A 60948-nucleotide genomic window follows, 5' to 3' on the forward strand; every position below is an offset into this window, starting at 1 on the left:
ACAAAGATAGTCTCCAAAATGATCTCAAGATCTCCCCCCCTTTCAAATATAATAGTGAAAGGTCCTATTTATAATGAACTAGTAACCTATGGTTTACAAAAATAAGTAAATGATGCAGAAATCCACCTCCGAGGCCCACTTGGTGTGTGCTTGGGCTGAGCATTGAAGTTTTCATGTGCATAGGATTTTCTTGGAGTTAAACACCAGCTCTGGTTCCAGTTTGGGCGTTTAACTCCAGCTTTTATGCCATTTCTGGCTTTTAACGCCAGAAAAGGGTAGAATGTTGGTGTTAAAATGCCAGTTTGCATTATCAAAACTCAGGCAAAGTATGAACTATTAAATATTGTTGGAAAGCCCAAGATATCTACTTTCCAACGCAATTGAAAGCGCGCCAATTGGGCTTCTGTAGCTCCAGAAAATCCATTTCGAGTGTAGGGAGGTCAGAATCTAACAGCATCTGTAGTCCTTTTTCAGCCTCTGAATCAGATTTTTGCTCAGGTCCCTCAATTTTAGCCAGAAAATACCTGAAATCACAGAAAAACACACAAACTCATAGTAAAGTCCAGAAATGTAATTTTTGCATAAAAACTAATAATTACATACTATAAACTAACTAAATCATACTAAAAACTACCTAAAAATAATGCCAAAAAAGCGTATAAATTATCCACTCATCAGTATCATCTATGGGAGGTTGGGGTGGATAGGAGGGTCCATTTGTTGGGAGTAAGGGCTCATAATAGAAAGGGCATTCTTCTTGATAGGGACATGGAGATGGTGTATATTGAGGTGGTGGTTATTGGGAGTAATTGTGTTGGAATTGGGGTGGTTCCATGTATGGTTCATATGGTTCATGTGGTGGTTGGTATGGTGGATAAGGGTTAGGGTCATATAGAGGTGAATGGTGGAAAGGGGCTTGTGAGTATGGTGGTTCAAAACTATGTTGAGGAGGGGGGTTCATAAGCATATGGTGGTGGTTATTAATAATCAAAAGGATGCTCACCATAGCCAATGGATTGGCATGCATCTTGGAATGGCTCTTGCTCATAGTATGTTGGAGGAGGTTGCTGCTAAGAAGGTTGTCCATAAGCTTGAGGCTCCTTCCACCTTTGATTCTCCCATCCATGATGTATGTTCTCATTGTAGCTTCCATTCCCTACAACATAATTTGAACCAAACTCATAGCCAAAGGGGTGAGAATTCATAGTAACCATAGAAAATAAAAACAAAAACTAATAAGAAATAATGAAAATAAATTCCTAAAACTAGAAATAACTAACAAAGAAACGAAAAGGCAAATGTACTCACAATATTCACAATAACCAATAATAAGGCACACATTTGCAATTCCTCGGCAACGGTGCCAAAAATTTGATGGAGGAAAAATGCCGGTAAATATTTTCACAAAAATATCATGTTACAAGAGGTCGGTTGCTTTTTCTCCGACTGACCCAGACCGTATAGCTCGGTCCAGGGTGTGAACAGTGCCCCTGCTTAAGCTTCGACCTTCCTTTGAGGTCGTGTTTTCTTAACTTTGACCCTTTGAGGAAGTCGTGCTCGAGCATCTTGACTCTGGTCGATCTTGAGTAGTTTCTCCTTATGCGATTCTGGCGTCGCTTTTTTTAATGCGAGGCATTTTCAGCATTCTTTAATTGCGGTGTGCCATTGGTTTGCGTTTTAATTTTCCTTGGGAACGCGATTGTTTTTAAAGCTCATTGATTAGCTTTTTAACCCTTTACCATTTTGTTTTCCCTCTTTGCTTCGAAAAGAATTTGAACTTAGCCCTTTTCTCCTACTCCCTTTCCTTTCTTCCAAAGAGAACCTTCTTTTCTCTACTATCACTTTTGTCCCAAGCCTTTTTCTCTTTTTTCTAGATTTTTACTCTTGGAGCGTTTGTGCGTTTCATTTGCTCTGTGAAAGAAATTTTCCTTTCTGCTTGGCCCCGACCCAAGATTATATCTTGCTTGGAGTTTTCTTTTCAGTAGCGCTTGTTCGTGTCTTGCGCATTCGTCTCTCTGTCTTCTTTTTTTCCAGGTTTATTTTTCCATTCTAAACTTCCTTGCATTATTTTCCAATTCCGTTTTACTTCCGATGATGATTGTTGCATGTGTTACTTCTTTTTGCACGAAGTTTTGATGGTTGCTAAGCTTTCTTTTAGTAAAAAGATAGAGCTTTCTTTGTCGATCATTGCATGCTTTTCTTCCTTTGAAAGTCGCAATCTTTTTATTTCTCAGTTTGTTGATATCCGGGCTTCTGTTTGTTTCCTTTGTGCTTTTCTTCTGCTTGAGAGGGTTAGGGTTTATTGTGCTCTATACTTGCTGCCTCCATGGATGCCCCTGGACTTTTGGCACTTGATCACTTTTTCTTTGTGTAAATCCTGGGGTGTCCTTTTGCTGCTATAGTTGTTTCTTTGTTTGGTTGCTTCCCCATTTTTTGTTTCTGTCTAAGTTGTTTGTTAGTGACTTTTTTATTTTTCTTACCTGTAGGGATAGTTGGTCTATGTCTTCGTGTAAAAACATTGTCGAGATGTCCACCAAAGTTCCTGCTAGTATGGCCGATTGGCTAGATTCAATAGTCCTGATGTGTGTGACTGTGTCTGATCCCGAGTACTATGAGAAGCTTAGAAGGTTTCATAGGATATGTAGTAATAGGGAGGACAAGAAGAATTACGAGCTGGTGTCACCCGACCCTGAGGAGAGGGTTAGTTTCCCTCCCTTAACTCAGGCAAAGCATCCTTTTTTCTATGCTTACGATTACTTCTTTAGCTAGCTAGGTATTACTCTTTCTTTTACTGCTTTTGAGACCGACCTCTTATGGTCATGTAATGTGGCCCCTTCTCAGCTTCATCCGAATTCTTAGGGTTTTATAAATATTTTTCAGCTGTTGTGTCAAGAACTGGGTGTCTAACCTACCGAAACTCTTTTTTTTACCTTTTTGTGATGACAAAACCCGGGGTGGCTAAGAAGAAAGCCTCTTGGATTTTCTTCTGATCTATCCAAGGGAAGAAGGTATTTTCTATCTTTGATGAGTACTTTCGAGACTTTAAGAATTACTATTTCAAAGTCCAAGCTATTGAGGGTGCTCATCCTTTTTTCTTGGATGAGAATGATGAGCCAACCTTCCCTTTATGGTGGAAAAAAGATGTAGTAGTGGTCAAATATCCTTGGGAGAGTCTAAGTGAGGGAGAACAAGCTTTTGTAGGTGTTTTAAAAGAGTATTGTGGGGAGCTTCCTTACTTGGATACAAAGAAGTTTCTAGGTGATCCTTCCCTCCTCCGTGCTGAACTAGGTAGCATCCGACTTCTTTCAGATAGTTTTCTTCTATTGTTTGTGAATTTATCCTTTTCTATTATTTTAACTTGTTTTCCTGGCTTCCTTTTCAGAGATGGTGAAATCTTCAAACTCCATGAAGGCCTTTCGGAAGGCCAAGAAGGTGACGACTGCCCAAAACTTGACGGCGAAGTCATTGGGGAAGGGTCTTCTCAGGTGCCCCCGAAGAAGCCGACTTCTGACTCTCAGGGCCCGAGAAAGATCATCCCGACCCCTAGAGTTTGGACAGTTTCTTCCGACCTCCCTGTTGATACTTCTGGTGTTACCTCTTCCCCTAACTTTGCGGGTCCTCCTCCTAAGAAGCAAAAGACCATTGGGACTTATGATCTGAACAACAAGGAGTTTGATGATGTGGCTTTTGCCACGAAACTGATTGCTCTTCATGGTAGAATTCCCTTGGATGATGTGTCTATTCTCCATCACCTCGGTTTTATTGCAAGTAACAGTATTCGGATAGCCAATGTTGGCGCGGCCTTGTCTCGGGTTATCAGAGAGTCTCCAGTTCATGCCACTAGGGCTTTTATGGAGGATGCCAAATCTGAGTACAATAGAATTAAAGGTCTGAAGGATGAACTCGATGCTAGGGTTGCCAAGTTGGAGATTGATGTGGAGAAAGAGAAGGAACGTGCTACCGTGGTGGAGGCAGCTACTAACTTGGCCGAGGAGACTGCAAAAAAGTATAAGGAGAGCTATACTCGGACCTACGGTGAGTTGCTAAAAACTAAGGAGAGGCTTCAATCTGCCCAAGATGATTATGCCAAGCTTCAGGGGCACATGGTGAGTAGTATGACCGATATGAACGAGATCCTGAAAGCTCAGGTCTGAGTTCTTACTCCCGAGGCCGATCTCTCCTTATTTAGTATGGATAATGTGGTGGAGGATGGCAAGATTGTGCCTGCCCCAGATGATGATGAGGGTCCTCCCCTTGTGCCGCCGGCCAGGGCTTCTGCAGCTTCAGCCTCTTCAACTCCTTCTGCCGAGGTCGTCCCCCCTGAGCCCGAGCCTAACGTGGAGATTTTAAACAGGCCAGATGGAGTTGTCAATGCCACCCTGATCTCGACCAAGCCTCCTTCTCCCAAGAATGGTGCTACTGGGGCGGACCTAACCCCTTTGTGATATTCTGCTTTTAATATCTTTGTAATGGTGTAGTTCGATTTGTGGACTATGAACTTTGTTATTGATGTAAGTTTTTGTGGGTGACTTCTGATGAGCGGATGATTTGTATACTTTTTGGCATTGTTTTTAGTATGTTTTTGATATGATCTAGTTAGTTTTTAGTATATTTTTATTAGTTTTTAGTTAAAATTCACTTTTCTGGACTTTACTATGAGTTTGTGTGTTTTTCTGTGATTTCAGGTATTTTCTGGCTGAAATTGAGGGACCTGAGCAAAAACCTGATCCAGAGACCAAAAAGGACTGCAGATGCTGTTGGATTCTGACCTCCCTGCACTCAAAGCGGATTTTCTGGAGCTACAGAAGCCCAATTGGCGCGCTCTCAACGGCGTTGGAAAGTAGACATCCTGGGCTTTCCAGCAATATATGATAGTCCATACTTTGCCCAAGATTTGATGGCCCAAACCGGCGTTCAAAGTCACCTCAAGAAATCCCAGCGTTAAACGCTGGAACTGGCACCCAAATGGGAGTTAAACGCCCAAACTGGCACTAAAGCTGGCGTTTAACTCCAAGGAGAGTCTCTACACGAAATTTCTTCATTGCTCAGCCCAAGCACACACCAAGTGGGCCCGGAAGTGGATTTTTATGTCATTTACTCATCTATGTACTAGTTTTCTATAAGTAGGACCTTTTACTATTGTATAGGGACATCTTAGAACATCTTGGTAGCTATCTTTGAGTTTTATGCTATCTTAGATCATTGGGAGGCTGGCCATTCGGCCATGCCTAGACCTTATGCTTATGTATTTTCAACGGTGGAGTTTCTACACACCATAGATTAAGGTGTGGAGCTCTGCTGTACCTCGAGTATTAATGCAATTACTATTGTTCTTCCATTCAATTCCGCTTGTTCTTTATCCAAGATATCACTTGTTCTTCAACATGATGAAGGTGATGATTGACGCCCATCACCATTCTCACCCATGAACAAGGTGACTGACAACCATTCTTGTTCTACAAGCATCTGAGGCTTAGTGAATATCTCTTGGATTCTTCGGAATCTTCGTGGTATAGGCAGGACCTGATGGCGGCATTCAAGAGAATTCGGAAGGTCTAAACCTTGTCTGTGGTATTCTGAGTAGGATTCAATAACTGAATGACTGTGACGTGCTTCAAACCTGTAACTTACTGGGCGTTAGTGACAGACGCAAAAGAGTTATTCTATTCCGGTAGGGGAGGGAACCAAACCGGTGATTGGCAGCACTGTGACAGAGTGTGTGCATTAGCTTTCACTGCGCGGATGGGAGGTAGCTGCTGACAACAGTGAAACCTTACACGAGCTTGCCATGGAAAGGAGTAAGAAAGGATTGGATGAAGACAGTAGGAAAGCAGAGAGACGGAAGGGAAGGCATCTTCATACGCTTGTCTGAAGCTCTTACACCAATGATATACATAAGTATCTCTATCCTTATCTTTTATGTTATTTTCGTTCATCACCATATACATCTGAGTTTGCCTGACTAAGATTTACAAGATGACCATAGCTTGCTTCAATACTAACAATCTCCGTGGGATCGACCCTTACTCACGTAAGGTTTATTACTTGGACGACCCAGTGCACTTGCTGGTTAGTTGTGCGAAGTTGTGTAATGCCATGGTATTGAGCCACCAAGTTCTTGGAGCCATTACCGGGGATTATTTGAGTTGTGAAAAAGTATTGTTCACAATTTCGCGCACCAAGTTTTTGGCGCCGTTGCCGGGGATTGTTCAAGTTTTGAGCAAGCTTTTGGTAACATCAGTGCCAAGATCCGGCAACAACATCAAGTTTTTGGTGTTATTGCCCGGGATTGTTTAGGCTGGACAACTGACGGTTCATCTTGTTGCTTAGATTAGGTATTATTTTTTTCGAAATTCTTGAAGATGAATTCTAGAGTTTCATGATGATTTGTTGAAATCTGGCTGGCTGAGAAGCCATGTCTAATCTCATTGGACCGAGGTCTCAACTTATCACCACAAGAGCTTGTTGATTTTCATCAATTTTGCTCTTGGAGCAGTGATCTGCTAAGATTTGGCTGACCTTTGGTCATGTCTAGTGTTTTGGACCGAAGCTTTCTTTGAAAGCTTGGCTGGCTGTGAAGCCATGTCTAATTCCTGGACCGGAGTCTTAGACTAGCACTGCACTGATTCCTGGAATTCTCATTAAGAATTTTGATACCTTTTCCTACTTAATTTTCGAAAAACACAAAAAAATTACAAAATCATAAAAAGACCAAAAAAATTTGATGTTTCTTGCATAAGTTTAGTGTCTCATCCTAAGTTTGGTGTCAAATGCATGTTTTTGTTATAATTTTCGAATCCATGCATATATTTCTTTGTTTTGATCTTTGAATTCTATTGACTTGAAGTATTTTGTGTGTCTCATATGCATTTTCATATTGTTAGTGTCAGTAGTATACAAACTGCTAAGTTTGGTGTCTTGCATGCATTGTTAATTGATTCCTTTTGCATTTTGATTATTAAAAAAAAAACCAAAAAAATTTTTAATTTGTGTCTTTTCAAGTCAATGATACAAAGAATTGAAGATTCAGAACATACTGCAGAGGAATTATACAGAAAAAGCTGAGCATTCAAAAATGCCCAGTGAAGAAGGCAGACTGGCGTTTAAACGCCAGCCAGGGCACCTGGTTGGGCGTTTAACGCCCAAAAAGGGTGCATTTTGGGCGTTAAACGCCAGAATGTATACCATTCTGGGCGTTTAACGCCAGGATGGTGCTAGGGGGAAGATTTTGTTTTCAAATCAATTTTTTCTTAGTTTTTCAAAATCAAATCTTTTTCAAATCAAATCTTTTCAATCAAATGTTTTCAAAATCAATTTCTTTCCTTTTTAAAAGATACTTACTAACAATTAATGATTTGATTGAATATCTCAAAAATTGTTGCCTTTTCTGTTGAGAAAGGTTTTATGTTTGAATCATATCTTTTCTTGTTAGGCAAGTCATTAATTTTTAAAATCATATCTTTTCAAAGTGTTTTCAAATCATATCTTTTAAAATTGTTTTCAAATCATATCTTCTCAATCACATCTTTTTAAAACCATAACTTTTCAATTAAATCTTTTTAACCACATCTTTTTCAAATTAGTTTTCAATCAAATCTTTTTAATTTCTAATTTCAAAATCTTTTTCAAAAATCACTTGATTTCTTTTTCACTTTTAATTTTCGAAAATTATCAATCAAATTTTCAAAATGTTTTTAAAATCTCTTAATTGAATTTTCGAAAATTCTCTTCCCTCCTTCCCACATCCTTCTATTTATGGAGTACCACTCCTTCTGAATGCACAATTCGAACCTTATCTAATTAAAGTTCGAATTCATCTTCTCCTTCTTCTTTCTATTTCTATTTTCCTCTGACATCTCAAGGAATCTCTATACTGTGACATAGAGGATTCCACACTTTCTGTTTCTCTTCTCTTTCATATGAGCAGGAGCAGAGACAAAGGCATTCTTGTTGAGGCTGATCCTGAACCCGAAAGGACCTTGAAGAGAAAGCTAAGAGAAGCCAAAACACAACTCTCTTTAGAGCACCTGACCGAATTCTTCAAGGAAGAAGAACAAATGGCAGCCGAAAACAACAACAATGCCAACAATGCAAGGAAGGTGCTTGGTGACTTTACTGCACCTACTCCTGATTTCTATGGGAGAAGCATCTCTATCCCTGCCATTGGAGCAAACAACTTTGAGCTTAAGCCTCAATTAGTTTCTCTAATGCAACAGAATTGCAAGTTTTCATGGACTTCCAATGGAAGATCCTCATCAGTTTTTAGCTGAGTTCTTGCAAATCTGTGACACAGTCAAGACTAATGGGGTTAACCCTGAGGTCTACAGACTGATGCTATTCCCTTTGCTGTAAGAGACAGAGCTAGAATATGGTTGGATTCTCAACCTAAAGAAAGCCTGGACTCTTGGGAAAAGCTAGTCAATGCCTTCTTGGCAAAGTTCTTTCCACCACAAAGATGGAGTAAGCTTAGAGTGGAAGTCCAAACCTTCAGACAGAAGGATGGAGAATCCCTCTATGAAGCTTGGGAAAGATACAAACAATTAATCAGAAGATGTCCCTCAGACATGCTTTCTGAATGGAGCATCATAGGTATTTTCTATGATGGTCTCTCTAAACTATCCAAGATGTCTTTGGATAGCTCGGCTGGAGGATCTCTTCATCTGAAGAAGACGCCTGCAGAAGCTCAAGAATTGATTGAAATGGTTGCAAATAACCAATTCATGTACACTTCTGAAAGGAATCCTATGAACAATGGGACTAGTCAGAAGAAAGGAGTTCTTGAGATTGACACTCTGAATGCCATATTGGCTCAGAACAAGATATTGACTCAACAAGTCAATTTGATTTCTCAAAGTCTGTCTGGAATGCAAAATGCACCAAACAGTACTAAGGATGCTTCATCTGAGGAAGAAGCTTATGATCCTGAGAACCCTTCCATGGAAGAGGTGAATTACCTAGGAGAACCCTATGGAAACACCTATAATTCTTCATGGAGAAATCACCCAAATCTCTCATGGAAGAATCAAGAGAGACCTCAACAAGGTTTCAATAACAATAATGGTGGAAGAAACAGGTTTAGCAATGGCAAGCCTTTTCCATCATCTTCTCAGCAACAGACAGAGAGTTCTAAGCAGAATACTTCTGACTTAGCAACAATGGTCTCTGATCTAATCAAAACCACTCAAAGTTTCATGACTGAAACTAGATCCTCCATTAGGAATTTGGAAGGACAAGTGGGTCAGCTGAGCAAGAAAATTACTGAACTTCCCCCAAGCACTCTCCCAAGTAACACTGAAGAAAATCCAAAAGGAGAGTGCAAAGCCATAAATATGGCCGAATTCTGGGAGGAAGAAGAGGCAGTGAACGCCACTGAGGAAGGCCTCACTGGACGTCCACTGGCCTCCAATGAGTTTCCCAATGAGGAACCTTGGGAATCTGAGGCTCAAACTGAGACCATAGAGATTCCCTTGAACTCACTACTGCCTTTCATGAGCTCTGATGAGTATTCTTCCTCTGAAGAGGATGAGTATGTCACTGAGGAACAAGTTGCTAAATACCTTGGAGCACTCATGAAACTGAATGACAAGTTATTTGGAAATGAGACTTGGGAGGATGAACCACCCTTGCTCACCAAAGAACTGAATGACTTGTCTAGGCAGAAACTGCCTCAAAAGAGGCAAGATCCTGGGAAGTTTTCTATACCTTGTACCATAGGCACCATGACCTTCAAGAAGGCCTTGTGTGACTTGGGGTCAAGTGTAAACCTCATGCCCCTCTCTGTAATGGAGAAATTAGGGATCTTTGAGGTGCAAGCTGCAAAAATCTCACTAGAGATGGCAGACAACTCAAGAAAACAAGCCTATGGACTTGTAGAGGATGTTCTGGTTAAGGTTGAAGACCATTACATTCCTACTGATTTCATAGTCCTAGAGACTGGGAAGTGCATGGATGAATCCATCATCCTTGGCAGACCCTTCCTAGCCACAGCAAAGGCTGTGATTGATGTTGATAGAGGAGAGTTGATCATTCAAGTGAATGAAGAATCCTTGGTGTTTAAGGCCCAAGGATATCCCTCTGTCATCATGGAGAAGAAGCATGAAGAGCTTCTCTCAAAACAGAGCCAAACAGAGCCCCCACAGTCAGACTCTAAGTTTGGTGTTGGGAGGCCACAATCAAACTCTAAGTTTGGTGTTGGGAAGTTCCAACACGGTTCTGAGGCTCCATGAGAGTCCTCTGTCAAGCTAATGACAGTAAAGAAGCGCTTGTTGGGAGGCAACCCAATGTTTTATGGTTAACTATTTTTCTTTTGTTATTTTATCTTTTTTGTAGGTTGATGATCATAAGAAGTCACAAAAACAATGAAAAAAAGCAAAAACAAAATGAAAAACAGGAAGAAAAACAGCACACCCTGGAGAAGAAGAAACTGGCGTTCAAACGCCAGTCAGCCTAGCTGTTGGGCGTTTAACGCCCAGTCTGGCACCATTCTGGGCGTTTAACGCCAGAAAGGGGCACCAGACTGGCGTTAAACGCCAGTAAAGGGTAAAAACCTGGCGTTAAACGCCAGGAATGGGCACCAGCCCGGCGTTTAACGCCAGAAAAGGCTCAAAACGTGGATTTTGATGCCATTTGGTGCAAGGATGTCTTTTCCTTGACACTACAGGATCTGTGGACCCCACAGGACCCTACCATCACTCTCTCTCTTCTTCCCCCATTCATCAATCACCTCAACACCTCTTCCCCAAAAACCCCTCACCTATCAAATCCCATCTTTCTCTTCACCACTCACATCCATCCTTCATAAAACCCCACCAACCTCACCCTTCAAATTCAAACCACTTCCCCTCCCAAACCCACCCTCAAATGGCCGAACCCTCATCCCCCTCTTTCCTATATAAACCCCTCTTTACCCCTTCATTTTCCACAACCTAAACACCCTTTCTTCCCTTCTTGGCCGAACACACTACCATCTCCCTCTTCCTCATTTCTTCTTCTTCTACTCTCTTCTTTCTTCTTTTGCTCGAGGACGAGCAAACATTTTAAGTTTGGTGTGGTAAAAGCGTTGCTTTTTCATAACCATTTATGGCATCCAAGGCCGGAGAAACCTCTAGAAAGAGGAAAGGGAAGGCAAAGGCTTCTACCTCCGAGTCATGGGAGATGGATAGATTCCTCTCAAGGGTGCATCAAGTCCACTTCTATGAAGTTGTGGCCTTGAAAAAGGTGATCCCCGAAGTCCCCTTTTCACTCAAAAAGGGTGAATATCCGGAGATCCGCCATGAGATCCGAAAGAAGAGGTTGGGAAGTACTTACCAACCCCATTCAACAAGTCGGAATCTGATGGTTCAAGAGTTCTATGCCAATGCATGGATCACCAAGAACCATGACCAAAGTGTGAACCCGGATCCAAAGAATTATCTTACTATGGTTCGGGGGAAATACTTGGATTTTAGTCCGGAAAGTGTGAGGGTGGCGTTCAACTTGCCTATGATGAAAGGAGATGAGCATCCTTACACTAGAAGGGTCAACTTTGATCAAAGGTTGGACCAAGTCCTCACAGTCATATGTGAAGAGGGCGCACAATGGAAGCAAGATTCAAGAGGAAAGCCGGTCCAATTGAGAAGGCATGACCTCAAACCCGTGGCTAGAGGATGGTTAGAGTTCATACAACGCTCAATCATTCCCACTAGCAACCGGTCCGAAGTTACCATAGACCGGGCCATCATGATTCATAGCATCATGATTGGAGAAGAAATAGAGGTTCATGAGGTTATAGCCCAAGAACTCTATAGGGTGGCGGACAAGACCTCCACCTTGGCAAGGTTAGCCTTTCCTCACCTCATTTGTCACCTCTGTTATTCAGTGGGAGTTGACATAGAGGGAGACATCACCATGATGAGGACAAGCCCACCACTAAGAAAAGGATGGAGTACACAAGAGATCCCACTCATCATGAGATCCCTGAGATTCCTCAAGGGATGAATTTTCCTCCACAAGACTATTGGGGGCAACTAAACACCTCCCTAGGAGAGTTGAGTTCCAATATGGACAACTAAGGGTGGAGCACCAAGAACACTCCATTCTCCTCCATGAAATTAGAGAAGAACAAAGAATCATGAGAGAGGAGCAACAAAGGCAAGGAAGAGACATTGAGGAGCTCAAGCACTCCATAGGACCTTCAAAAGCAAGGAAGAGCCGCCATCACTGAGGTGGACCCATTCCTTGATTTCCTTGTTCTTTATTCTCATGTTTTTCGATTTTTATGCTTTATGTTATCCATGCTTGTGTCTTGTGATCATTAGTGTCTTAGTGTCTATGCCTTAAAGTTATGAATGTCCTATGAATCCATCACCTTTCTTGAATAAAAATGTGCTAATTGAAAAAGGAAGAATTGCATGAATTTTGAATTTTATAATATTTAATTATTTTGATGTGGTGGCAATATTTTTGTTCTCTGAATGTATGCTTAACAGTGCATATGTATCTTGAATTTGTGGTTCATGAATGTTGGCTCTTGAAAGAATGATGAAAAAGGAGACATGTTATTCAGGATCTGAAAAATCAATAAAATGATTCTTGAAGCAAGAAAAAGCATTGCTATTCAAAAAAAAAAAAAAAGAGAAAACGAAAAAAAAAAAATAATAATAAGAGTTGTGATCCAAGGCAAATAAGAGTGTGCTTAAGAACCCTGGACACCTCTAATTGGGGACTTTAGCAAAGCTAAGTCACAATCTGAAAAGGTTCACCCAATTATGTGTCTGTGGCATGTATGTATCCGGTGGTAATACTGGAAAGACAGAGTGCTTTGGGCCACAGCCAAGACTCAATAAATAGCTATGTTCAAGAATCATCATACTTTACTAGGAGAATCATTAACACTATCTGGATTCTAAGTTCCTAAAGAAGCCAACCATTCTGAATTTCAAAGGATAGATTGAGATGCCAAAACTGTTCAGACGCAAAAAGTTAAAAGCCCGCTCATCTAATTAATACTGATCTTCACAGATGTTTTTGGAATTCATTGCATATTCCCTTCCTTTTATCTTATTTGATTTTCAGTTGCTTGGGGACAAGCAACAATTTAAGTTTGGTGTTGTGATGAGCGGATGATTTGTATACTTTTTGGCATTGTTTTTAGTATGTTTTTGATATGATCTAGTTAGTTTTTAGTATATTTTTATTAGTTTTTAGTTAAAATTCACTTTTCTGGACTTTACTATGAGTTTGTGTGTTTTTCTGTGATTTCAGGTATTTTCTGGCTGAAATTGAGGGACCTGAGCAAAAACCTGATCCAGAGACCAAAAAGGACTGCAGATGCTGTTGGATTCTGACCTCCCTGCACTCAAAGCGGATTTTCTGGAGCTACAGAAGCCCAATTGGCGCGCTCTCAACGGCGTTGGAAAGTAGACATCCTGGGCTTTCCAGCAATATATGATAGTCCATACTTTGCCCAAGATTTGATGGCCCAAACCGGCGTTCAAAGTCACCTCAAGAAATCCCAGCGTTAAACGCTGGAACTGGCACCCAAATGGGAGTTAAACGCCCAAACTGGCACTAAAGCTGGCGTTTAACTCCAAGGAGAGTCTCTACACGAAATTTCTTCATTGCTCAGCCCAAGCACACACCAAGTGGGCCCGGAAGTGGATTTTTATGTCATTTACTCATCTATGTACTAGTTTTCTATAAGTAGGACCTTTTACTATTGTATAGGGACATCTTAGAACATCTTGGTAGCTATCTTTGAGTTTTATGCTATCTTAGATCATTGGGAGGCTGGCCATTCGGCCATGCCTAGACCTTATGCTTATGTATTTTCAACGGTGGAGTTTCTACACACCATAGATTAAGGTGTGGAGCTCTGCTGTACCTCGAGTATTAATGCAATTACTATTGTTCTTCCATTCAATTCCGCTTGTTCTTTATCCAAGATATCACTTGTTCTTCAACATGATGAAGGTGATGATTGACGCCCATCACCATTCTCACCCATGAACAAGGTGACTGACAACCATTCTTGTTCTACAAGCATCTGAGGCTTAGTGAATATCTCTTGGATTCTTCGGAATCTTCGTGGTATAGGCAGGACCTGATGGCGGCATTCAAGAGAATCCGGAAGGTCTAAACCTTGTCTGTGGTATTCTGAGTAGGATTCAATGACTGAATGACTGTGACGTGCTTCAAACCTGTAACTTACTGGGCGTTAGTGACAGACGCAAAAGAGTTATTCTATTCCGGTAGGGGAGGGAACCAAACCGGTGATTGGCAGCACTGTGACAGAGTGTGTGCATTAGCTTTCACTGCGCGGATGGGAGGTAGCTGCTGACAACAGTGAAACCTTACACGAGCTTGCCATGGAAAGGAGTAAGAAAGGATTGGATGAAGACAGTAGGAAAGCAGAGAGACGGAAGGGAAGGCATCTTCATACGCTTGTCTGAAGCTCTTACACCAATGATATACATAAGTATCTCTATCCTTATCTTTTATGTTATTTTCGTTCATCACCATATACATCTGAGTTTGCCTGACTAAGATTTACAAGATGACCATAGCTTGCTTCAATACTAACAATCTCCGTGGGATCGACCCTTACTCACGTAAGGTTTATTACTTGGACGACCCAGTGCACTTGCTGGTTAGTTGTGCAAAGTTGTGTAATGCCATGGTATTGAGCCACCAAGTTCTTGGAGCCATTACCGGGGATTATTTGAGTTGTGAAAAAGTATTGTTCACAATTTCGCGCACCAAGTTTTTGGCGCCGTTGCCGGGGATTGTTCAAGTTTTGAGCAAGCTTTTGGTAACATCAGTGCCAAGATCCGGCAACAACATCAAGTTTTTGGTGTTATTGCCCGGGATTGTTTAGGCTGGACAACTGACGGTTCATCTTGTTGCTTAGATTAGGTATTATTTTTTCGAAATTCTTGAAGATGAATTCTAGAGTTTCATGATGATTTGTTGAAATCTGGCTGGCTGAGAAGCCATGTCTAATCTCATTGGACCGAGGTCTCAACTTATCACCACAAGAGCTTGTTGATTTTCATCAATTTTGCTCTTGGAGCAGTGATCTGCTAAGATTTGGCTGACCTTTGGTCATGTCTAGTGTTTTGGACCGAAGCTTTCTTTGAAAGCTTGGCTGGCTGTGAAGCCATGTCTAATTCCTGGACCGGAGTCTTAGACTAGCACTGCACTGATTCCTGGAATTCTCATTAAGAATTTTGATACCTTTTCCTACTTAATTTCGAAAAACACAAAAAATTACAAAATCATAAAAAGACAAAAAAAATTTGATGTTTCTTGCATAAGTTTAGTGTCTCATCCTAAGTTTGGTGTCAAATGCATGTTTTTGTTATAATTTTCGAATCCATGCATATATTTCTTTGTTTTGATCTTTGAATTCTATTGACTTGAAGTATTTTGTGTGTCTCATATGCATTTTCATATTGTTAGTGTCAGTAGTATACAAACTGCTAAGTTTGGTGTCTTGCATGCATTGTTAATTGATTCCTTTTGCATTTTGATTATTAAAAAAAAAAACCAAAAAAATTTTTAATTTGTGTCTTTTCAAGTCAATGATACAAAGAATTGAAGATTCAGAACATACTGCAGAGGAATTATACAGAAAAAGCTGAGCATTCAAAAATGCCCAGTGAAGAAGGCAGACTGGCGTTTAAACGCCAGCCAGGGCACCTGGTTGGGCGTTTAACGCCCAAAAAGGGTGCATTTGGGCGTTAAACGCCAGAATGTACCATTCTGGGCGTTTAACGCCAGGATGGTGCTAGGGGAAGATTTTGTTTTCAAATCAATTTTTTCTTAGTTTTTCAAATCAAATCATTTTCAAATCAAATCTTTTCAATCAAATGTTTTCAAAATCAATTTCTTTCCTTTTTAAAAGATACTTACTAACAATTAATGATTTGATTGAACATCTCAAAAATTGTTGCCTTTTCTGTTGAGAAAGGTTTTATGTTTGAATCATATCTTTTCTTGTTAGCAAGTCATTAATTTTTAAATCATATCTTTTCAAAGTGTTTTCAAATCATATCTTTTAAAATTGTTTTCAAATCATATCTTCTCAATCACATCTTTTTAAAACCATAACTTTTCAATTAAATCTTTTTAACCACATCTTTTTTCAAATTAGTTTTCAATCAAATCTTTTTAATTTCTAATTTCAAAATCTTTTTCAAAAATCACTTGATTTCTTTTTCACTTTTAATTTTCGAAAATTCAATCAAATTTTCAAAATGTTTTTAAAATCTCTTAATTGAATTTTCGAAAATTCTCTTCCCTCCTTCCCACATCCTTCTATTTATGGAGTACCACTCCTTCTGAATGCACAATTCGAACCTTATCTAATTAAAGTTCGAATTCATCTTCTCCTTCTTCTTTCTATTTCTATTTTCCTCTGACATCTCAAGGAATCTCTATACTGTGACATAGAGGATTCCACACTTTCTGTTTCTCTTCTCTTTCATATGAGCAGGAGCAGAGACAAAGGCATTCTTGTTGAGGCTGATCCTGAACCCGAAAGGACCTTGAAGAGAAAGCTAAGAGAAGCCAAAACACAACTCTCTTTAGAGCACCTGACCGAATTCTTCAAGGAAGAAGAACAAATGGCAGCCGAAAACAACAACAATGCCAACAATGCAAGGAAGGTGCTTGGTGACTTTACTGCACCTACTCCTGATTTCTATGGGAGAAGCATCTCTATCCCTGCCATTGGAGCAAACAACTTTGAGCTTAAGCCTCAATTAGTTTCTCTAATGCAACAGAATTGCAAGTTTTCATGGACTTCCAATGGAAGATCCTCATCAGTTTTTAGCTGAGTTCTTGCAAATCTGTGACACAGTCAAGACTAATGGGGTTAACCCTGAGGTCTACAGACTGATGCTATTCCCTTTTGCTGTAAGAGACAGAGCTAGAATATGGTTGGATTCTCAACCTAAAGAAAGCCTGGACTCTTGGGAAAAGCTAGTCAATGCCTTCTTGGCAAAGTTCTTTCCACCACAAAGATGGAGTAAGCTTAGAGTGGAAGTCCAAACCTTCAGACAGAAGGATGGAGAATCCCTCTATGAAGCTTGGGAAATACAAACAATTAATCAGAAGATGTCCCTCAGACATGCTTTCTGAATGGAGCATCATAGGTATTTTCTATGATGGTCTCTCTGAACTATCCAAGATGTCTTTGGATAGCTCGGCTGGAGGATCTCTTCATCTGAAGAAGACGCCTGCAGAAGCTCAAGAATTGATTGAAATGGTTGCAAATAACCAATTCATGTACACTTCTGAAAGGAATCCTGTGAACAATGGGACTAGTCAGAAGAAAGGAGTTCTTGAGATTGACACTCTGAATGCCATATTGGCTCAGAACAAGATATTGACTCAACAAGTCAATTTGATTTCTCAAAGTCTGTCTGGAATGCAAATGCACCAAACAGTACTAAGGATGCTTCATCTGAGGAAGAAGCTTATGATCCTGAGAACCCTTCCATGGAAGAGGTGAATTACCTAGGAGAACCCTATGGAAACACCTATAATTCTTCATGGAGAAATCACCCAAATCTCTCATGGAAGAATCAAGAGAGACCTCAACAAGGTTTCAATAACAATAATGGTGGAAGAAACAGGTTTAGCAATGGCAAGCCTTTTCCATCATCTTCTCAGCAACAGACAGAGAGTTCTAAGCAGAATACTTCTGACTTAGCAACAATGGTCTCTGATCTAATCAAAACCACTCAAAGTTTCATGACTGAAACTAGATCCTCCATTAGGAATTTGGAAGGACAAGTGGGTCAGCTGAGCAAGAAAATTACTGAACTTCCCCCAAGCACTCTCCCAAGTAACACTGAAGAAAATCCAAAAGGAGAGTGCAAAGCCATAAATATGGCCGAATTCTGGGAGGAAGAAGAGGCAGTGAACGCCACTGAGGAAGGCCTCACTGGACGTCCACTGGCCTCCAATGAGTTCCCCAATGAGGAACCTTGGGAGTCTGAGGCTCAAACTGAGACCATAGAGATTCCCTTGGACTTACTACTGCCTTTCATAAGCTCTGATGAGTATTCTTCCTCTGAAGAGGAGGAGTATGTCACTGAGGAGCAAGTTGCTAAATACCTTGGAGCAATCATGAAGCTGAATGACAAGTTATTTGGAAATGAGACTTGGGAGGATGAACCCCCTTTGCTCACCAAAGAACTGGATAACTTGTCTAGGCAGCAATTGCCTCAAAAGAGGCAAGATCCTGGGAAGTTTTCTATACCTTGTACCATAGGCACCATGACCTTCAAGAAGGCCTTGTGTGACTTGGGGTCAAGTGTAAACCTCATGCCCCTCTCTGTAATGGAGAAATTAGGGATCTTTGAGGTGCAAGCTGCAAAATCTCACTAGAGATGGCAGACAACTCAAGAAAACAAGCCTATGGACTTGTAGAGGATGTTCTGGTTAAGGTTGAAGACCATTACATTCCTACTGATTTCATAGTCCTAGAGACTGGGAAGTGCATGGATGAATCCATCATCCTTGGCAGACCCTTCCTAGCCACAGCAAAGGCTGTGATTGATGTTGATAGAGGAGAGTTGATCATTCAAGTGAATGAAGAATCCTTGGTGTTTAAGGCCCAAGGATATCCCTCTGTCATCATGGAGAAGAAGCATGAAGAGCTTCTCTCAAAACAGAGCCAAACAGAGCCCCCACAGTCAGACTCTAAGTTTGGTGTTGGAAGGCCACAATCAAACTCTAAGTTTGGTGTTGGTTTGGTGTTGGAAGTTCCAACACGGTTCTGAGCATCTCTGAGGCTCCATGAGAGTCCTCTGTCAAGCTAATGACAGTAAAGAAGCGCTTGTTGGGAGGCAACCCAATGTTTTATAATTAATTATTTTTTTTTGTTATTTTATCTTTTTTTTGTAGGTTGATGATCATAAGAAGTCACAAAAACAATGAAAAAAGCAAAAACAGAATGAAAAACAGGAAGAGAAACAGCACACCCTGGAGGAAGATGCTGCTGGCGTTTAAACGCCAGTCAGCCTCGCTGTTGGGCGTTTAACGCCAGAAAGGGGCACCAGACTGGCGTTAAACGCCAGTAAAGGGCAAAAACCTGGCGTTAAACGCCAGGAATGGGCACCAGCCCGGCGTTTAACGCCAGAAAAGGCTCAAAACGTGGATTTTGATGCCATTTGGTGCAAGGATGCCTTTTCCTTGACACTACAGGATCTGTGGACCCCACAGGACCCTACCATCACTCTCTCTCTTCTTCCCCCATTCACCAATCACCTCAACACCTCTTCCCCAAAAACCCCTCACCTATCAAATCCCATCTTTCTCTTCACCACTCACATCCATCCTTCATAAAACCCCACCAACCTCACCCTTCAAATTCAAACCACTTTCCCTCCCAAACCCACCCTCAAATGGCCGAACCCTCATCCCCCTCTTTCCTATATAAACCCCTCTTTACCCCTTCATTTTCCACAACCTAAACACCCTTTCTTCCCTTCTTGGCCGAACACACTACCATCTCCCTCTTCCTCATTTCTTCTTCTTCTACTCTCTTCTTTCTTCTTTGCTCGAGGACGAGCAAACATTTTAAGTTTGGTGTGGTAAAAGCGTTGCTTTTTCATAACCATTTATGGCATCCAAGGCCGGAGAAACCTCTAGAAAGAGGAAAGGGAAGGCAAAGGCTTCCACCTCCGAGTCATGGGAGATGGATAGATTCCTCTCAAGGGTGCATCAAGTCCACTTCTATGAAGTTGTAGCCTTGAAGAAGGTGATCCCCGAAGTCCCCTTTTCACTCAAAAAGGGTGAATATCCGGAGATCCGCCATGAGATCCGAAGAAGAGGTTGGGAAGTACTTACCAACCCCATTCAACAAGTCGGAATCTTGATGGTTCAAGAGTTCTATGCCAATGCATGGATCACCAAGAACCATGACCAAAGTGTGAACCCGGATCCAAAGAATTATCTTACTATGGTTCGGGGGAAATACTTGGATTTTAGTCCGGAAAGTGTGAGGGTGGCGTTCAACTTGCCTATGATGCAAGGAGATGAGCATCCTTACACTAGAAGGGTCAACTTTGATCAAAGGTTGGACCAAGTCCTCACAGTCATATGTGAAGAGGGTGCACAATGGAAGCAAGATTCAAGAGGAAAGCCGGTCCAATTGAGAAGGCATGACCTCAAACCCGTGGCTAGAGGATGGTTAGAGTTCATACAACGCTCAATCATTCCCACTAGCAACCGGTCCGAAGTTACCATAGACCGGGCCATCATGATTCATAGCATCATGATTGGAGAAGAAATAGAGGTTCATGAGGTTATAGCCCAAGAACTCTATAGGGTGGCGGACAAGACCTCTACCTTGGCAAGGTTAGCCTTTCCTCACCTCATTTGTCACCTCTGTTATTCAGTGGGAGTTGACATAGAGGGAGACATCACCATTGATGAGGACAAGCCCATCACTAAGAAAAGGATGGAGTACACAAGAGATCCCACTCATCATGAGATCCCTGAGATTCCTCAAGGGATGAATTTTCCTCCACAAGACTATTGGGGGCAACTAAACACCTCCCTAGGAGAGTTGAGTTCCAATATGGGACAACTAAGGGTGGAGCACCAAGAACACTCCATTCTCCTCCATGAAATTAGAGAAGAACAAAGAATCATGAGAGAGGAGCAACAAAGGCAAGGAAGAGACATTGAGGAGCTCAAGCACTCCATAGGACCTTCAAAAGCAAGGAAGAGCCGCCATCACTGAGGTGGACCCATTCCTTGATTTCCTTGTTCTTTATTCTCATGTTTTTCGATTTTTATGCTTTATGTTATCCATGCTTGTGTCTTGTGATCATTAGTGTCTTAGTGTCTATGCCTTAAAGTTATGAATGTCCTATGAATCCATCACCTTTCTTGAATAAAAATGTGCTTAATTGAAAAAGGAAGAATTGCATGAATTTTGAATTTTATAATAGTTTAATTATTTTGATGTGGTGGCAATATTTTGTTCTTTGAATGTATGCTTAAACAGTGCATATGTATCTTGAATTTGTGGTTCATGAATGTTGGCTCTTGAAAGAATGATGAAAAAGGAGACATGTTATTGAGGATCTGAAAAATCAATAAAATGATTCTTGAAGCAAGAAAAAGCATTGCTATTCAAAAAAAAAAAAAAGAAAACGAAAAAAAAATAATAATAAGAGTTGTGATCCAAGGCAAATAAGAGTGTGCTTAAGAACTCTGGACACCTCTAATTGGGGACTTTAGCAAAGCTAAGTCACAATCTGAAAAGGTTTACCCAATTATGTGTCTGTGGCATGTATGTATCCGGTGGTAATACTGGAAAGACAGAGTGCTTTGGGCCACAGCCAAGACTCAATAAATAGCTATGTTCAAGAATCATCATACTTTACTAGGAGAATCATTAACACTATCTGGATTCTAAGTTCCTAAAGAAGCCAACCATTCTGAAGTTCAAAGGAGAGATTGAGTGCCAAAACTGTTCAGAGGCAAAAAGTTAAAAGCCCCGCTCATCTAATTAATACTGATCTTCACAGATGTTTTTGGAATTCATTGCATATTCTCTTCCTTTTATCTTATTTGATTTTCAGTTGCTTGGGGACAAGCAACAATTTAAGTTTGGTGTTGTGATGAGCGGATGATTTGTATACTTTTTGGCATTGTTTTTAGTATGTTTTTGATATGATCTAGTTAGTTTTTAGTATATTTTATTAGTTTTTAGTTAAAATTTACTTTTCTGGACTTTACTATGAGTTTGTGTGTTTTTCTGTGATTTCAGGTATTTTCTGGCTGAAATTGAGGGACCTGAGCAAAAATCTGATCCAGAGACTCAAAAGGACTGCAGATGCTGTTGGATTCTGACCTCCCTGAACTCAAAGCGAATTTTCTGGAGCTACAGAAGCCCAATTGGCGCGCTCTCAACGGCGTTGGAAAGTAGACATCCTGGGCTTTCCAGCAATATATGATAGTCCATACTTTGCCCAAGATTTGATGGCCCAAACCGGCGTTCAAAGTCACCTCAAGAAATCCCAGCGTTAAACGCTGGAACTGGCACCCAAATGGGAGTTAAACGCCCAAACTGGCACTAAAGCTGGCGTTTAACTCCAAGGAGAGTCTCTACACGAAATTTCTTCATTGCTCAGCCCAAGCACACACCAAGTGGGCCCGGAAGTGGATTTTTATGTCATTTACTCATCTATGTACTAGTTTTCTATAAGTAGGACCTTTTACTATTGTATTTGGACATCTTAGAACATCTTGGTAGCTATCTTTGAGTTTTATGCTATCTTAGATCATTGGGAGGCTGGCCATTCGGCCATGCCTGGACCTTATGCTTATGTATTTTCAACGGTGGAGTTTCTACACACCATAGATTAAGGTGTGGAGCTCTGCTGTACCTCGAGTGTTAATGCAATTACTATTGTTCTTCTATTCAATTCCGCTTGTTCTTTATCCAAGATATCACTTGTTCTTCAACATGATGAAGGTGATGATTGACGCCCATCACCATTCTCACCCATGAACAAGGTGACTGACAACCATTCTTGTTCTACAAGCATCTGAGGCTTAGTGAATATCTCTTGGATTCTTCGGAATCTTCGTGGTATAGGCAGGACCTGATGGCGGCATTCAAGAGAATCCGGAAGGTCTAAACCTTGTCTGTGGTATTCTGAGTAGGATTCAATGATTGAATGACTGTGACGTGCTTCAAACCTGTAACCTACTGGGCGTTAGTGACAGACGCAAAAGAGTTATTCTATTCCGGTAGGGGAGGGAACCAAACCGGTGATTGGCAGCACTGTGACAGAGTGTGTGCATTAGCTTTCACTGCGCGGATGGGAGGTAGCTGCTGACAACAGTGAAACCTTACACGAGCTTGCCATGGAAAGGAGTAAGAAAGGATTGGATGAAGGCATTAGGAAAGCAGAGAGACGGAAGGGAAGGCATCTTCATACACTTGTCTGAAGCTCTTACACCAATGATATACATAAGTATCTCTATCCTTATCTTTTATGTTATTTTCGTTCATCATCATATATTTTGAGTTTGCCTGACTAAGATTTACAAGATGACCATAGCTTGCTTCAATACTAACAATCTCCGTGGGATCGACCCTTACTCACGTAAGGTTTATTACTTGGACGACCCAGTGCACTTGCTGGTTAGTTGTGCGAAGTTGTGTAATGCCATGGTATTGAGCACCAAGTTCTTGGAGCCATTACCGGGGATTATTTGAGTTGTGAAAAAGTATTGTTCACAATTTCGCGCACCAATCGTACATATCACCCTTTGTCACTTTTTTTTCTAAAACCGCACTTCAAACAAGGGCATACAGTTGCTTCAGCTAAACTATTTTCGAAGGAAAAATCAATAAACCTCCTAACCCCTCGCTCATAATCTATTGAGTTTCGTGGATTTGTGATCCATGACTTATCCATTGAACCAATATAAGAATATTCCTTCAAATTTCAAATAAGAGTATATCCTTAATTTTATCTACAATGCAATAAATACTAAACTATGAAAATTACCATGCAATAAAAATATAGTTTGTGCAGTAGTAAAAATAAATATAAACTAAGAAAAAAACTAACTGAATGTGGCGATGCCGCAAGGAAGCTCCACCTTTTAACTCTCTCACTTCCAACAATACTTATATGAATCTTCTCTCTGCATTCATATAGAAAATTCTAATGAGAAAATTCCAGGTTGACTTCAAGGAATTAATAAATATAAACCTTCATTTTCACTTGACCTCAAAATTCCACCGCGTGGGCCAGAGATTATTATAAACGAAAGCAAGCAAATACAAGTCACTTGAAATGTGCTTCTGCCACTTGAAATCAAGTCGGAAGTCCAAAAAATACTAAAAACTTACAACCAGTCATCCAAAAAATATTAAACTAAAAAAATACTAAAGACTTACAAACCCAGTTCATAACAACACTTACAGATGAGAGGCTAAAATTTCTTAAGAGCATATGCAAGTTCAAGGCTTAAGGGTAAACTTGCCAGGCTCGGTGTATTTTGCTTCTAGCTGATCAACTTTGTTAAATTTAAAACCCCTAATTCTCAATACCTCAGGCTCCTTGGAATCCTTATGGTCGACAGTTTCAAGGGTCCAACCTTTGTTATGAACTGAACCACTTGCATTAACCTATTAAAAAAGAAGAGAAAAAAACTCGCATTAATTTGGAGTCCAGTAGATTGTAGGATTGACTTGATTTTATTTTAGTCTATATCTGTTATGGTGTTAAAAATTTAAATTATTATATTTTATCACCAAGCTCTAATTGTTTTATCTGCACTACATCTAGTAACTATTCCTTCTAAGCTGTCATTGGTGGAAAATCTGCTAGACTCTTGTGGAATAATAATAATGTTTGAAAAGTAATTTTAATAGTTAGAAAAGTTTTGATTCTTAAAAATAAATCCTTATCATAAAAAAGTCAAAGTATATATATATATATATATATATATATATATATATATATATATATGGGAAATGCTTTAATTAAATTTGACGGTCCAGGATCCCAATAGCAGATGTCTTAGTTCTATCCTTCCTGATCCTGTTCCAACATTAAAAAACACTAATTTTGGTCTAAAACTGGTATTAAAGAGAAAGAAAGCACTAGTAAAAATAGCAGCAGCAGTAGTCTTGCGATGTGAAATATATTAGCAATGGAGAATTGGAAATCTCATATATATATATATATATATATATATATATATATATATATATATATATATATATATATTAGAAATTCCATTTCGGTCTCATGACATATATGCTACATTAATTTATTTCCTATAATATAGAAGTTAGACACTGGTGGACGAAATTGTGACCCTCTTTGTATTTGCATGAGATTTATTTAATGGCTATTGGCTATGTGTGGACACAACTCCATTCAACTTAACCAGCAAGTGTACTGGGTCATCCAAGTAATACCTTACGTGAGTAAGGGTCGATCCCACAGAGATTGTTGGTATGAAACAAGCTATCGTCATCTTGTAAATCCCAGTTAAGTGGACTCATAAAGTCAAATGTGATTAGATTGGATAAATAAAGATAAATAAAATAAAAAAAGGAATAGAAATACTTATGTAAATCAATAGTGGGAATTTCAGATTGGCGTATGGAGATGCTGTGCTCCTCTTGTATTTCTGCTTTCTTATTACATTCATCCAATCCTTCTTACTCCTTTCCATGGCAAGCTGTATGTAGGGCATCACCGTCGTCAATGGCTACTTTTCATCCTCTCGGGAAAATGGTCCTATGCACTGTCACTGCATGGCTAATCGTCTGGAGGCATCACCCTTGTCGATGGCTACATCCCATCCTCTCAGTGAAAATGGTCCAAATGCTCTGTCACAGCACGGCTAATCATCTGTCGGTTCTCAATCAGGTTGGAATAGAATTCCTTGATTCTTTTGCGTCTGTCACTAATGCCCAGCCTTCAGGAGTTTGAAGCTCGTCACGGTCATTCAATACCGGAATCCTACTCGGAATACCACAGACAAGGTTAGACTTTCCGGATTCCCGAAATCCTACTCGGAATACCACAGACAAGGTTAGACTTTCCGGATTCTCATGAATGCTGCCATCTATCTAGCTTATACCATGAAGATTCTGTTGGAGAATCTAAGAGATATGCGCCCGGCCTAAGGTAGAACGAAAGTGGTTGTCAGTCACGCGCGTTCATAGGTGAGAATGATGATGAGTGTCACGAATCATCACATTCATCAAGTTTGAAGTGCAACGTATATCTTGGAATAAGAATAAAAGAGAATTGAATAGAAAGTAATGGTAATTGTATTGAAACTTGAGGTACAGCAGAGCTCCACACCCTTAATCTATGGTGTGCAGAAACTCCACCGTTGAAAATACATAAGTGAAAGGTTCAGGCATGGCCGAATGGCCAGCCCCCTAAAATGTGATCAATAGCCTCTTAAGATAAAGAATAAAACAAAACTGAGACCAAAGATGTCTAATACAATAGTAACTTATCCTATTTATACTAGACTAGCTACTAGGGTTTACATGAGTAAGTAATTGATGCATAAATCCATTTTCAGGGCCCACTTGGTGTATGTTTGGGCTGAGCTTGATCTATCCACGAGCTGAGGCTTCTCTTGAAGTTGAACGCCGAGTTATAGCGTGTTTCTGGCGTTCAACTCCGGGTTATGACGTGTTTCTGGCGTTTGACTCCAGACAGCAGCATGTACTTGGCGTTGAGCGCCACTTTACGTCGTCAATTCCCGAATAAAGTATGAACTATTATATATTGCTGGAAAGCTCTGGATGTCTACTTTCCAACGCCATTGAGAGCGCGCCATTTGGAGTTCTGTAGCTCCAGAAAATTTATTTTGAGTGCAGGAAGGTCAGATTCCAACAGCATCAGCAGTCCTTTTGTCAGCCTTTTTCAGAGTTTTGCTCAAGTCCCTCAATTTCAGCCAGAAATTACCTGAAATTATAGAAAAACACACAAACTCATAGTAAAGTCCAGAAATGTGAATTTAACATAAAACTAATGAAAACATCCCTAAAAGTAGCTAGAACTTACTAAAAACTACCTAAAAACAATGCCAAAAAGCGTATAAATTATCCGCTCATCTCAACACCAAACTTAAATTGTTGCTTGTCCCCAAGCAACTGAAAATCAAATAGGATAAAAAGAAGAGAATATACTATAAATTCCAAAATATCAATGAATTTTAATTATAATTAGATGAGCGGGACTTGTAGCTTTTTGCTTCTGAACAAAGCATGTCCATACACTTATCTGAAATTCCCACCAATGATTTACATAAGTATCTCTATCTTTATTTTATGCTTTATTTATCATTATATTCGAAAACCATTATAACTATTTGAATTCGCCTAACTGAGATTTACAAGATGACCATAGCATGCTTCATACCAACAATCACCGTGGGATCGACCCTTACTCACGTAAGGTATTATTTGGACGACCCAGTGCACTTGCTGGTTAGTTGTGTGAAGTTGTGACAAAGTGTGATTCATGTGTTTGAGAGCTCAAAGTCTTTGGCACCATTGTTGATGATCACAATTTACGCGCACCAAGTTTTTGGCGCCGTTGCCGGGGATTGTTCGAGTTTGGACAACTGACGGTTCATCTTGTTGCTCAGATTAGGTAATTTTTTTTTCAAAAAAGTTTTCAAAAATTTTTCAAAAAAATTTTCTCTTTGTTTTCATTTTTCAAAAAACTTAATTTTTGAAAAAAAATTAAAATACAAAAAATTTATAAAATCATAAAAACCAAAAATATTTTGTGTTTCTTGTTTGAGTCTAGAGTTAATTTTTAAATTTGGTGCCAATTGCATATTTTAAAAACTTTTGCATTTTTCAAAAATTCATGCATGTGTTCTTCATGATCTTCAAGTTGTTCTTGATAAGTCTTCTTGTTTGATCTTCATATTTTTCTTGTTTTGTGTCTTTTGTTGTTTTTCATATGTATTTTTGCATTCATAGTGTCTAAGCATTGAAAATTTTTAAGTTTGGTGTCTTGCATGTTTTTCTTTTCTTGAAAATTTTCAAAAATAAGTCTTGATGTTCATCTTGATCTTCAAAGTGGTCTTGGTGTTCATCTTGACATTCATAGTGTTATTGCATGCATCATGTGTTTTGATTCATAATTTTCATGTTGTGAGTCATTTTTGTGTTTTTCTCTCTCATCATTAAAAATTCAAAAATAAAAAATATATTTTCCTTATTTTACTCATAAATTTCGAAATCTTTGGGTTGACTTAGTCAAAATTTTTTAAAAATAAGTTGTTTCTTGTTAGTCAAGCCAAGATTTCAATTTTAAAAAAAATCATATCTTTTCAAAATCTTTTTCAAAATCAAATCTTCTCTTTTTCCTTTTATTATTTTTGAAAACTTTTAAATTTGATTTTTAAAATCTTTTTCTTATTTTATCTCATAATTTTCGAAACTTTACTAACAATTAATGTGATTGATTAAAAAATTTGAAGTTTGTTACTTTCTTGTTAAGAAAGGTTCAATCTTTAAATTCTAGAATCATATCTTTAGTTTCTTGTTAGTCAAGTCATCAATTTTAAAAATCAAATGTTTTTCAAAATATATTTTTAATAATATCTGTTTAATCATATCTTTCCAAATCATATCTTTTTAAAAAAAAAATTTGATTTCAAAATATCGTTTCTAACTTCTTATCTTTTCAAAATTGATTTTCAAATCTTTTTCAACTAACTAATTGACTTTTTGTTTGTTTCTTATCTTTTTCAAAACCACCTAACTACTTTTCTCTTTCTCTAATTTTCGAAAATCACCCTCCTCTTTTTCAAAATTCTTTTAATTAACTAATTGTTCGAAATTTTAATTTTAATTTTATTTCTTCTTTTAATTTTCGAAAATCACTAACTATTTTTTCAAAAATAATTTTCAAAATTCTCTCCCTCTCATCTTCTTCTATTTATTCATTCATTTACTAACACTTCTCTTCATCTTAAAATTCGAACTCTCTCTTCTCTTCTGTGTTCGAATTTTTCTCCTCCTTCTTCTATTCTTTTCTTCTTCTACTCACATAAATAAATCTCTATACTGTGACATAGAGGATTCCTCTTCTTTTCTGTTCTTTTCTTTTTTATATGAGCAGGAGCAAGGACAAGGACATTCTTGTTGAAGCAGATCCTGAACCTGAAAGGACTCTGAAGAAGAAGCTAAGAGAAGCTAAAGCACAACAATCCAGAGAAAACCTTACAGAGAATCTTGAAAAAGAAAGAGATATGGCTGAACCCAATAACAATGGTGGAGGCGCAAGGAGGATGCTTGGTGATTATACTACACCTACTTCTAACTTTTATGGAAGAAGCATCTCAATCCCTGCCATTGGAGCAATAATTTTGAGCTGAAGCCTCAACTAGTTGCTCTGATGCAACAGAACTGCAAGTTCCATAGACATTCATCAAAAGATCCCTATTAGTTTTTAACTGAATTCTTGCAGATCTGTGATACTGTTAAGACTAATGGAGTAGATCCTGAAGTCTACAGGCTTATGCTTTTCCCTTTTGCTGTAAGAGACAGAGCCAGAACATGGTTGGACTCACAACCTAAAGATAGTCTGGACTCTTGGGATAAGCTGGTCACGGCCTTCTTGGCTAAGTTCTTTCCTCCTCAAAAGCTGAGCAAGCTTAGAGTGGATGTTCAGACCTTCAAGCAAAAAGATGGTGAATCCCTCTATGAAGCTTGGGAAAGATACAAGTAGTTGACCAAAAAGTGTCCTTCTGACATGCTTTCAGAGTGGAACATTTTGGATATATTCTATGATGGTCTATCTGAGTTCTCTAAGATGTCACTGGACCATTCTGCAGGTGGATCCATTCACCTAAAGAAAATGCCTGCAGAAGCTCAAGAACTCATTGACATGGTTGCAAATAACCAGTTCATGTACACTTCTGAAAGGAATCCTATGAATAATGGGACGCCTCAGAGGAAGGAAGTTCTTGAAATTGATGCTCTGAATGCCATATTGGCTCAGAATAAAATGTTGACTCAGAAAGTCAACATGATTTCTCAGAGTCTGAATGGATGGTAAAATGCATCTAATAGTACTAAAGAGGCATCTTCTGAAGAAGAAGCTTATGATCTTGAGAACCCTGCAATGGCAGAGGTGAATTACATGGGTGAACCTTATGGAAACACCTATAATTCCTCATGGAAAAATCATCCAAATTTTTCATAGAAGGATCAACAAAAGCCTCAACAAGGCTTTAATAATGGTGGAAGAAACATGTTTAGCAATAGCAAGCCTTTTCTATCATCTTCTTAGCAACAGACAGAAAATTCTGAGCAGAGCCCATCTAGCTTAGCAAACATAGTCTCTGATCTATCTAAGGCCACTTTAAGTTTCATGAGTGAAACAAGGTCCTCCATTAGAAATTTGGAGGCACAAGTGGGCCAGCTGAGTAAGAAAATCACTGAAACTCCTCCTAGTACTCTCCCAAGCAATACAGAAGAGAATCCAAAAAGAGAGTACAAGGCCATTGATATTATCAAAATGGCCGAATCCAAAGAGGAAGAGGAGGCCGTGAATCCCAATGAGGAAGACCTCATGGGACATCCTCCAGACAGAAAGGAGTTCCCTATTGAGGACCTAAAGGAATCTGAGCCTTATATAGAGACCATAGAGATTCCATTAAACTTCCTTCTGCCATTCATGAGCTCTGAGAACTATTCTTCTTCTGAAGAGGATGAAGATGTAACTGAAGAGCAAGTTGCTCAATATCTAGGAGCCATCATGAAGCGTTGTTTGGTAATGAGACTTGGAAAGGTGAACCTCCCTTGCTCATTAGTGACCTAGATACATGGATTTAGAAAACTCTACCTCAAAAGAAATAAGATTTTGGTAAATTTTTAATATCCTATACCATAGGCGCCATGACCTTTGAAAAGGCTCTGTGTGACCTGGTGTCAGGTATAAATCTTATGCCACTCTCTGTAATGGAGAAGCTGGGGATCTTTGAGGTACAAGCTGCAAGAATCTCATTAGAGATGGCAGACAAGTCAATAAAACAAGCTTATGGATTGGTAGAGGACGTGTTGGTAAAGGTTAAACACCTTTACATCCTTGCTGATTTCATAATCTTAGACACTGGGAAGGAGGAGAATGAATCCATTATTCTTGGAAGACCCTTCCTAGCCATAGCAAAAGCTGTGATTGATGTTGACAAAGGTGAACTAGTCCTTCAATTGAATGGGGACTACCTTGTGTTTAAAGCTCAAGGTTATCCTTCTATAAAAATGGAGAAAAAGCATGAAAAGCTTCTCTCAATACAGAGTCAAACAAAGCCCCCACAATTAAACTATAAGTTTGGTGTTGGGAAGCCACAACGAAACTCTTAGTTTGGTGTTAAACCCCCACATTCAAACTCTAAGTTTGGTGTTGGGAGGTACCAAAAATGCTCTGAACATCTGTGAAGCTCCATGAGAGCTCACTGTAAAGCTATTGACATTAAAGAAATGCTTATTGGGAGGCAATCCAATTTTTATTTATCTATATTTCTATTATTCTTTTATATTTTATTAGGTTTATGATCATGTGGAGTCACAAAACAATTGCAAAAATTAAAAATAGAATAAAAAATAGTAGAAGAAAAAACACACCCTGGAGGAAGAGCTTACTGGCGTTTGAACGCCAGTAAGGAGCATCTGGCTAGCGTTTAATGCCAGAACAGAGCATGAAGCTGGCGTTGAATGCCAGAAACAAGCAGCATTCTGGCGTTCAAATGCCAGGATTGCACCCTGGGGAAAGCTGGCGTTAAATGCCAGAAACAAGCAGCAAAGTGGCGTTTAACGCCAGAAACAAGCATCAGTCTGACGTTAAACGCCAGGATTGTATACAGAGGGCGTTTTACACGCCTAAAGGGTGCAGGGATGAGAAATCCTTGACACATTAGGATCTGTGGACCCCACAGGATCCCCACCTACCTTCTCCCTCTCTCTCACACCTTTTCATAACACTCTTCCCCAAACATCATTCACCAATCACCTCAATCACTCTTCCCTATCACCTCTTCACCACTCACATCCATCCACTCTTCCCCATAAACCCCACCTATCTTCAAATTTAAAATCTCTTTCCCACCCAAACCCACCCTAAATGACCGAACCCTAACCCCTCTTCCTCCACTATATAAACCCCTCTATCCTTCTTCATTTTCACACATCACTACCCTCTCTTATCTCCCTTGGCCGAATACACATCTCTGTCCCTCTCCTCCATTTCTTCTTCTTCTTCATCTATTCTTTCTTCTTTTGCTCGAGGATGAGCAACATTCTAAGTTTGGTGTGGTAAAAGCATAGCTTTTTGTTTTTCCATAACCATTAATGGCACCTAAGACTGGAAAAACCTCTAGAAAGAGAAAAGGGAAGACAAAAGCTTCCACCTCCGAGTCATGAGAGATGGAGAGATTCATCTCAAAAGCCCATCAAGACCACTTCTATGAAGTTGTGGCCAAGAAGAAGGTGATCCCTGAGGTCCCTTTCATGCTCAAGAAAGATGAGTATCCGGAGATCCGACATGAGATCCAAAGAAGAGGTTGGGAAGTTCTTACCAACTCCATTCAACAAGTCAGAATCTTAATGGTTCAAGAGTTCTATACCAATGCATGGATCACTAGGAACCACGATCAAAGTATGAACCCGAATCCAAAGAATTATCTTACAATGGTTTGGGGAAAATGCTTAGATTTCAGTCCGGAAAATGTATGGTTGGCATTCAACTTGCCTATGATGCAAGAAGACGCACGCCTTTACACTAGATGGGTCAACTTTGATCAAAGGTTGGACCAAGTCCTCATGGACATATGTATGGAAGGAGCTCAATGGAAAAGAGACTCAAAAGGCAAGCCAGTTCAATTAAGAAGACTGAACCTTAAGCCTATGGCTAGAGGTTGGTTGGAGTTCATCCAACGCTCCATCATCCCCACTAGCAATCGATCTGAAGTAACTGTGGATCAGGCCATCATGATCCATAGCATCATGATTGGAGAGGAAGTAGAAGTTCATGAAGTCATCTCTCTAGAACTCTACAAAGTAGCCGAAAAGCCCTCCACCTTGGCAAGGCTAGCTTTTCCTCATCTCATTTGCCATCTATGCTACTTAGCTGGAGTTGTCATAGAAGGAGACATCCTCATTGAAGAGGACAAGCCCATCACTAAGAAAAGGATGGAGCAAACAAGAGAGCCCATTCATGGATCTCAAGAGACGCATGAGGAAGCTCATCATCAAGAAATCTTTGAGATGCCTCAAGGGATGCATTTTCCTCCAAACAACTATTGGGAACAACTCAACACTTCTCTAGAAGGATTGAGTCATGACATGAACCAATTAAAGGTGGACCACCAAGAACACTCCATCATTCTCAATGAGATTAGAGAAGATCAAAGAGCTATGAGGGAGGAGCAACAAAGGCAAGGAAGAGACATAGAGGAGCTCAAGAACACCATTGGTCCTTCAAGGAGAAGGCGCCACCATCACAAAGGTGGACTCATTCCTTAACTTCCTTGTTCTTTACTACATGATCATTAGTCTCTAATAACTATGTCTTAAGGCTATGAATAATTCCATGAATCCTTCACATTTCTTAAATGAAAAATGTTTTAATTCAAAAGAACAAGAAGTACATGAGTTTCAAATTCATCCTTGAAATTAGTTTAATTATATTGATGTAGTGACAATACTTTTTGTTTTCTGAATGAATGCTTGAACAGTGCATATTTTTGATCTTGTTGTTTATGAATGTTAAAATTGTCGGCTCTTGAAAGAATGATGAAAAAGAGAAATGTTATTGATAATCTAAAAAATAAAAAAATTGATCCTTGAAGCAAGAAAAAGCAGTGAAGAACAAAGCTTGCGAAAAAAAAAGTGGCGAAAAAAATATAAAAGAAAAAGATAAAGCAAGCAGAAAAAGTCAATAGCCCTTAAAACCAAAGGCAAGGGTAAAAAGGATCCAAGGCTTTGAGCATCAATGGATAGGAGGGTCCAAGGAAATAAGTCCAGGCCCAAGCGGCTAAATCAAGCTTTCCCTAACCATGTGCTTGTGGCATGCAGGTCCAAGTGAAAAGCTTGAGACTGAGTGGTTAAAGTCGTGATCCAAAGCAAAAAGAGTGTGCTTAAGAGCTCTGGACACCTCTAACTAGGGACTTTAGCAAAGCTGAGTCACAATTTGAAAAGGTTCACCCAGTCATGTGTTTGTGGCATTTATGTGTCCAGTGGTAATACTGGAAAACAAAGTGCTTAGGGCCATGGCCAAGACTCATAAAAGTAACTGTGTTCAAGAATCAAAATACTTAATTAGGAGAATCAATAAAACTATCTGAACTCTGAGTTCCTATGGATGCCAATCATTCTAAACTTCAAAGGATAAAGTGAGATGCCAAAACTGTTCAGAAGCAAAAAGCTACAAGTCCCGCTCATCTAGTTAGAACTAATATTCATTGATATTTTGGGATTTATAGTATATTCTCTTCTTTTTATCCTATTTGGTTTTCATTTGCTTGGGGACAAGCAACAATTTAAGTTTGGTGTTGTGATGAGCAAATAATTTATACGCTTTTTGGCATTGTTTTTAGGTAGTTTTTAGTAGGATCTAGCTACTTTTAGGGATGTTTTTATTAGTTTTTATGCAAAATTCACATTTCTGGACTTCACTATGAGTTTGTATGTTTTTTTGTGATTTCAGGTATTTTCTGGCTGAAATTGAGGGACCCGAGCAAAAATCTGATTCAAGCTGAAAAAGAACTGCTGATGCTGTTGGATTCTGACCTCCCTGCACTCGAAATAGATTTTCTAGAGCTACAGAACTCCAAATGGTGCGCTCTCAACTGCGTTGGAAAGTAGACATCCAGGTCTTTCCAGAAATATATAATGGTCCATACTTTATTCAAGCTTAGATGACGCAAACTGGTGTTCAACGCCAGTTCCATGCTGCATTCTGGAGTAAAACGCCAGAAACACGTCACAAACCAGAGTTAAACGCCAAAAACACGTTATAACTTGGCGTTTAACCCCAAGAAAAGCCTCTGCACATCTAAAGCTCAAGCTCAGCCCAAGCACACACCAAAGTGGGCCCCAGAAGTGGATTTCTGCATTAAGACTTATTTCTGTAAACCCTAGTAACTAGTTTAGTATAAATAGAACTTTTTACTATTGTATTAGAAATCTGGTCCTGTCTTATCTTGGTATCTATCTTCAGATGTTTAGTTCTTAGACTTTGGGGGTTGGCCATTGGGCCATGCTTGGACCTTGATCACTTATGTATTTTCAACGGTGGAGTTTCTACACACCATAGATTAAGGTGTGGAGCTCTGCTGTTCCTCGAGTATTAATGCAATTACTATTATTCTTCTATTTAATTCAGCTTATTCTTATTCTAAGATATTTGTTGCACTTCAACATGATGAATGTGATGATCCGTAACACTCATCATCATTCTCACCTATGAACACGTGACTGACAACCACTTCCGTTCTACCTTAGAACGAGCGTGTATCTCTTAGCCTCCAATCCGAAAGATCAGAGTCTTCGTGGTATAAGCTAGAATCCATTGGCAGCATTCTTGAGAACCCAGAAAGTCTAAACCTTGTCTGTGGTATTCTGAGTAGGATTTAAGGATTGAGTAACTGTGACGAGCTTCAAACTCGCGAGTGTTGGGCGTAGTGACAGACGCAAAAGAATCACTGGATTCTATTCCAACATGATCGAGAACCGACAGATGATTAGCCGTACTGTGACAGAGCATTTGGACCATTTTCACTGAGAGGACGGGAAGTAGCCATTGACAATGGTGACGCCCTACATACAGCTTGCCATGGAAAGGAGTTTGAAGGATTGGATGAAGGCAGTAGGAAAGCAGAGATTCAGGAGGGACAAAGCATCTTCATACACTTATCTGAAATTCCCACCAATGATTTACATAAGTATCTCTATCTTTATTTTATGCTTTATTTATCATTATATTCGAAAACCATTATAACTATTTGAATCCGCCTAACTGAGATTTACAAGATGACTATAGCTTGCTTCATATCAACAATCTCCGTGGGATCGACCCTTACTCACGTAAGGTATTACTTGGATGACCCAGTGCACTTGCTGGATAGTTGTGCGAAGTTGTGACAAAGTGTGATTCACATTTGAGAGCTCCAAGTCTTTGGCACCATTGTTGATGATCACAATTTATGCGCACCAAGCGCTATCTCTCTTTCTCCACCGCAGACCTTCTCTCCCTCCGAGGCATCTCTCCTCATCCATGGCGGCAGAGTAGTGCTGACGTGACGGCACTAGCTCGGCGACCGTTCCCTTTCTCAACGCTAGCTTTCTCTCCCTTCTGTTCGACCTTCTTAGCAACGATTGGTAGGGCGCGGCGACGGCGACGGTGACAGCGGAGTTGACCAGTGCCAGCACACCCCCTTCTTCTCTTCCCTCTCCTCTGTCTACCGTTCTTTCTTCCTTTCTCTTTTTTTCCACTGCCGCCGCTGTTTTTGGTAACAAGGAGAATAAGGAGGCTAGGGTTGGGTTAGAAGGGGATAGGGTTAGTGTGCTTGATTTTAGGATTAAGGTTTAATTTGGGGCAAATGTGAAATTAAAAATTTTTAAATAAATTAGAATTTGGTAGTTTTAATTAAATTAGAGTATAGTGTGTCAATTCAAAATCTAATTTATTCCATTAAAATTACATTGAAAAATATTATTTAATTATCAATTTACTGATTGCAGTTAATCGTGTATTCTAATTTAAAATTAAAAATAATATAATTAATTTTTTTTATTTAATTATGCACAAGGGAAGAAGATCAAAACTTTGACTACTATCAAAGGATTCGAGACTTCGAGGTAAAAGAGGCTTTAAAGCAGATGAAAAATGGCAGGACAGTAGGACCTGATAATATCCCGATTGAGGTTTGGAAATGTCTTGGAGAAAAAGGCATCAACTGGTTAACCAAGCTTTTTAATGAGATTTTAAGGTCAAAGAAGATGCCTGATTGGTGGAGAAAGAGCACCTTGGTACCTATCTACAAGAATAAAGGGGATATACAAAGTTGTAGAAACTATAGAGGGATTAAGCTTATGAGTCATACTATGAAGTTATGGGAAAGGGTGATAGAACGGAGGTTGAAAAAAGAGACACAAGTAACAGAGAATTAATTTGGATTTATGCCAGAAAGATCTACCACTGAAGCGATATACCTATTAAGAAGGATGATGGAGAGGTAACGTAGTAGTAAAAGGGATCTACATATGGTGTTTATTGATTTGGAAAAAGCGTATGATAGGGTACCAAGGGAGGTCTTATGGAAGGTTTTAGAAAAGAGGAGAGTAAGGATCGCATATATTCGGGCAATTAAAGACATGTATGATGGGGCCACAACTAGTGTGAAGACTCAAGGTGGTGTGACGGAAGAATTCCCTATTGGTATAGGATTACACCAGGGATCATCCTTAAGTCCATACCTTTTCACATTAGTCCTGGAAGTACTCACAGAGCACATCCAAGAGCCTGTGCCATGGTGCATGCTTTTTGCCGATGATATCGTCCTTATGGGAGAGTCAAGGAAAGACCTAAATAAGAAGTTGGAGTTATGGAGAGAAGCTTTAGAAGTGTATGGTCTGCGCATAAGCCGTAGCAAGACGGAATATATGGAATGTAAGTTCAGTCTGAGAAGGGAAAACCCAAATATAGAGGTGAAGATTGGAGAAAACATCCTAGAAAAAGTTAAAAGTTTTAAGTACCTTGGGTGCATCGTACAGGATAATGGAGAGATTGAACAAGATGTAAATCATAGGATCCAAGCAAGTTGGTCAAAATGGCGGAGTGCATCTGGTTTTATATGCGACAAAAAAGTGCCTTTAAAACTTAAAGGTAAATTCTATCGCACCGCTATAAGACCGGCTATGCTGTATGGTACGGAGTGTTGGGCGGCTAAAGGGGAGCACGAACATAAGCTGAGTGTGGCAGAGGTGAAGATGTTGAGATGGATGAGTGGTCATACGCGATTGGATAAAATAAGGAATGAAGATATAAGGGAGAGAGTTGGAGTAGCACCCATTGTGGAAAAGATGGTTGAATCGCGTCTCAGGTGGTTTGGACATGTGAGAAGAAGACCGATAGAACATCCAGTCAGGAGGGTGGATGAGATGGAAGATGGACAAAGGGCGAAAGGCAGAGGAAGACCTAAGAAGACTATCCATGAGGTGGTCAAACGAGATCTACATGTAAACGGTCTCTCTGTAGACATGATACATGACAGAGCACAATGGTGTCGCTTGATTCATGTAGCCGACCCCACTTAGTGGGACAAGGCTTTGTTGTTGTTGTTGTTGTATAAAAATTAAAGTATTAAATTCTGAAATCTCAATTATTTAACTAAATTGTATAAAATTCTTATTCTTTTACAACTGTTAAGCTGTATAATTTAAATATCGAAAATTATTTAATAATTATAAAATTAAGTAAAATTTCTAATTTAATTATCAAAACTTAATTTAATTACTTTTAATAAAATAATTTCTAAAAATAAAGTCTTTAATGAATAAATAAATGAAAATTAACTCATAATAATATTTTTCCGAAAATTCTGAGTCTTACATTTTTGTACTGATAAGTTCTGCATAATTCAAAACTCTTCCTCTTCCTCCTCATCTTCTACTGCTTCTTCTTCTTTTTCATCATCATCATCATCATCATCATCATCATCACCGTCTTCTTTTTCTTTTTTTTTTCTTATTAATCTTTTTTTTTGTTTTACCTTCTCAAGTTTCTTCTTGTTTTACTCTCTTAACAAGAATAAAAATAAAAAAATCAAACAAAGAAGAAGAAGAAATACATAATGCTGCAAAATTACTTGGAAGAGAATGAACTTACATTCATTCAACTAAAAGAAAGAAAAAAATAACGAAAAGAAGAAAAAGAAAAAAAATGCAGCATTAGAGAAAATAACTTTTTTGTATTTGCAGCAAATTTCGGTGTAACACGAAGATATTTAAGTGTATCGTTTAAGAATTTTCGGTGTATGTGTGCTGATAAGTTCTGCATAATTCAAAACTCTTCCTCTTCCTTCTCCTCATCTTCTGCTTCTTCATCTTCTTTTTTATCTTCTTATTTCATTTTCTCATAGTTCTTTTCGAATTCAGTTTCAGAACTTCCTTCACTTTTCGCGACGATTTTGAGAAATTTTGATCCTTGTTTAAATTTTGAGCGTTGCAGTTTTGATTGAGAGAGAATAACTGTTTGCGCTATTCAAGATTTTAGGAAAGTGCATGTTTACATGCAATCTAAATTGAGAATTATTTTTGTGGATTTGAGCCAACTTGTATGAACTTGTATACCAAAAAGACTTGTATGTGTAGCAGCCCTCCAAAATTTAATAATGTTCATTTAATAGTTTTTGGTTATGGACAAACTCCTTTATTTTTGAGTTTTTATTATGGACCCATAAATATGATGTATGAGACAAAATATTGTATCTCTAATTATGGAGAATAATTAACAATCGAAAAAAAAGAAATATATCTTGGAAAAAAAAGGAAAGGAATCGAGAGGGACAAAAAGAAGAACATGATTAAAACATATATACTTGTTTACTGTTAAAAATAAAAAATGAGGAAAAAAATAAAAAATGAAAATTCGTAACCAATAGTATTTTAAAATTTTGATATTGTTGAGGAAAAAAGAAATTCTAAGATTAAGCTCCAGAATTTTTGTTTTACAATACTAAGAAAAAAGATGCAACGTTAATTTATTCTGTTGATAAGGGAAAAGGAAGATGCATTTATAGGATTAGATGTTTGTAGAAATGTTAGTCTTAACCAGGTAATTGTGTTACCTTATACATTTAAAGTACTAATTGTGTGAGTATCATAAACTACAGTACTTTGTTTCAAAATATATTTTATCATGATTGAATTTTCATATAAATTTTAATAAACAATATCCAAGAATAGTAAAGGTTTAAATAAAGAATAATTAGGTCTCGATTTTTTTTTTGCAAACAATGTTTATAAATCTCTAACCATTGTAAAAATGAGAAAAATAAATCCTTTGGTTCTTTGTATGTGTTACTACAAAAATGATTAAAAATTTAGAAGAATATTCATTGTGGGTTAAAAAGAATATTCTTTAAACCAACCTCATATACTGTAATTTTTTTTGAATGTTTCTACATTTTCAGTAAAGTATTTTTACAAATATTAAAAAAGTCATATATTACCATTTAACATATCTATCTAAAAGGAAAATCATGAAGGAAATAAAGAGAAATATTGTATATATAGAGAAAAAATTGGAAGAGTGTATATATATAAATTGTTAAAAAGAATGGGAAAAATTGAAAAGAAACATATATAGTGTGATAATTATTTCAGATTTTGTTTGATATTTCCTTTCTTTTCTTCCACTTGTTTACTTATTTGCTTTCAATTTATCAATTTATTACTCATCCTATAATTTTAGGGGGACGGAGAGCATAGAAATTGAGTATTTATTAATTAATAGTTGATTGTTATTAGATAGTAAAACTCAGTCAATAATTTTTCATTTACATCTTAAAATTTTAATAATTTCACATTCAAAACATAAAATATTATATTTTATAAATCTATCTTTACTTTTTTTTAATTGTTCTTATTTATCTGTAATTTTATACTTTCATTGTAATTACTCCTATTTATATGTGTTAGCAAGAGGAGGGACAATCAAAACTAATTTTTAACATTTATTATTTGATTTGGAAAACCTGAATCTTTTGTAGAAGCAAATTTAGCTTAACACATCGAACCTATTTTAGAGGTGGATTTCGTTTTCGTTTTAAAATTTTCTCAATATTTTTTATCTACGTTCTCTACCGTCTCTGCGTTTTCTGTGTTTCTATTCGTTCTTTCTCTATGTTTTTGAAATCAAGCTCTAAAATCAATTTTAAACAGTTATCTCGTTGTTGAAGAAAATGAATAATTCAACTTTATACTGTCAATTGAACCAGAACGAAGTTGATTATTGTTTTGAATCTATTCAAGTGGCTGAGGTGTGATTTGATTCTAGATAATGTTTGCATTAGTTTTTTATGATTCTGTAGGTGAATAATGTTTTTTGTGTGAAAATTATTGTTCATCGTTGATGATTTGAATTGAGTGTAATATAAGAGTTCTGCATTAAAGAAAACATTTTTTGCATTTGCAGCAAATTTCAATGTAACATGAAGATATTAAGTGTATTGTTTAAGTATTTTCAGTGTATGTGTGCTGATAAGTTCTGCATAATTCAAAACTATTCTTGTCCCTCCTCCTCATCTTGTATTGCTTCTTCTTCTTCTTTTTCATCATCATCATCATCATCTTTATTTTTTCTTACTCATCTTTTTTTTTTCTTGTTTTATCTTCTCAAGTTTCTTCTTGTTTTACTCTCTTAACAAGAATAAAAACAAAAAAATCAAAAAAAGAAGAAGAAGAAACACAATAATACAAAATTACTTGAAAGAGGATGAACTTACATTCATTCAACTAAAAGAAAAAAAGAAGAAAAAAAATGCAGCATTAGAGGAAATATCTTCAGTATTTGCAGCAAATTTTGGTGTAACACGAAGATATTTAAGTGTATTGTTTAAGATTTTCGGTGTTTTTGTACTGATAAGTTTTGCATAATTCAAAACTCTTCCTCTTCCTCCTCCTCATCTTCTACTGCTTCTTCTTCTTTTTTTTCATCATAATCACCATCTTATTTTTCTTTTTTTCTTATTCATCCTTGTCTTTTTGTTTTGCCTTCTCAAGTTTCTTCTTATTTTACTCTTGTAACAAGAATAAAAATAAAAAAAATCAAAGAAAGAAGGAGAAAAAATACATAATGCTGCAAAATTACTTAGAGGAGAATGAAGTTACATTCATTCAACTAAAAGAAAGAAAAAAATAACAAAAAGAAGAAGAAAAAAATGCAGCATTAGAGGAAATATTGTTTTTTATTTGCAGCAAATTTCGGTATAACACGAAGATATTTAAGTGTATTGTTTAAGAATTTTTGGTGTATGTGTACTGATAAGTTCTGCATAATCCAAAACTCTTCCTCTTCCTTCTCCTCATCTTCTGCTTCTTCTTCTTCTTTATCTTCTTATTTCATTTTCTCATAGCACTTTTTTGAATTCAGCTTTGCAATTTCCTTCACTTTTCGCAACAATTTTGAGAAATTTTGATCCTTGTTTAAATTTTGAGCGTTGCAGTTTTGATTGAGAGAGAAGAACTGTTTGTGCTATTCAAGAGTCAGGGAAGTGCGTGTTTACACGCAATCTAAATTGAGATTTATTTTTGTTGGATTTGAGCCAACTTGTACGAACTTGTATACCAAAAAGATTTGTATGTGTAGTAGCTTTCCAAAATTTAATAATGTTCATTTAATAGTTTTGGTTATGGACAAAGTCTTTTATTTTTGAGTCGTTATTGTCGACCCATAAATACGATGTATGAGACAAAATATTCTGTCTCTAATTATGGAGAATAATTAAGGATAAAAAAAGAAATATGTCATGAAAAAAAAGCAAAGGAATCCAGAGGGACATAAAGAAGAACATGATTAAAACATATATACTTGTTTATTGTGAAATATAAAAAATAAGAAAAAAAAATCAATAATGAAAATTTGTAACCAATAGTATTTTAAAATTTTGATATTATTAAGGAAAAAAGGAATTCTAAGATTAAGCTCCAGAATTTTTGTTTTACAATACTAAAGAAAAAGATGCAACATTAATTTGGTCTGTTGATAAGGGAAAAGGAAGATGCATTGTCAGGATTAGATGTTTGTAAAAATGTTAGTCTTAACTAGGTAATTATGTTACCCTATGCATTTAAAGTATTAATTATGTGGGTAACATAAACTACAGTAATTTGTTTCAAAATTTATTTATCATGATTGAATTTTCATATAAATTTTAATAAACAATGTTCAAAGAATAGTAAAGGTTTAAAGAAAAAATAATTAGGTCTCTAATTTTTTTTTTTTGCAAACAATGTTTATCGATCTTTAACCATTGTAAAAATGAGAAAAATAAATTCTTTGGTATTTTGTATGTGTTACTACAAAAATGATTAAGAACTTAGAAGAATATTCTTTGTGGGTGAAAAAGAATCTTCTTTAAACCAACTTCAGATACTGCAATTTTTTGTGAGTTTTTTCACATTTTCAGCAAAGTATTTTTACAAATATTAAAAAGAATCATATATTACCATTTAACATATCTATCTAAAAGGAAAAATCATGAAGGAAATAAAGAGAAATGTTGTATATATAGACCAAAAAAATTGGAAGCGTGCATGTATATAAATTGTTAAAAAGAATGGAAAAAATAAAAAAGAAACATATATAGTGTGACAAAATTTTATATGAAAATTTTAAAATTGGTTGTAATTACTATCAAGTAAGAGAAAAACTGAATCAAAATTTCTTTAAAAATAGACTCAGAATAAAGACTAAAAAGGCACAGCGCATCAAGACAAGTTTAAAGCTATAAAAAAGAATACGTGAATCAAGAAGAGGAATTTAAACAGAGAAAGATAGATACAACGAGGATTTCAAACAAGCATATTCAATTAGGATCAAACAAGAATTCATATGAATAGAGGAATATGGTTGAAAAATCAAACTAATTTTCAAAAGGATTAGCAAACAAGAACTTCAAGTTAGGCTATGAAAGAACCAGTCGACTCGAACGAAATTCAAGACACGTAACTGGATAACCTCGAGAAGTAGTTTCTAACGATCCCAAAACCCGCGATTCGCTTTATCCAAAACTAGTATATCATCTTTGATAACCCATTAGTGTTCTCATATACATAATTCGCTAGTATTAAGTCGACAAAACTTAATACCAAGAAGTATGCAATGCAAGACTAACAACGTTAATCAATAGACTGTCATGAACATAAATCTCTAATTCTCGTCATTTGACAAGATTATTACATGACAGACACTCAGAGTATGCAATTGAAGCACAGTCAGTCCATTCCTCAGCCTCTACAGGAAAGACTGCTTTGATACCATAATGTAACACCCTAACTATCAAATGTCACGCTTCCGGCTGCGCCACTTTGATAGCTTAGATATTACGACGACTCTTATAATATTTAATACTAAAATATGAGCCTGTTTAAAACTTAAACCAAATTTTTCAAAAACATACATTCATACTTACAATATAAATTACAATACTCACAGGAAATACATATATATATATATATATATATATATATATATACATATACGTATACATACATATTAATTTACAAGCATCTCATATCAAAATCCTATCCCTCTTACAAAACTTGCAAAGTTAAAGGCGAGGGAAACATAAATTCTAAAACAATACATAAATATTGTCTAATAGAAAAGAAATAAGCCCTTCCGAACTTCGTCGTCCGTAACCTGAAAAAGAAGACCTGTAGGGGAGTGAGAACATCATCCTCAAAAGGGTTCTCATTATAGGGTTGCAGAATTACTATAATAGGATATGCGAGATAAAATCGTTACAGTTATTAATATCCGTCTTATGCATCTTTTTAAAAGCAAAGGTTTACTATAAAAAAATTTGAAATCTTTTCTAAAAGAGGAAACTATTCATTTCTTAAAAATTCAAAAGCCTTTCAAAATGTTTATCTATGCTGAACCAGATTAGTTTTTCATACTTTTCTAAACCAGAAACATCAACCAAACATGGCCTTCGGCCCACCTCATGATCAACCACGGCCCTAGGCCCAACAATCCAAACAACAACCAATCATCACAGTCCAGCAGAATCCTAGTCACAAACACAAGTAGGAAAGTTCAAGCACAAACAAACAATTACTTCAAGTAGAACAATTAGCAGTTAACCACAATTAATCACAAAGGCAAACCAAGTACAATATGCACACCCAAACAATGTCACATAGATGCATATGATGAATGCCTATCCTAGTGGCTGATGAGTCTCATCTGTCAGTTATAAAGCCAACCCGACAAGTCCTGGTAGCTAACCATTGGACTGTCCCTCTGTCGTGCATCCCCAACTCGAGTTATTCACAAACATAATCATAATCACACAACACCCACATTGGTGTTTATCCACGGGGGCGAGCTCATCCGGAACTTTCACAGTGTCCGGCCACACTTACGACATAGGGTCAGTAGAGTTTCGAGTCTCAACCTGGAGCACGTGGTGGCTAGCCACTGCTTTTACCCAGTGTTCATACCATAGGATCAAGCTAGGCAAGCCGGTTTGATAAAGACAAAAACGACCGACCTCTTATAAAGGTTGGTCTACACCGACCTCTCTCCAAAGAGCTCGGCCAAATCACCATAGAGGCCCAAGTAGGCCCATACAAAAGGGCACAGCCCACTCTAAAGGCAGCTGGCATAAAAGATAACGTGACTTCGTTCAAAGATAAGATAAGATAGCTAACTTATCTCCAGAAAGGTCACTCCGCATTACTATAAATACACTGGAGCACCCAGGTATAACTCATACTCTGATTCTACACAAAATCCTGCCTAAAGCACGTGCTAACTTAAGCATCAGAGTCTCTTGTAGGTACCACCACCCTCCGGTGATTAAGGATCAGCAGCACCACCAAGTCCGATAAGTTGGACATGACAGCTCCGGCCACAACAGCAGATCTGATCCGAGATCGACCTTCAAGTTTCAGGTAACCCCCGGAATATTGGCACAGTTGTCGGGGACCCTGGAAGTCATCCCATCACCATGGCGGACAACCTAGACAACGATCATAACTCCAGTTTGGAAGAAAGAATGCTGCTTAAAAATACAGATGCCACGTCAAAAGACACACCTCAACCTAACGGAGACAAGCAGTCTCCAAATGCAGAAATTTTAAATGCTCTACAAGCTTAGCAGGATCATCTCAAATAGCTTGAAAAACAGGCTGAGCATCAGTGGGAAGCCGAGAGAGACCTCCGGAGAGAAACAAAACGACACCGAGAACTAGAGGATAAGCTCCTGAACCTCGAGGCCAACCTCAAAGCTAAAACCGTTCGATCCAATTACGAAGATAGCTCCCACAAGGACCAAGATCCATTCACCAAAGAAATCATGAAAGCTAAAGTCCCAAAGGACTTTAATGCTTCTGAGATGACCCCATACGATGGTACATCTGATCCAAGCCATCATCTCGGCAATTTCAGAAGCAGGATGTATCTCATTGACGCCTCGGATGCCATTCGATGCAAAGCTTTCCCAACTACTCTAACCAAAACGACAATAAAGTGGTTCGACAGTTTGCCGCCAAGGTCCATAGTAAGCTTCGATGACCTCGCCAAGAAGTTCCTAGCTAAATTCTTCATCTAGAAAGACAAATCCAAGCATGCCCCTAGCTTGTTAGGGATAAAGCAAGGAGATCGGGAAAGCATCCGCAGCAACATGGAAAGATTCAACAAGGCATGTCTGGATATACAAAATCTGCCAACAGAAGCAGCCATCATGGGTTTCATCAATGGCCTGCGAGAAGGACCTTTTAGCCACTCAATATCCAAAAAAAAAACCCAACATCTCTAATAAAGTTCAAAAAAGGGCAGAAAAATACATCAACATGGAGGAAAACTCCCGATTGGGAGAAAGCTCAAAGGCCTGATTCTCCTACCCACCTCGGGACAAGGATAAAGAATCCAAGAAGAAAGAAGACCAACCCACCGAGAAACCTAGAAAATACCACAACTACACCCCTCTTCGGGTGTCTCTTGTGGATGTCTACCGAGAAATATGCAACACTGAGAAGATCTCAGCACCTCGTCCGATTAAACAAAAAAGAGGAGAAGGAAATTAGATAGAGTATTACGAATACCACCGAATCTACAGATATTCTACCAATGAGTGCTTCGACATAAAGAATGTCATAGAGAAGTTGGCACGAAAAGGGCGACTAGATCGATTCTTAGCCAATAAAACGGATGAACCGAGAAAGAGAAGAAGGGATGAAGAGGTCAGACAAGTTGCCCCTAAGAGACATGTTCATATGATAAATGGAGGATTCGCAGGAGGAGGGATCTCTAAATCATCTTGCAAAAGACACCTTAAAAAGGTATATCTTGTCGGAGAAGGGGACAGATCACCCGACCTCCCCACTATTACCTTTACCCAAGAAGACGCAACAGGCATCATCCTGGGGCATGATGATCCCATAGTCATTACCGTCATACTTGCCAACGCTAATCTCCATCGAACGTTGGTAGACCAAGGGAGCTCTGCAGATATCTTGTTCAAATCCACCTTCGACAAACTCGACCTACAAGAAAAAGAGCTCAGAGCATATCCAAATAGCTTGTTCGGACTCGGAGACACCCTAATTCAACCACTAGGATACATCTCACTGCATACAACCTTTAGAAAAGGAACTCCGTCAAGGACACTACGCATAGACTACATCGTAGTCAACGTGAACTCAGCATGTAACGTCCTAATAGATCGTACAACCTTGAACCAGCTCGCCGCAGTAGCCACATCTGTGCATGAAGTTCCCAACTTCAGAAGGGATTACCACGATAAAAGGAGACCAAAAGCTTGTGCGACGCTGTTACAACGAAAGTCTGAACCTTAAAAGCAACCCCAAAGGAGAGAAAATCAACACTATTGAACTTGGGGGAGTTCTAGTTCGCGAAGAACTTTGTCCACAACCTGAGGGTGACATCGAAGAAGTCCAGATCGGGGACGCCCAGGATAAAGTAACAAATATAGGGGCAACCTTAAAGGGAGACTTAAAGGAGCCATTGATACAGTTCCTAAAAGATAATACCATTCTCTTTGCATGGAAGGTCGCAGACATGCCCGGTATAGATCCCAAACTAATGTGCCACAAACTGGCGGTATACCCTGAATCTCGGCCCGTACAACAGAAGCACAGGAAGCTTGGTCCAAAAAGGTCCCAAGCTATGGAAGAAATAGAAACATAATTTATTATAGAACCAAATCATGTAAAGTCACAAGTCACAACCCAATCCAAAACCAATTCACTTGAAACGGAGCCAATCCATTTAAATCAAAACCGCTTTTGGGTTCCTTCTTAAAACCAATCCTTTGTCTTCTCCCAAAACATCACAAACACAATTATTCAATCAAAAGTCCAATTTCCGTTAAAATCACTAAAAGCTCCTCTGAATAAAATCCTTATGTCCAACTAAAAGCATAATCCCTTTTTATATTTAAAATCAATATTAGAACATAATACTTTTCTTCAGTGATTCAAAATGGTAAAGTAATTCCTTTCTAAATAAATTGAACTCAAGACATATAGTTTCTTAAATAAATTAAACTTGAAAACATAACTATTTTCTTAATAAATCGAATAATACAATTTCTCAAATCCAAGCCTTTCTAAATAACTTTTCAAACAAAGTCTAAGATTTTTATAGAAATTTCGGCAGCACCTCCCCTAAAACTTGGACTTTGCCACCCTTTTTAGGTCCCAACCAAACCATTCAACAATCCTTTTCAACGGTCAAAAACCAAAAATCAGTTCAAAAGCAAACTGAATCCAACATTCACCTCATTTCCATATCTCAAGGAAACCGTCCCAAGATCAAATCATTATCAACTGATTAAACTCATTTCCAAAACTTTAAAGAAACGGTTCAGCAACAATCCATTTATCAAAACCAAACAATAATCCAATCAAACATATAATCATATTCATCCAAAACAGTCAGACAATACATCAGACTTATACAATCACTAAAAAGTATATAATCCTCACATCAGTATCCATTTATAACAATTCCATATATAAAATAGATTTTTAGAAAAACCCTACCTCAAAGCATCAAAACTCGAAAGCTAGGCAAAAATCCATTTTCTCTTGGCCCGAAGTCAACAGCATCGAATCCGACCATTCTTTGTAACAGCGGTAGCAATAGAAGCACCATACAACAACAATAAATCAACTCTAAAACATTTAATGTGCGAAAACCTTAATAATATATAACAGAATGGTGACTATCAAGGTTTCAAAGTAAGATAACCTACTGTATTTGGAGAAAACCCAAAGAACGGAGCGGCTGCTCCGGTGATGACATTCGGCGGGCAAAACGGCGGCAGGAATCTCAGTGATTCCTAGGCAATATCAACAGCAACGTGAAAGGTTCACAGCAACGACAACTTATCTTACGTAAATTGGGATTAATGCGAAACGGATATTAAATGAAATTACAACATAGTTCTTAATAGAGCATCGCGGTAACAAGGAACAAAACCAATTAGTCTCACCACGAGAAACAAAGCGAGACGACACCGCGGCAACTTTCACTTTAATCATATAGTTTTCGAAACTCAACCCTGAGATATTAACATCGCAAAATTCTCAATAGTTGATAACGGAATACTAACACCGAGAGTTCAAAATAAAATATACTTACAATAATAGCAGAACGAATGAGCCGCAATGTAAGAATCAGAGTTTTCACGAATAGAGATATTTAAATGCCCAAATTAAGTTTCGGAAAGGTAGAACGAAAATTTGGGGATTTAAATATGATTTTTGGACTTAGTAGGCTTTTCTGAGTCAGAAAATATGTTTTCTGTGAAAAACCGTGAAAAACCACAAACCAGCTATTAAACCGATTAAACCGGTTCAAGTCTACTCGGTGCTGCACGAGAAAAAGTGAAAAACAGTAAAAAAACCTTAGAAAAATATTAGAAATAAAAAACCGGGTGTTAGGATTAAAGGTTTGGCACAAAGTTGGGCCGAACGGGCTAAAAATGCTAACAGGTTGGACCGGGCCCAAGTTGGGCCCAAGCCCAACATATATTCACACAACACACCCATAAACACACACACACACCAACTGCAAGAAGGAGAGGGGAGAAGAGAGAAGAAACACTATTGACTAATCACTTCAATCCGCGATATCTCGAGCTACGGTGCTCCGATTCGCGTGTCGTCAGCAACTACGCAAAGCACTTGCCGAGCCCGTCGTTTCTATCCAATCCTTGTGGTAAGTATCTCAAGTTTCTCTGCCCAGTTTTCGTGCCCTTGTAAATTTCGAGTTTTGGGGTTTAGTTTTTAGTGAAATCTTGTGTCTTGGGTGTTTTAGGTACACTCTAGCACTTGATTGTTTGTGATTTTGGCTTCCAAAACTGTTGGCTAAGGTAAGAGCTCTTCAAACCCTTGTGAGATTATGTTTATGTTGAGCCCTAGATTGATTTATGATGGTTTATGTATATATAGCTTGTTTGTTGCGTGTTCGGGAGCTTTTGGAGCTTGTTGGTGGCTTGGATTGTGTTGGAAAGCTTATTGGTGATTATTGTTATGCCTGTTTGGGGTTTTGGTATATTAGGAATCGGCCAAGGTATGGTTTCAGTTTCTTCTATATAGTATATAATATTCATGGAGACTTAGGCTAGTAACCCATAGGATAGGTTTGGATTTGAATCGTTGTTGAATGATGGTATGTAATGATTTATAATGAATTGATGATTGTTGAGTTTTATTATGATGATTGATAATGATATGATAAGGATGAATGATTTGTGAAGTTGAGAAGTGAGTTGTGTTGATATATGTGATATTGATGTTGATGATTTGGTAATGTAGTTGGAAAAATGTTAATGAGGTTTGATTATAATGTGATATATTGATGTTGAGGTTGAGGATGAGGAAAGGTGAAGGAAAATGTGGTAAGCTTGGTGTAATATGACATAGAGGGTTAATTTTTATGAGAGCTGGAGTTTCAAATGGTTTGGTATGGTTTTGGTTCTATTTTACAAGAAATTGTGAAAATTGTGGAATTGGATAAAAGTTAGTTTTTGGTAAACTTTGTCTAACCATAACTTTTGCCTCGATTTTCAAAATTGATTGACATTTTTTTTAGAATTAAAGTTCATTGAAAACCCTTTAAATCGATATAAAGTTTGTAAACTTTAGAATTTTGTAGAGGAAGTTATGATCATACAAAGTTGGTGTTCATCTGAAATTCTGCAAAGTTGCAGAATTTTGTGATTTTTGGTATATGCGCACGCACAGCCTTGTGCGCACGCACAACTCTGTGAAAATTTTTAACATGTGCACATGTACAGACCTGTGCGTATGCACACGTAGAGGCATACAATCTGCTTGTAGCGCTAGCACAACTTGTGCGTGCATAAACACATGAGAAATTGCAACCTGTGCGTACGCACAGCCCTATACACACACACACATTAGGAAGGATAGTCTGTTGGGGACGCTGGCACAGGTTGTGTGAGCAAACAGACTTTGTAAATTTTGGCACCCGTGCGTAAGCACCCCTATGCGTACGCACACATTTTAAAACTCTACAGAGCGTGCGTGCGCACACCCCTGTGCGTACGCACACGCCCTGTTTCTCAAATTTAGAACTTGTTTTCAACTATTTCACCTTCCCAAAAAGGTTGTAAGCTTCTATAACACCATTTTAGGACTCTTGGGCTTATTCTTGAGCATTGAAACATAGGAAAACATCTTAGGAGATTTTATTTGAGTTTTACATTAGAGAATTAGGAAACAGAGGCTTAGGTTTCTGGAGTGATGAGGATGGGTTAGCTGGAGCATAAAGAAGGATTGGTATATGAGATGAGAACTGGTGAACTATGAGTTCGGATTGGAAATCATGAATTGATGATGGTTGAGATGAGTCGAGGACTTGAGGAGAAATCATGATCTTGATGGATATTGAAAGTGTGCGGGGCCTATATCCTCGGCATAGCAGATTGTTCTACAGCGAGACTGGTTGTTGTTGAGAGTGTGCGGAGCCTATATCTCCGGTGTGTCAGATGTTTCGGTCGCATGACTTGTTGAAATGTTGAGAGTGTGCAGGGCCTATATCTTCAGCGTGACAGATTGTTCTGCTGCATGATTTGTTGTAGTTGGTTCCTTCTCTACTGCAGAAAGTATGTGGGGCCTATATCCCTGGCGTAGTAGACTCCCTACTGCATGAGTGTGCAGGGTAGTATACCTCTGACGTAGCAGATTTGTTGCTGCATGAGTATGTAGGGCACTATATCTCGGGCGTGGAAGAAAAGGCTACATCTGGGAGGATGTGTCGTGTTGGCATTTACAAACCGACAAGTGATATCACGAGCCAATAGGATAGACATTCATCATATGCATCTTCTATGTGCTTTTTTGCTTAGATTACTTTAGTTTTCCTAATTGTATAATATGCCTACTTGCTTCTTGAATTACTAGTTGTCTATTTGAATATTACTTTTGTTTTCCTTGCTTGCAATTATCTGTGATTGTCTGGTGTTGAGGAGGTTAGGTAGGCGGTGGCGAAGGGATTGCACGGAGGGTAAGTTGGTGGAGGCTGTGGGACAGCGGTGACTAGTTTAGTTAGTAATCCCCTAAGTTAGATTATCCTGTTATTATATCATGGTATAAGTTATGTTTTAATGTTTTAGCATGCTTTAAGATAAATCTTGTGGTGGATATGACGCCTAGGATTGCCTTTAGCGTCCCAGCGTCTTATATACTACATCACTGGGCACTGTTACCATACTGAGAACCTTCGGTTCTCATACCATATTTCTGTTGTGTTTTTCAGATGCAGGTCGCAACTCACCTCGGTGAGTTATTCGGTTGCTGATAGAAGCGGAAGATCCAGATATCCTTTTTGAGTCTTTTTGGTTTATTTTATATATGTCTCTCACTTTTGTATTTTGTTTTGCCTAGAGGCTTGTATTTGAGAGAACAAAATTTGTAAAAGTTGTTTTTACTGTCTGGTTCTTTTTGGTCTGTATATAGCTAGTCGGCTTAAATTCCGCGAGCCGTGGCTAGTTTATTATGATATTATATACTTATCTTTTGTTATCTTATATCTGTGATAAACCACTATTTTATAGTTTATATTGTGTTTAATTGTGTGGTTTTGTCATGATCCTTACCCACTTATTCATCAATTTAGCATGCATTTAGATTTCCTTCTGAATTTATTACATGTTTGAAAATTGCTTCCTAGAGACTTTAATTATTTAATTTTAATTCTCCTTTATTTCATTCGATGCCGTAATCTGTGTGTCAAGTGTCTCAGGCTTTATAGGGCATGAATGAGACGGAGATTGGAGAGGAAGCTAGCAAAAATAGAAGGAACACAAGAATTTAAGGAGATAACCAGCGAAAAGTGATGCGGTCGCATGGCTCACGCGACCGCGCGAAGGAGCGCAAATTGCGGTGACGCGGCCGCATGGCTTGCGCGGCTGCGCGGATTGGAAAGCACAAGCAACGCGGTAGCTTGGATGACGCGAACGCGTGAAGAGGAAAAGCGCAAGCGACGCGTCCGCATGGACGACGCGATCGCGTGACATGCGCGATCTGCATAATCTGCAGAATCCGAAACCAGCGATTTTAAACCCTATTTCGGCCCAGTTTTCGGCCCGAAACAGCAGACTAGAGTCGGAGAATATGCAGAAATAAGGGAGACACATTCATTGAGTAGTGTAGATCTAGTTTTTCACTCTGTTAGGTTTTCTCTCGATAGCTTTTAGAATTTTAACTTTCAATTGGTCTTAGCATTGGAACATTGAGAAGAGTTATTTCCTCATCAAGACTTCATCACTCTAGTTTGTTCTCTTAACTTAGTTTTATTCTTCCATGTTCTTTGTTATGTTCAATTTTGTCATTCAGATACTTTTATGATTAATTAATGCAAGGACTATTTCTTTTTAATTTAATTTCAATTCCAATAATCATGTCTTCTTTTAATTCCCTTTCATGTGCCATGGATTCTTTATTTACAATGCGTGAGTAGTTTCATTACTTGATGGGGAATTGATTAAAAGGAACTCTGAATTGGAAGGATTGAAGGAAAAATTTGTAGTTGGGTTAATTGTTGGATTGCTATCCTGTCACCAACGCCAATCCCTTTGAACTAAGTGGGTTGTAACTCGTGAACAGATCTGGCATTCTAACTTGTTTGACTTTCCCTTACCTAGTAAGGGATAACCAAATAGAGTAACCATTAATTATAAATTAATCTTAAAAATCATTCCGTCAATGATAGAGATTCTAACCAATCAATTTCCAGTCAAGGCTTTTATTTATATTATTTAAAATCCCTCAATTTAAATCCCAATTTACTTAGCTCAACTTTTTGGAATATCTGATTAATAAAACAGCACACCTTTCTGCAACTCGTTGGGAGACGACCTGGGACTTAAAACTCCCAGTAATTTTAATTTAAACTTTCTATGACATATTTCTAAATTGATAGGCAGATTTTCGGTGAGTTAAGAACTATACTCGCAACGTAACCATTTTAATAAATTTTTAATTCACCAGCTTCTGCACTCCATCAATTTTTGGCGCCGTTGCCGGGGAGTTGCAATAGAGTGCTAATTTTATTAATTAGAATTTATTTACTTGCATTTTATTTAATTTTGCTACTATGAGCTGCATGTTTCTTCTGTCAAATGACACGTTCACTTCCTGATCCGCGCTTGCTAATATTCGATCCTGAAATTGAAAGAACAATTTCACGAATAAGGCGAGAACAGCGTAGGTTAGTCCGCTCTGAGGGCGGATCTGAAAGTGAATCTGAGGAAGAAACCAGCCCCCGTTCTACTGATTCGGTTGTTTTACGTGCAGAAAACATGGCAGCTAGAAGAGTTACCATTCAGGAGGAAGGAACTCATGATTTTACAATGCAATCGTTTCAAGCGCATCATCCAGCAGTAACTATGGATTTTGAAATAAAGACCGCACTGCTAAATTTGATGCCCAAGTTTCATGGCCTACCTGCTCAAGAGCCTATCAAGCACTTGAGAGATTTCTAGGCAGCCTGTTCTACTGTCAGGCGAGATGGCACTGATGAAACTTCAATTCTGCTGAAAGCTTTTCCGTTCTCTCTTGAGGGAAAAGCAAGAGAGTGGTACTACACTCAACCTCTAGCAAATGTATCCAACTGGGATACACTCAGAAAGGAGTTTCTGGAGAAATTCTTTCCATCTGAAGTTACTGATAAACTGAGGAAGGATATCTCTACAATTGTTCAGGATGACAATGAGACTCTCTTTGAATACTGGGAGCGCTTCAATAATCTTTTGGAAGCATGCCCCCACCACATGATTGACAAGATCGTGCTACTCAGCTATATCACACAAGGTATGAGGCCCCAAGATAAGACCACATTGGAAAGTGCCAGCAATGGGTCTATGAAGAAGTACAAAACCACTGATGAAGCTTGGCAATTGATCAGTGCTTTAGCTGAATCTACTCGGAATCACAGACAGAAGTAAGGCCGTTCAAGGGCTGTTGCAGAAGTATCTTCTGGCATAGAGACTGCTGCTCTAAATCGAAGCATCTGTGAAATGACCAACCTGCTGAAGCAAATGCAGTTAAATCAACAAGCTCAGCAAACTCAACCGCAGCAAAACCAACAACTAGTTCCACAAAGAATTTGCGGAATTTATGCTGATTACAGTCATTACACTGATGAATGCCCGCAGCTCCAACAAGAAGACAACATGGTGGCATCCACTCACAACTTCTATGACCGCCCCAATCAAGGTGGAAATAATAACCATGGATGGCAGGACAATTCAAACCAGAATTGGAGGGACAACAATAATAGGGGAGACAGAGATAATCAGGGAAATGAGAGGTGGAATAATTACAACAACAGGCAGTAAAATCAACCTTACCGAGCACCTCACCTGAGGCAAAACCAAGGACCACCGAACAATCAGCAGCAAACCTCTCAAATTACTCATTCTTCTGTATCTTCTAATGAAGATTTATTACAAGCTTTGGAGAAAAGACAACTGGCCATGGAAAATACCATCGTGAACAGTATTAACGCCAGTCTAAATGGTTTCACCTCTACTCTGCAAGCTTTTATGACACAACTTGGTTCAGCACAAAATTCCAGTAACCAACCTTCAAGCACTCATAATTCACTTTTCATGTTTTAGATGTAGTTTTTAGAGAGAGAGGTTCTCTCCTCTCTCTTAGGATTAGGATTTAGAACTTCTCTTAGTTTTTTAAGAGTGACTCTCGATCCGGGTTCAATGTTCCTTTAATTCATGTTTCTCTTTTATTTTTATTTACTCTAATACTTTTATTTGTATTTGATTTATGTTGCCCAATTGGCTTATGAACTTTTCATGTTAAGATTTGAATGTTCTATTTATTATAATTTGAGGTATTTCAGTTTAATATTACTTTCTTTTATTTACATGATTATTGCCTCCCATCTGAAGGCATTTTTATTCCAGCAGTTTCAATTTTCTTTCCTTTTGGCTTTGGTTAAATAATTGGTGACTCTAGAGTTATCAAACTCATTGTTGATTGAAAATTGGAATTCATCCACTTAACTTACCTTCATAGTTAGATGTTAACAAAGTGGGAGAAAAATCCAATTCTCATCACAATTGATAAGGATAACTAGGAAAGGACCTCCAGTTCTTTTACCTTGCCAAAGGTTTATTTTACAGCTATTATTATTTTATTTTACTTGTCATATAATATATTCCCACCTTACTTCCAAAACCCCAATTTTACCTTTTTCATAGCCAATAATAAGAACATACCTCCCTGCAATTCCTTGAGAAGGCGACCCGAGGTTTAAATACTCGGTTATCAATTTTAAAGGGGTTTGTTACTTGTGACAACCAAAACGTTTGTACGAAGGGATTTTTGTCGGTTTAGAGACTATATCTATAACGCGACTATTTTTATGAAATTCTTTACTGGCAAAAATCCTAACGTCAATCTGTTTCTTGTGCCTTAAGCTAGTATCTTTGTTAGCACGTTTTACACTTTTGAAATCCTGTTTTCGAGCTATATCCTTCATCGGGCTTCCAGATTATACTATTCTTTCTATATATATATATTATATGTATGGGCTTAGAACTGTCGTAATCTTTGATTAACCTTTGCTTTACGACGCGAGATAAAGCTTAGGCTAATTAGGATGTTACATTTAGTGGTATCAGAGCGGTTCGTCCTTGTGAGTCTGAGGGATGGACCGATTATGCTTCATTGCATACTCTGTGTGTCTTTTCTTTGATGCTATTAGGTTATCTACTTGATATATGCATAGCATGTTTGTTTGTGAGTTCCTGTTTGGGATAATTGAAGCACTAGGCTTTTGATATTGAGACTGATCACCTTGATATCGATGGTTTGGTGTAGACAGGAACCCTAATGGCCACTCGCGGATGAGGTCGTATGCGTTCATGAGGAGATAGTAGGAATGAGTGACCGGCCAATAACCATGCCGAGTTCATGGCGGCAATGGCGAATCTTGCGAACACCATGGAGGCGAATGCTACTGCGACTTTGTAAGCTGTGTAGAGGTTAGGCCAATCAGACAGAAACGGAAATGGAAACGGGGAAGGAAACACTAATGATAATGCTGAGGGGAACGGTGATAGCACGGCAGGAGTTCCGATGACTTTGGTGATGTTCCTCAAGGTTCATCCGCCAACTTTCCGAAGATCAACCTATCCTACAGAAGCGGACAACTGGTTCCAGGCTATGGAGCGTGCTTTACAGGCACAACACATTTTGAATAATCAGTATGTCAAGTTTGTCGCTTATCAGCTTGCGGGAGAGGCCCAACACTGGTGGCAAGCCAAGTGTTGCTTGCTACAGCTCTAGAACGCAGATGTTCCTTGGGATGTATTTCAGACGGCCTTCTACAAGAAGTATTTTCCTGAGTCTATAAGGGAAGCGAAGGAGATGGAACTGATGCAGCTGAAGCAATGTTCCTTGTCAGTGGCAGATTAAACTAACAAGTTTGAGGAGCTCTGTAAGTTCTCAAGGCCATGCCAGGGTGCCCCGGAGACCTATGAAAGTTGGAAGTGTATCAAGTATCAAAGGAGCCTGAAGGATGACATCATGACTGCTGTGGCTCCTATGGAGATTCGTACATTCTCTGATCTAATGAACAAGTCAAGGGTTATTGAAGAATATGCACAGACAGTAGCCTCGTCAATGGACTCTCCTGAGGGGAATACTAGTAGGGAATGTGGCTATTACCTCAGACCAAGGGAGCAGAACTTCAAGAAAGATGGACATACTCCTCAGCATTTGCAAGGTCAAGGGAACTTCAGAAGGGACAACAATGCCCAACTTTACCATGTGAGGGGAGGTCTTCTATGTTTTACTTGTGGGAAACCTGGACATATATCTAAGTACTATCGCCGCGGGAGGATCCGAGATGAGGGTCAGAGTCAACAGTCAGGCCGTGTGTTTACCTTAGATGCACATGATGCGGCAGGTTCAGATCCCCTGACGAGAGGTAAGCGTATGCTTTAAGTATTATATATTTCCTGGACCTGAGGGTAGCTTGGTCCTATCCTTTGCAAAGTCGTCATTAGGATTACAAGAGCTTACGGTTTTATTGGAAGTAAACCATGGGTTGAGAGGATTCTAGTGGTGGTAGCCAAGGATTTCGGATTTATGCTGACGAGCGATCAGAGTGACGCAGCAAAAGCATGTTGATTAGCATTTTTGAGAGCAAAAATCTTTTTAAGGAGGGGAGGATATAAGAACTGGAGTTTTCACGAATAGAGATATTTGAATACCCAAATTAAGTTCCGGAAATTTAGAGCGAGAATTTGAGGATTTAAATATGATTTTGGACTCAGTAGGCTCTTCTGAGTCAGAAAATGTGTTTTCTACGAAAAACCGTAAAAACTGCGAACCGACTATTAAACCGGTTGAACCGGTTCAAGTCTGCTCGGTGCTGTGCAAGAAAAAGTGAAAAACAGTCGAAAACCTTAGAAAAATATTAGAAATGAAAAACCGGGCATTAGTATTAAAAGTTTTGCCGAAAGTTGGGCCGTACGGACAAAATGCTAACGGGTTGGATTGGGCCCAAGTTAGGCCCAAGCCCAACATATATAAGGGTTCATTAATGAACCCATTCAACACAACACACCCATAAACACACACACACACACGAGCTGCAAGAAGGAAAGGGGAGAAGAGAGAAGAAATACTATTCACTCCTCACTTCAATCCGTGATATTTCGAGCTACGGTGCTCCAATTTGCGTGCCATCAGCGGCTACACGAAGTTCTTACTGAGCCCGTCATTTCTATTCGAGCCTTATGGTAAGTCTCTCGAGTTTCATTGCCCAGTTTTTGTGCCCTTGTGAATTTCGAGTTTTAGGGTTTGGTTTTAAGTGAAATATTGTGTCTTGGGTTTTTTAGATACACTCTAGCACTTGATTGTTTGTGGTTTTGGCTTCCAAAACTGTTGGATAAGGTAAGAGCTCTTGAAACCCTTGTGAGATTATATTTATGTTGAGCCCTAGGTGGATTTGTGATGGTTTATCCATATATAGCTTGTTTGTTGTGAGTTTGGGAGCTTTTGGAGCTTGTTGGTGGCTTGGATTGTGTTGGAAAGCTTGTTGGTGATTATTGTTTTGCCCGTTTGGGGTTTTAGTATATTAGGAATTAGCCAAGGTATGGTTTTGGTTTCCTCTATGTAGTATATAATATTCATGGACACTTAGGCTAGTGACCCATAGGATATATTTGGATTTGAATCGTTGTTGAGTTGTTGAATGATGGTATGTGATAATTTATGATGAATTGATGATTGTTGAGTTTGATTATGATGATTGATAATGATATGATGAGGATGAATGATTTGTGAAGTTGGGAAGTGAATTGTGTTGATATATGTGATATTGATGTTGATGATTTGGTAGTGTAGTTGGAAAAATGTTAATGAGGTTTGATTATAATGTGATATATTGATGTTGAGGTTGAGGATGAGGAAAGGTGAAGGAAAATGTGGTAAGTTTGGTGTAATATGACATAGAGGGTTGATTTTGATGAGAATTGGAGTTTGGAATCGTTTGGTATGGTTTTGGTTGTATTTTACATGAAATTATAGAAATTGTGGAATTGGGTAAAAGTTAGTTTTTGGTGAACTTTATCTTATCATAACTTTTACCTTGATTTTCAAAATTGATTGAATATTGTTTAGAATTAAAGTTCATTAAAAACCCTTTAAATCGATATAAAGTTTGAAAACTTTGGAATTTTGTAGAGGAAGTTATGATCATTCAAAGTTGTTGTTGAAAATCTGAAATTCTGCAAAGTTGCAGAATTTTGTGATTTCTGGTATGTGCGCACGCACAAATTTGCAAAAATTTTAACCTGTATGCACGCACACACAGAGGCAGGCAATCTGCTTGCAGCGCTAGTACAACTTGTATGCGCACACATCAATGAGAAATTGCAACCTGTGCGTACGCACAGCCCTGTGCGCATGCACACGTTGGGAAGGCCAGTCTGTTGGGGGCGCTGGCATAGGTTGTCCGAGCGAATAGACTTTGTGAATTTTGGAACCCGTGCGTATGCACACCCCTATGCGTACGCACACGTTTTAAACTCCAGAGCGTGCACGTGCACACCCCTGTGCATACGCACACGCCCTGTTTCCCAAATTTAAAAGTTGTTTTCAACTATTTCACTTTTCCAACAAGGTTGTAAGCTTCTATAACACCATTTTAAGACTCTTGGGCTTATTCTTGAGCATTGAAACATGGGAAAAGATCTTAGGAGAATTTATTTGGGTTTTACGTTAGAGAATTAGGAAACGGAGGCTTAGGATTCTGGTATGCTGAGGATGGGTAAGCTGGAGCATAAAGAAGGATTGGTATATGAGATGAGAACTGGTGGACTATGAGTTCGGAATGGAAATCATGAATTGATGATGGTTTAGATGAGTTGAGGACTCGAAGAGAAATGATGATCTTGATGGATGTTGAGAGTGTGCGGGGCCTATATCCCCGGCGTAGCAGATTATTCTGCTGCATGACTGGTTGTTGTTGAGAGTGTGCGGAGCCTATATCTTCGGTGTGGCAGATGTTTCTGTCGCTTGACTTATTGAAATGTTGAGAGTGTGCGGGGCCTATATCCCCGGCGTGGCATATTGTTCTGCTGCATTATTTGTTGTAGTTGGTTCCTTCTCTGCTGTAGGAAGTGTGCAGGGCCTATATCCCTGGCGTAGTAGACTCCCTACTGCATGAGTGTGTAGGGCACTATATCTCTGACGTAGCAGATTTACTGCTGCATGAGTATGCAGGGCACTATATCTCTGGCGTGGCGAAAAAGGCTACACTTGGGAGGAAGTGTCGGGTTGGCATTTACGGGCCGACAAGTGATATCACGAGCCAATAGGATAGACATTCATCATATGCATCTTCTATGTGCTTGTTTGCTTTGATTACTTGAGTTTGCCTAATTATATAATATGCCTACTTGCTTCTTGAATTACTTGTTGTCTATTTGAATATTACTTGTGTTTTCCTTGCTTGCAATTATCTGTGATTGTCTGGTGTTGAGGAGGTTAGGTAGGCGGTGGCAAAGGGATCGCACGAAGGGTAGGTTGGTGGAGGCTGTAGGACAGCGGTAACTAGTTTAGTTAGTAATCCCCTAAGTCAGATTATCCTGTTATTATATCATGAT

At 38.5% G+C, this 60948-nt stretch overlaps 3 non-coding genes across 3 annotated transcripts; all 3 read right to left on the reverse strand.

The window, feature by feature from the left end:
- Positions 1 to 8462: 8462 nt before the first annotated feature.
- On the reverse strand, positions 8463 to 8570 carry LOC130972019 (small nucleolar RNA R71). The gene has a single exon (XR_009083222.1). It is a non-coding gene; the product is annotated as a small nucleolar RNA R71 (small nucleolar RNA).
- Positions 8571 to 29171: 20601 nt separating this feature from the next.
- On the reverse strand, positions 29172 to 29279 carry LOC130972559 (small nucleolar RNA R71). Its single transcript, XR_009083721.1, has one exon. It is a non-coding gene; the product is annotated as a small nucleolar RNA R71 (small nucleolar RNA).
- A 25198-nt stretch (positions 29280 to 54477) lies between these two features.
- On the reverse strand, positions 54478 to 54585 carry LOC130971151 (small nucleolar RNA R71). Its single transcript, XR_009082387.1, has one exon. It is a non-coding gene; the product is annotated as a small nucleolar RNA R71 (small nucleolar RNA).
- Between the last annotated feature and the right edge of the window lie 6363 nt (positions 54586 to 60948).

The sequence above is a fragment of the Arachis stenosperma genome, chromosome 3 (genome assembly GCF_014773155.1).
Source record: "Arachis stenosperma cultivar V10309 chromosome 3, arast.V10309.gnm1.PFL2, whole genome shotgun sequence".
In the NCBI taxonomy this organism is placed as follows: Eukaryota; Viridiplantae; Streptophyta; class Magnoliopsida; order Fabales; family Fabaceae; genus Arachis; species Arachis stenosperma.